This window comes from Prunus avium, chromosome 2, assembly GCF_965620075.1.
Source record: "Prunus avium chromosome 2, drPruAviu1.hap1.1, whole genome shotgun sequence".
NCBI classification, from domain to species: Eukaryota; Viridiplantae; Streptophyta; class Magnoliopsida; order Rosales; family Rosaceae; genus Prunus; species Prunus avium.
In genome coordinates, this window is record NC_142285.1 from 10,564,850 (window position 1) to 10,636,938 (window position 72,089).

At 37.9% G+C, this 72,089-nt stretch overlaps 5 protein-coding genes and 2 long non-coding RNA genes across 7 annotated transcripts; 2 read left to right on the forward strand and 5 right to left on the reverse strand.

Moving 5' to 3' along the window:
- Window positions 1-10,435: 10,435 nt before the first annotated feature.
- On the forward strand, window positions 10,436-13,762 carry LOC148296483 (uncharacterized). Its single transcript, XM_088248539.1, has 2 exons — window positions 10,436-13,313; window positions 13,491-13,762. Exons 1-2 carry the CDS (start codon window positions 10,436-10,438, stop codon window positions 13,760-13,762), a joined length of 3,150 nt encoding a protein of 1,049 aa, XP_088104665.1.
- Window positions 13,763-14,088: 326 nt separating this feature from the next.
- Window positions 14,089-14,808, reverse strand: LOC148296484 (uncharacterized). Its single transcript, XM_088248420.1, has one exon. It carries the CDS (start codon window positions 14,806-14,808, stop codon window positions 14,089-14,091), a length of 720 nt encoding a protein of 239 aa, XP_088104546.1.
- A 28,023-nt stretch (window positions 14,809-42,831) lies between these two features.
- LOC148296485 (uncharacterized) lies at window positions 42,832-46,934 on the reverse strand. The gene is made up of 2 exons (XR_015833391.1): window positions 44,140-46,934; window positions 42,832-43,785 (listed from the first exon to the last, which is right to left on the reverse strand). It is a non-coding gene; the product is annotated as an uncharacterized LOC148296485 (long non-coding RNA).
- A 3,463-nt stretch (window positions 46,935-50,397) lies between these two features.
- LOC148296486 (uncharacterized) lies at window positions 50,398-52,340 on the reverse strand. Its single transcript, XM_088248540.1, has 2 exons — window positions 50,535-52,340; window positions 50,398-50,421 (listed from the first exon to the last, which is right to left on the reverse strand). Exons 1-2 carry the CDS (start codon window positions 52,338-52,340, stop codon window positions 50,398-50,400), a joined length of 1,830 nt encoding a protein of 609 aa, XP_088104666.1.
- Window positions 52,341-52,826: 486 nt separating this feature from the next.
- Window positions 52,827-53,975, reverse strand: LOC110773814 (uncharacterized). The gene has a single exon (XM_021978336.2). It carries the CDS (start codon window positions 53,973-53,975, stop codon window positions 52,827-52,829), a length of 1,149 nt encoding a protein of 382 aa, XP_021834028.2.
- A 4,125-nt stretch (window positions 53,976-58,100) lies between these two features.
- On the forward strand, window positions 58,101-60,135 carry LOC148296487 (uncharacterized). The gene is made up of 2 exons (XM_088248541.1): window positions 58,101-59,440; window positions 59,535-60,135. Exons 1-2 carry the CDS (start codon window positions 58,101-58,103, stop codon window positions 60,133-60,135), a joined length of 1,941 nt encoding a protein of 646 aa, XP_088104667.1.
- Window positions 60,136-60,376: 241 nt separating this feature from the next.
- Window positions 60,377-62,220, reverse strand: LOC110770967 (uncharacterized). Its single transcript, XR_015833442.1, has 3 exons — window positions 61,851-62,220; window positions 60,660-60,768; window positions 60,377-60,508 (listed from the first exon to the last, which is right to left on the reverse strand). It is a non-coding gene; the product is annotated as an uncharacterized LOC110770967 (long non-coding RNA).
- Window positions 62,221-72,089: the final 9,869 nt, after the last annotated feature.

Sequence of the window (72,089 nt, forward strand, 5' to 3'; positions counted from 1 at the left end):
TTGCCAGGAAAAAAACCCAGTGGGATAAAAACCTGGACGAAGGAAAAAGAGTACAGTGTGTGAAGGTCTTTAGTGACAGCACGTTCCCCCTGATGCTTGGCAAAATATCTTTAAGCCGTACTGTTGATCATCTTTCTGAATGTCATAGTTGACACTGCTTCTGTGAGTCAGTCTTATAATATTGTTGGATGCTCCCCCTGAAGAGTATCTCCCCCTGATATCTTCATTACTATCTTTCTAGAGAAAAGATCTTTCGGATTGAGTGAATGATGTAGCCACCAACAATTCATGTAATTGAGTAAGTAAATATATTTTCACTGAGCTATCTCTATGTAAATCATAGAAATTTCCAATGTCCGCTTATCTAACAAAGCATGGGCTATTTGTAAGTTCACTTGAAAAGAATATGCCCGTATATGGTGTTATGCGGAGATAGCATCAAATATGCCTCACATCATCCCAAAGTGGTGGTGATGGAGCTGAGCTCAATCTGGAAAATACAATGTCCGGTTCAGTATATTTCCGGAAAATCATTTAAGTGCTCAACGGATAATCCACACAAAATGCTTCAATACTTTCTTAGTATAAGCAATAATCTCATTGGCATAATGCTCGATCTTCAAGCCGAGACAAATGTTACTTGGACTTTTCAGGAGTTTTAACCAAGTATTAACTCTTCATGAGTTTTGATCAATTATCAACTCTTTAAGAGCTGTAATGTGTTGCAACCATATCGTAATTAGTGTACTCACTGAGGCAATTTATACATATTAGTATTGAGTACAAAATTTGTGCTTCAGGCACACGTCCTTCAAGGACTTGCTTCATGCAATTTCAATCCTTCATGGATTTAAGAGATTATACTTCATGACACATTACATAGCTTTATATCCAGCTATTTGTTTTGCTTATACATCTTTAGGGAATCGCTTCTGGCGATATGCTCCGTGCATTTAATAACCCTTAAAGATAATATGTTGGTCTCCGTAAATGTGCAATAAGAAGGCACAATTGCATATGTAAATATGGAGAAACCCAACATTCCTTATTTCTGCCAGAAACAGTGTGTCATACAAAATGGGTATATTCCCATTTATTCTGAACACCCAAGTATATCTTTCAGTATAACATCTTTTGGGGTTCGTACTATGGGTTTGTTCTTTCACGTTCATTCTCATCTGTAATGGAATTGCCTCTTTCCATTTTGGCCAATGATATTGTCGACATTTAATAATAGAATGTGGTTCCAATCAACACAGCCCATTGATGATTTGAGTAGCTACTCCAAAACCAAAATTTTTATTCATCAATTCATGATCCCACCATTCTCATGTGCATGCGCATGCATCAATTATAAGCGTTTCTTTGCTTTTGGGTACCCGAGCCACTTCAAGGGGCTTTTACTGTCTCTTTCCAGACAGACATATCTTATAGAATGAATTATGTGAGAATGTGGATCATAACCTCCAGTGGAGCGTTATTTTACAGTAGGGCGTGGATAATCTCCATTTAAGGAGTTGGAATATTTAGAACCCATATATCTGTCATGCTACATGCATGCCACAGATTAATACATACATGTCAATTAATTGTCCTTCTGGAACTTGAAACCATATAATTTGCTACGCATCAAGCGTGCACTGTATTACCATTGACATGTTAAAGGATTGTCCTTCAGGGACTTCAATCCATATCATTTGCTACGCAACAGGCGTGCATCATATTGATCACTGCTATACCCATATTCTATTCTTATGGGACTTTAATCTGTGCAGTGTATTGTCAATGTATCTGTGCAATGTATTGTCAATGTATCTGGGAACAGTGGAAATCAGAAAGCAACTTGGGCCTTGGGAGAACTAGAATAGGGCTCAAAACGCAAACTAGACCCAGCTGATCTTTTAAAAAACAAACCCACGTGATCCCTGACTAAGAAAAGTCAACAAAATCGGCTGAAATCAAGATTGAACAGGAGCAGGTATGAAAGAAGAACGTTTCTGAAAAACTCTATTGCCAGGAGACCAAGCCCCGTTTTGTTTATTCGGAAGATATCCTTCTGCACCAAAGAGGGCGCCATTTTCAAAAGATAAGCACACACTGTTTCTATGAAAAGGAGATAAAGCGGAAACAGGGAGTTGTTCAAAGACTGGGAACTTGCCATCGCAAGCTTCAGAGTCTTGCAAAAGCAGTTGAAATGGAAGAACAGTATGGCATCCCATCAAAACGCAGGGAAATGATCACTTCAAGAAACTAATTGATAAGTGCTCGCATGCCAGAAAATGGATGGAACCCCTGTTTGTTTAAATTAAAAATTAAAAAGATCTTTTGATTACTTGCCGCCCACTTTCAAAAGAACATTTCATATATATATATATAAGAGGGGGTGAACAAAAAAAAAACAATCAACCAACTCAACCAAAACCCAGTCAAAAGACAAACACTCAAAATGATCACTTGATCACGAGAACTCCAAGCTAAGTCCAACAGACCCAGAGTCTGAAGCATCTTAAATTCAAAAGCTTTTTCAACAAGCTTGCAGAATCATCCTGTTTTTCTCCCAGCAAAGACAGCTGAACCACTGTTTCTGATTTGAATTCCAGTTCACAATCAACAATAACGAGGTCTCTCTCGTTACAAATTTGGTTCAGCAGAGCCAAGACAAGCAGAGTTTTGAGTTTTCTCAAATATGAAAACCTCAACAAATTTATGAAGAGCCCTGACTGAGCAGCACAGGTATTACAGCCCATTTCCAGCTCGAGTCCAGCCACTTCTGCCCCTTTCAGACTGGAGAAGTCCCAGTTCTGCCCATCCAAAAGCCTTCCAGGGTTCGAAATAGATTAAAGCTCTGCCAAACTCAAGCTTTGGTATCGATTTGCAGCTGAAGCCTAGCAGTTGAAGTTGTTAAAAGTCCAGTCCAGCACAGACGTACCCAGTCCAGCCCAGAACAGAGGCAACTATCCAGACAGAAATGGAAGCACAGCCCTCTTCTTGTCCTTGTATAGTCAGTTTTTCCCTTTTTGAGTCTTGTAAAAGGGAGTTCTGCCTGAAATTGGTTCAATCTGTCATCTTTCATTCTGGCCAGAACTACCGGTTTTCGTACTGAGGAAAATTGTAAAAGTCTTTACCAGTCTAAGGCATAGAAAAGAACTTACTTGGGAGATATTCCTCACCCAAATTCACAATCGCTTGTTCAAAGTCAATAGCTTGGGGCGCAAGTTATTTTTACTCTCAAATCTGTTCGAATTGAAAAATTGCTAACGGTGGCACGCTCGACACACAAAGAAAGTTAATTTATTGACCAACCATGGTCTTTAAATTGATGGGGAACTTTACCCTACCATCACAGGTACACAAAAAGGGGTGAACAATTTGGCACGCCCGGTGGGACATCTCAGTATATACACCCTGCAGTATTTTGAAAGTATATGCATATTGGAAGTTCTAGCCAGAACCCATATCGCACAATGGAACGAGACCAAGCAGCTTTCCAAGAAGGACCAGACTCAGAAGAAAGCGACGCTAGACAATCAGCTCATGGCAGTACAGGAAGCAGACGTTCCAGAACTGGTTCCAGGAGACTGAACCAAATACAGGAAGCCGTGTTCCGACAAGAGGCTACAACACAAAGGAGTCAGGAGTCTTTGAACAATATAACAGCCATGATGCAGTGGCAAGTTAACAGGTAGTTCAGGAAAGACCGCGAGGCCGCTATGGCCAGAATTCCAAATCCTGACGCCATAGTTCAGCAGTTGGACCTTCCCTACGGTCCTCCACCAGGACTGGCATGGCCATATCAAGAGAATCCTCTTATTGCATAGATAGCTGGAGTACCGGGACCTGAAGAAATCCAACCTGGACGGAGGGGCGGAGCCCTTCTCGCCCAAGAACATGAGGCCCCAGTAAGGCCGGAAGGACCTGCACCAGTTCAGGTTCCTCAGAATCAGCCAGAACCGCCTGCGCCGCAACCTGTGGCCCCGCGAGATCAACCACTGCCACTTCTGCCTGAGGCGCCAGTTGTGCCACCCTACAGACCAAGAAGAATGGACCCCAATCCATTTCCTCCACTAGCAAGGGGCAGGAGAGGCAGAGGGGGAATTAACCATTTTGCCAACAATGACAGGAACAGACCAGGGGCAAATTGGAGAAACCATCTGGAGATTGAAGAAGAGGAAGAACACAGGGAGGAAGCTCTGCCCCGACCATACAGAATAGAGCACAGGTTTGATCATGATCAGCCAGAACAGGGACGAAATCCACGTCCTGTCAATGCTTTGAATGACATGGGGGCACTACAGAGAATGATCAGAGAAATGATGGAGCCAGAGGCCAGGAGAGGAGAAAGGCCTACCTACAGAAAGCCGTACCCGGCTTACATAGACCAGATACCTTTACCTGCGGGTTTCAAAGTACCAAACTTCACCTTATTTAACGGAGAAGATCCTCATGCTTCGTTGGTTGAGCACATAGGCAGATTTTCTGTCCAGTGCATAGCTATAGAGAATAATCCTCTGTTAAAGCTAAGGCTTTTTGGGAATTCTCTCTTTGGACAGGCTTTCACCTGGTATACTAGTCTGCCAGCCAATTCTGTGCAGACCTGGGAGCAAATGGAAAACGTTTTCCATGACTATTATTTCAGGATCCAGCCAGAAGTCACCTTCAGCGATCTTGCTGCTCTCAAGCAAAGCGAAGACGAACCTGCTCAGGATTTCATAGCCAGGTTTAGAAAGCTCAAGATGAAATGCCGAATCCCTATGGAAGAAAGGCACTTCATTCAGATGGCTCAAACTTCCCTCAAGATTTCTTTGAGAAAAAGATTTGATGGGGTGCTGTTCGGAGATCTGGCAGAACTGGCAGACAAAGCATCCAAATATGAGGAACTGCTAGGGGAGGAACAGCAGAAGAGGAACTCTTCCAAAGGCACATACTACAAGACCCCTTCTTCTTCAATCCATTTGATTGAAGTAGAGTCAGAAGAGGACACGGAAGGCTCGGAGGAAAGAGAGGTTGCAGTGGCAGAAATGGCAAAGTTAAAGCATCCTATCAGCTGCAAGGCTCTCACAAAGCCACCAAAGGACCAGAAGCCGCCGCCATTCACAGGAGGATTTGTTCCAAACAAACCAACACAGAGCAAGGTCTACTCTTTCGACCTGACCAAAGTTGATGCTTTGTTCGATGAGATGCTGGCGCAAAAAGCAATAGAGACGCCTCACAAGTTACCCAAACCAGAGGAGCTTAAGGGCAGGCAGTATTGCAGATGGCACAATTCTTGGAACCACGCCACCAACAGTTGTGTCGTTTTCAGAGATGTCATACAAGAAGGAATAACTGTAGGGAGATTGAAACTAGCAGAAAAACCACCCTCAGTTACGACAGATCCTTTTCCCCAACCCCAAGTCAACATGGTCAATCTAAATTGGCCAGTACGAAGGGAAAATGCTAGTTCCAGCAGGAGCAGGAGAACTACAAAGGAGAATTTCCAAAGGCCAAAGGCGACCATCTCGGCTGGAATAGTATTATGCAGTAAATGCAAGTGTGAAAGTGAGTTAGAAGTGACTCTGGACAGGCAGAACCAGCCCACACACAGCGTGTTTGACCGGATTGGAACGTCGCACCAGCAAGGCCTAGCTCCCATTCCTCCCAGAAACAGAGTCAGACAAGGGGATTATCTTAGGCCAGATCAGCACAACAGAAGAATGCTAGAGCAGCCCAAGGCGGAAATACCAATTAGGATGCCGGGAAATGACAAGCCTTTAGCGACTATCATACAGGGAAGATGGTATTCCGTTGGAAAAAGCGGCAGACCAACCTTGGAATTAACCAGAACCCAGAAAAGAAGAGTTCAGAGGCAATATTCCACCTTCCTTAGAAACAGGAAAGATGCACAGGTGTTGACAGAGCCAAATTCTGCCAGAAGAAGAGAAAATCCAGAAGCAATTCCTCGGGCAGAACAGACAGGACATAAATCCCAAAAGCTGATAAAGACAGAACCCTCCACCTGTTCAACCTCATCCCCAGCCGATCAACCCGAACTTCAACAAGTATAGGAAAGGCCAGAACCTGTTCCAGAAGAAGAACAACAAGGCTGGACTGAAGAAAACGAGGAAGAACAGTTGGACTATGAGCCATCCGCAGAGGATCAAACTGGTTTCCTCGAGGCAGGAGAACAAGGAGACTGGACAGAAGAAATGGAGTATGACGGAGGGCTAGACGAAGAAACTAGGGGTGGGCATTGGAACCGCAAAACCGCAAAACCGAACCAAACCAATCCGGAAAAAACCGAAAAAAACCGTGTTGACTAAAAAAGTCAAAAACCGAGACAAATCCAAACCGAACCGGTTCAGACCGGTTCCCCACTCTACAAAACCGGTCCAATCCGAACCGGTCCAATAGAATTAATTTATATATATTTTTATATTATATATATATATTTATATTCAAAATATCAAATTTTTTAAGCCCAAACCCAACTATTTCAATATACCAACAAAAAAGCCCAAGTCCAACAACCCATATTTTAATATCCTAAACCTATCAAATCTCACTTCATTCCACTCTCTTTCTCTCACGCACTCTCTCTACTTTCCTGTCAGAATTTTTCAACTCTCTTTTTCTTTCCTTCTTCTCTCTTCCGCCTCTTTTCCTCTCCGGTTTGAACTTCTTTTTTCTTCTCTCTTATGGCTCTTTTCCTCTCGGTTCTTTTTTCTTCTTTCTCTCATATTATTTATTTCTCATCTCATTTCATCTTTATTTTCTTTTTTCTTCCTCTTTTTCTTTGATTTTCTTTTACTATGGTTTTTTTTCCCTTGATTTTATGTTTCTCTCTTACCCTCTATATCTCTTTCTTTGCAATCTGTTTTTCTATTTCTATTTCTCTCTTCATTTTTTTTGTTTCTTTGTATATATGTTTGTTCATCTTGTAGATCTGGATGAAGCTCTTCTAGATCTGGGTGAAGTTCTTGGAGATCTGAGTTAAGTTCTTGTAGATCTGGGTAAAGAGCCAGTCCGAAGCCAGTCAGCGTCTTCATTGTGCAGATATGCGTATAACATTTATTTGTCAACATGCCATTTTGGTGCTTTTCTTTAACTTTTGGTTTCATTTTTTTTTTCTTCTGATATGGTATTGAGATTTTTTATGATTTTGGGCTGATGTTACTGAGGTTTGATACTCTTCTATTTTTACTTTCGATTTTTTCATTCTTCAGTGGCATTCAAATCTTTGAACGTTGTTGTAACAGGTACTGAAGTAGCATGGATAAAAAGAAAGATTGAAGACTCTGCAGAAAATTGAATATGTTCTATTTATGTAATTTGTTTGTAATTAAATTTGTTTTATTGTTTTGTTTTTAGGTTGTAAGTTTTATATTGTTTTGTTTTTTGGTTGTAATTAAATTTGTATTTTCTTGTTGGTTGTAATTTTAAATTTAATATTGGATTGTTTTATTATTTTTGTCAAAGAATAGTAGTTGTTTCAATATGGGAATTGGGCCAATTGTGATGTTTAAGGCCCAAAAGTTTTAAAAATCAGATGGTCTTGAAGCTTAAATACACAAAAAAAAACCAAACTGGGCTTTACAGCAAGCCCAAACCGTGAGAACCGAAAACCGAACCGGAAACCGGCAGGTCCGGGTTGGTTCGGATTTTGGTATGAATTTTAAGCAAAATCGGTCCAAACCGAACCGGTCTGTATTTTCGGTTCAGGTTCTATATTTTAACAAAAACCGGTCCAAACCGGACCGTGCCCACGCCTAGAAGAAACGGAAGCTTTTGGGGCAGAATTGGAGAACTTATTGCAAGGTGATCTCGGCATTAACATGGCATTTATCCTATCGGAGAGATTCAGGGCAGCAGAGGGACAAGGAAGCACTCTGGAGGGAGACGTACTCTCGTAAGAAAGCTTCGAGTGCAGACTGGCGGAAGTAGAAGAAGCGCCAGAACAGCAAGTGCCTGCCGCCAGAACAGACAGAACCACCATGAAACCAGCTACAGAACAGCTCTGTTTCTCCAAGCCGACCAGGGAAATGGCCAATCACCTCAGGCCTCTATTTATAACCGCAAACTTTGGAGGCATTCCTATTTCCAAGGTAATGGTAGATGGAGGCGCAGCCATTAACCTTTTACCACACAGACTGTTGAGTAAAATGGGCAGAACAGAAAAGGATCTAATTCCAACACGTCTGACCGTCACCAACTTTGCCGGGGGCATCACTAAGACTCATGGAATTTTGGACGTGGATGTCATTGTTGGAACCAAAAAGCTGAAAATTGCATTCTTTGTGGTGGACACTACTTCTACTACCTACAATGCATTGTGTTGTGTAGATACAGCTGCACCAAAATGGATACAGTTGCATCCTCAACTTGTGATACTCGCAAGTGCACGAGCCGTTTGGTAGTATAGCATATGTAAGTGCGAGGTCGATCCCACGAGGATTGGTGATTGAATGATCCAATTCATTTTCCCTACACAAAACAGAAATGAAAAAGAAAGGAAATAAATAAAACAAGGAAGAAAGAAAATAACTAACTCAAGTAGATAAGTTCCCAAGTTCAATTAGATTAACGGATTGATTCTAGCTAATGTATGATTAAGCCATGGTGTTTGGTCATAACCTTGTGTTCCTAATTCCCTAATCTGATCATTTGTTGTCTAACCTAAAATTAAGCATTAGGAACCCATTAAGCATAGAAGAACAATTTAAACAACCAAGCATGTATATAATCCCTGTTGTCGAATGTCCATACATACTCTTCCTATTCATAGTTCAATTCGAATTAAAGCATGGTGTATACTCTTAATTCAAACCAAGATAGCTAACACGCAAGCCCAAATGGTGATCAATCATTCAAACAAGCATATTAACTTATAAGCATAATGAATAAGAACAAAAACCATAATTGAAACTTGGAAACTAATCAAACTTGAAACTAAAGAAAAGAATTTACATAACAATGAAAATTAAAGTAGAACTTGGAAAGACTTAAAGGAAAATTTAGTAAAAGGATTTTTGTTACAATCAATTGAGAACTAGAAAGGAAAACTAAGAGAATTTGAGGGAGAGAAGGGAAGGGAGCTCTAGAGAAGTGTTTGAGAGCTCCCCCCCTTGGGGTGTGTTTACAAGCTTAGAGAACTTCCCTATTTATAGGCCTAGGGGAAGTGAAAATCTGAATTCAATATGGCTAATGCATACAACACTTGTTTTATAAAATCTGAAATGGTTGATGCACTTGTATTTGAAAATCTAAATTGGGTGATGCACTTGTATTAGAAAATCTTGAATTGGTTGATGCACTTCACCAATAGATCCCACCAGCAGCCCTAGCTCATCTTCATGTCACCATGACCAAGCTTCCAACCAGAAATGATAGCTCATACCTAGCTCACCATGACCAAGCATCCAACCAGCACATGCTGAGGTCAGCATGACCAGCAACTTCAAGGGCTTACAACTTGGGCTTCTCTTAATCAAATTAGGACTTTAAGCACTCTAAATTGAAGTTCAGAATGTCTTCTTTCCGGCCATATGTTATTTGGGCCAATCCAAGGTCGGAGGAAGAAGTTAAGGCCGAAACAAATTGCTAACTCATTTTGCGCGCTGATAAAATCCATCCTGAGCATGGCTCTGTGTTTGCTAGGTAACAGACTCCATATTTATCCAATATGGCTGACTTTTGGATATGTTATAGTACACACCCATTGGAACAACGTTCATGAAGAATGCTGCCTCATCCGAGCTGTGTAGGTTGCTGAAACAAAGCTTGCAATATGACCTACGGAACTGGATTGGCAGGGGGCTGTAGCCAAAATGAGTTTGTCTTTTAAGCTCTTCATCCATTCATCCAAATTAGGCCTTAACATGCTTGAATTGCATGAATTATGCTCTCTAAAGCCATCATTATTACCTAAAGCTCAATGAACTGAAAGATAAACACAAAAAGGATTAAAAGCACAAGTTTAACTCAAAAACATAACCAAATCATAAGCTAGAAGGGTACAAAATGATATACAATTATGAACCGATCACATTGCTCGGAAGAGACTGGATTCACCAAAGCCTCTGCGTTCCTTCTACTCTGCATCAGCAGCTAGCTCTTTGGCATGAAGAAGGTTACATGGAGATAGTAGAGGCCGATCCACGGCCATTTCTGCCTTCTGCCATGTGTTTTGAGGCAAGATACTATCATGATGACCTTGGTCCTTTCACTTTCTTTGGAGTCAACCAGAACGGCCGCCCTCATGGTGTCACGGCCCAAAGGCTCATTGTGGCCAGTTCTCTAGAAGACTGGAATAGGCCTTTTGTTCTGAACCTCCAGAACTCCGATGTTTAGTCCCAATCAACAGGAAAAGGATCGAGCTGCAACAATCCGATCCATTACAAAAAGATTGTTGATATACTGGGAAGAAAAGAAACTCATTGTGCAGAATCCAGCCATTAATATGGCAGAATTCAGGCATGAGAGCACCGAAGAACAGGAAGAGAGTTTACAGGAGGAAATATTGGACTTTGCACCATCAGCACTAGATGATTCCTTACCAGAAGTGGAAGATCCATTACAGGAGATTAATCTAGGGACAGAAGAGGATCCAAGACCCACTTTCATTAGTGCACTATTGGAAGAACCGCTCAAAAACGAAATCATCGCACTTTTGCATGATTTTAAAGACTGTTTTGCTTGGCATTATCACGAGATGCCTGGATTGGACAGAAAATTGGTAGAGCACAAGCTGCCTATCAAAGAAGGCTACCTTCCAGTCAAACAGGCCAGAAGAAGAATGTCCATGGAGACAGAATTAAAAGTCAAAGAAGAGATAGAAAGACTGCTTAAAGCAGGATTCATCAGCCCGGCCATCTACACTGACTGGCTAGCCAATATTGTCCCGGTTCTGAAAAGAAAAACAGGGGCAGTAAGGGTCTGCGTGGATTACAGAAATCTGAATGAAGCATCCCCCAAGGATGAATATCCTATGCCTATGGCAGATATGCTAGTAGATGGAGCTGCTCAGAACCAAATGCTATCTTTCATTGACGGCAACGCAGGGTATAACCAGATCATGGTAGCAGAAGAAGATATCCACAAAACAGCTTTCATGTGTCCAGGGCACATAGGCGCTTTTGAATACACTGTAATGCCTTTTGGCTTACGAAATGCAGGAGCCACTTATCAAAGAGCAATGAATTCTGTTTTCCATGATATGATAGGACATTCTCTAGAAGTATATATAGATGATGTGATAATTAAATCCAAGGAAGCTGAAAGTCATGTGTCGGATCTGAGAAAGGCATTCCAAAGAATGAGACAGCATAAATTGAAAATGAATCCTAAAAAATGTATTTTTGGAGTGCAGGCAGGAAACTTCTTGGGTTTTTTGGTCCATCAAAAAGGCATAGAAGTTGATAAAAATAAAGCAAAGTCCATCATAGAAGCTCAACCACCTCGGAACAAGAAGGAGCTGCAAAGTCTTCTGGGAAAAATTAACTTCCTAAGAAGATTCATATCCAATTCCGCGGGAAAGATTCAGCCCTTTTCTTCCTTGTTAAGGCTAAAACAGGAACATATTTTCAAATGGGAGGAACAGCATCAACAGGCCTTTGAAGAAATTAAACACTATCTGTCAAATCCACCAGTTCTGTCCCCACCAAAGAAGGGCAGACCGCTCAAACTCTATGTGTCTGCGTCAGGAACATCAATTGGAAGTCTGTTAGCCCAAGACAACAACGAAGGGAAGGAGCAAGCGGTATACTATCTGAGCAGAACTCTGACAGAAGTAGAAAGAAATTATTCTGTGATCGAAAGGCTTTGTCTGGCTTTATATTTCACTGCTATAAAACTCAGACACTACATGCTGCCATTTACCATTTATATCATTGCCAAGACAGACCTAATCAAATATATGCTAACAAGGCCAATGCTAAGAGGCAGAATTGGGAAATGGACTCTGGCTCTGACAGAATTTGCTTTCAGATATGTCCCTCAGAAAGCTGTCAAGGGACAAGCTGTAGCAGACTTCCTAGCCGATCATCCAGGAGAAGAAATTGAAAATATGGACTCTTTGGATATAGCAAATGTAGATCTATTGACAAGAGCTCATGTTTGCCTTAATAATCCCATTTATTCGATTCATCTCACACCATGGAAGTTGTATTTTGACGGATCAAAAACTGACTTAACCTCCGGAGCAGGAATTGTTCTAGAGGAACCTTTGGGAGTCATACATTGTTATTCTTTTCAGCTGGATTTCCAATGCACCAACAACAGGGCCGAATACGAAGCTCTAATCATTGGCCTCGAAATATTGGTAGAACTCGGAGTCCAGTATGTAGAAATCCTGGGAGATTCTATGCTTGTTTTAAAACAGATTGCTGGAGAATACAAATGTTTGAACCCTGCCTTAGCTGTCTATTTAGTAGCAGCTAGGAATCTGTTGACAGAATTCAGGGAAGCCACTTGGGAACACATCCCAAGAGAAGAGAACTTTGCAGCCAATGAACTGGCTCAAATAGCTACAGGAATACAAATCCCGGAAGATTGTGTGCAAAGGATTATCAGGGTAGGAAAGAAAAGTCTGCCATCTGTTCTGACCAGAGGAATGGAGGTAGATGTCAATTCTGCCATAATCACTGAAGATGATTGGAGAACTCCCATCATAAACTACTTGCAGTATCCAATTCTGCCTTCTGAAAAGAAAGTCAGAATCATGGCTTCAAACTATATTATGTGGAATGAAGATCTGGTCCGAAAAAGCAAGGATGAGATATTGCTAAGATGCTTGGGAAAGAAAGAATACATGAAGGTCATGGGAGAAACCCACGAAGGGATATGTGGAGCACATCAAGGTGGAAGGAAAATGTGTTGGCTAATCAGAAGGTATGGTTATTTCTGGCCAACCATGATGAAAGATTGCATTAATTATTCCAAGGGATGTGAAGCTTGTCAAAGACATGGACCAATCCAGCAGGTTCCCTCGGTTCCCATGAATCCAGTAGTCAAGCCATGGCTATTCAGAGGATGGGCAATGGACCTCATTGGCAAGATTTATCCAGCCAGCAGCCAACAGCATTGTTTCATCATTGTAGCAACGGATTATTTTACCAAATGGGTAGAAGCCAAGCCTGTTAAGTCTACCACGTCTCAAGAAATCATCACTTTCATAGAGGAACAGATCATACAGAGATTTGGTATTCCAGAATCAATCACTACCGACAGGGGATCTTCTTTCATATCTGGAGATATTTTAAACATGGCAGAAGCATTCAAATTTAAGCTGCTCCAATCCACTCCTTATTATGCTCAAGCCAATGGACAGGCAGAATCAAGTAACAAAGTGATAATCAATATTATTAGAAAAATGCTTGAGAAAAATCCAAAGCAATGACATGAGAAACTGTCAGAAACATTGTGGGCGTACAGAACTTCAAAAAGGGAAGCAACTGGCATGACTCCGTATGCCTTAACTTATGGACACGATGCAATTCTGACTATGGAAATTGCAGTTCAATCCCTCAGAATTGCTCATCAACACGAACTAGTGGGAGAAGACTACAACCAGGCCATGTTGTTAGAACTGGAAGGGTTGGATGCAAGTAGGATTGATACCCTCAACAAACTCTTAGCAGGAAAACAGGCTGTGTCAAGAGCGTACAACAAGAGAGTTAAAAATAAGAGTTTTGAAGAAGGAGAGATAGTCTGGAAAGCAGTTCTGCCCCTCGGAACACATATAGCTGGTTATGGAAGTGGTCACCAACTTGGGAAGGCCCTTTTATAATTAACCAAGTCTTGGGATTAGGAGCATACAAACTACAAGATCGAGAAGGAGAAGTTCATCCTGCGCCAATCAATGGCAAATGGTTAAATAAATTCTACCCAACTATGTGGGATTCACAGGCTGTGCAGACAGATCCTGGGATAGAAAGGCAACAACTTGAAACTGTTGTTTGATTTTGTTTTTAAGATTTAATTCTGTATTAGTATAATCTTTCATTTCAGTTTATCAAGAGAAATCAAAATTCCAAAAATAAATAAATAAACTTTCATTTTCAAATAGTCACTTTGGTGACTCAACCAGTTCATTACAATGCCAAAATCTGAATTTTAAAATCCTAGTTTTCTAAGGGTTTCCTGCAGACTCGTCTTCTTAATCGAAAGCTCCTTCTGAAGCAGTACTCCCTGGTGGATTGAAGCCTCTGCAACTTCCAAAGCTGGCCTGGAAGCTGAAACCATGGACTGCACAAGGAAGGTGGCCTTAGTCTTGGAGCTCAGTCCAGCACCCAGCTTGCGCTGTACCTCCCTGCGTTCTGCCAGTTGCTTTTGAAGCTCCTCAATCTGCTTCTCCAGCCTATCTGCAGTAGCCTTGGCCTCTTTGTACCCCGCGACCATCTGATCCAGTTCTGCCTTCTGTTTTGCATAATCAGCCAAGTTGGCGTCATGAGTTGCCTTGCAAAGTTCAGAAGTCTCGAAGGTAGGCTTGAGATCCTCATAGCGATCGTGAAGGTTAAGCACATCTCTGGCCAGGTTCAGACTTATCTCAAGAATTGGCTTAGGAGCCATGTTCTGCCTGTGCAGCAGGTCCAGATCTTTCATCAGTTGTTCTACAGCTTCCCTATTTTCCTCCAGTTCCAGCTCAGTAGATTGCCAGACCTTCACCCTCTCCATGGCCTCATCCACTGCTTTGAATTTGGTCTTGTTAGGGGTAGAACTGAGTTTCTCCAGCCTGTCCAGTTGGGCATCCAAGTCCATAGCCTCGAATTCAGCCAATTCTGGGTCAGCAAAGGAGGCTGTGATGGTTGAAACAGCACGGGATTGGACAGGCATCTGCAAAATCAAAATTGTGGATTAGAAAAAGGCAGAAATAAAAGAAAAATTCATGACATGGTGAATACTTACAGCTGCGAGAACAGGCTTCAAAGGGCTAATAACCACTGCCACGGCTCCTGCAATTCCGGGCACTTCCACCTGAAAAGAATAAGATGTAAAAGAAAACAAGGACAGGATAAAGCGCGAAGGATGGACAGAAATAAAAGGACAAAGACTTACCATGGCTTCAGAAACAGTAGCAGTTAATTCTGCTTCAGATTCTGGGGTTGCGACAGGAAGCTCCACCTGCTCCACAGGCCCCGAGGCAGATGGTTCTGCCAGGCCTGCAACCAGAAGTCCCACCGGTTCCACAGGTTCCAATACTGCCAAAGCCTCTATCTGCTCCTCAGACCCCAGCATTGCCTGTTCTGCGTGAGCGGCGACAGGAGGATCAGCCTGTTCTACGGGCTCAAATACAGGCGGATTGGTTGAAACTCCCGCAGAAGCTGCTGCCTGTTCCACTGGTTCTGAAACAGAACCCTCTGGCTGCTCCTCAGAGGCTGGAGGTGCAGTGGATTGTTCAGCCTCTGTGTCTTCAAAAGCGGCCAGTTCCGAGCTAGTCAGTTCTGTCCTAGGCATAGCACGCTGTTTCTGCGCCAAGGCAATGCTCTCTGCTATCACCTCAGCCGGGATCTCCTCCTAAACAGACAAACAAAATTAGGAATTGGAAAAAGAAAAAAAAACAGAAAGAGCATATTTTTGAGTGGCCAGAATTCAGTCTCACCTCTTCGTCGAAATCTTTTCCTTTCTTTTTTGAAGGGGCTTCCGCTGTTGTTTCGTGCTGCTTCTCCTGATCAACAGCCTCAAAAGCTTCTCGCAGCTCATCATCAGTTCCAGAGGCCTCATCCGGATTGGCAGCAAACTCCTCTGTCTCATCAGAATCAATCTCACGCCTCTTCCTAAGTCTTTTAGACCTAGTGAGAGGAGGAGGAGGGAGACTTTCAGCTGCACAGAACAAGCAAGAGTCAGAAGAGCAAACAGGACAGAACAGGCCGAAGGAAATGAAATCTGAATACAAGAACCATACCAGAGGTCTCAGGTTGGGCCACATTGCCCCGTGCAGGAGTGCTTTCCTTTCTTTTCTTTCCAGCAGTAGAGGCAGCCTCAGCAGGTGGCGGTTCTGTCAGGTTTTCATCCTCGTCATTACCAGAAGGGGGCTCCAAATCACCAGCAGCAATGACAGAACTAACTGCACAAGAGAAATATGAAGTCAGAACTAAATCATGCAAAATAAAATGGAAGGAACAGGGTAAATCAAAGCTTACCAAACATTGCTCCAGCCTGACACGTTTGTCCCCCAATGATTTTCTTCATGGAAGGATCTGATACAGGCAGAATAGATTTGTCAGACAAATATAGATAACAGAACAAGAAAATACAGACAGAATGATGAATCTATCTTCTATGATTTGATTGTTGAGGTCCTGGATGGTCTGAACCGTGAAACTTCTGGCTGCTGCCTCTCCAAACACATTTCCACAGGCCCAGCCCTCAAAAAGCACCTTGACTGCAGCAGCCGAAGCAGACATCCCTCGAAAACCTGGCCTTCCACCAAGCATCAAAATCGGAGGAACTGGATGAATTTGGCTCCCAGGATGGGTAGAGACCATCTAGACTATTTTTTATCTTGTTCACCACGCACCGTGCATCCTTGTGCACCTCCAAATTATCCAAGTCCCTCCAGGAACTGGCTCGATTGCAGCTCCTGTAGTATTTGAAAGGAATAACCTGGGGACAGCCAAGCTGTCTTGCACAGAAGTTAGGATGGTATACTTCCGCCCCTAGATGATAACTTGGAGGCCTTCCGCCTCCATGAGGCAGATCTCTTAACAGGGTCACACTCAGGAATATTGTTGCGTCGATTCAGCTGCATCAAAATGGATTCAGCTGCATCCTCAACTTGTGATACTCGCAAGTGCACGAGCCGTTTGGTAGTATAGCATATGTAAGTGCGAGGTCGATCCCACGAGGATTGGTGATTGAATGATCCAATTCATTTCCCCTACACAAAACAGAAATGAAAAAGAAAATAAATAAAACAAGAAAAATGAAATAACTCAAGCAAATAAGTTCCCAAGTTCAATTAGATTAACGGATTGATTCTAGCTAAAGTATGATTAAGCCATGGTGTTTGGTCCTAACCTTGTGTTCCTAATTCCCTAATTTGATCATTTGTTGTCTAACCTAAAACTAAGCATTAGGAACCCATTAAGCATAGAAGAACAATTTAAACAACCAAGCATGTATCTAATCCCTGTTGTCGAATGTCCATACATACTCTTCCTATTCATAGTTCAATTCGAATTAAAGCATGGTGTCTACTCTTAATTCAAACCAAGATAGCTAACATGCAAGCCTAAATGGTGATCAATCATTCAAACTAGCATATTAACTTATAAGCATAATGAATAAGAACAAAAACCATAATTGAAACTTGGAAACTAATTAAACTTGAATACTTAAGAAAGAATGTACATTACAAATAAAACTAAAGTAGAACTAAGAAAACTTGAAGGAAAATTTAGTAAACTCATTTTGTTACAACAATTGACAACTTGAAAGGAAACTAAGAGAATTTGAGGGAGAGAAGGGAAGGGAGCTCTAGAGAAGTGTTTGAGAGCTCCCCCCCTTGGGGTGTGTTTTTGAAGCTTGAAGGCTTCTCTATTTATAGGGCTAAGAGGGAGGAACAACATGATGAAATCCAACACCACCATTCCTCTTTTAATACAACCCATAACTCACACTTCATCTTGTCTATGTTAGTGTGGTTGGAATCAATCTCATCTCATACTTCTTTTGCTGCACCTCAAGCTTTCTTCACATGGGATCAAAGGTGATCAATTGTGGCTGCCACTACTACAAAAAAGGCAAAAGACGACGGGAATTCACCGTCGTGAATTTGGTTTTCAAACCGTCGTAAAATCGATCGACGTCTTTTGCAAAGTAAAACCACGACGCGAAATCACCGTCGTTGTTATAACAAACAACATCATTAACAACCAAAAAACCGACGTCTGTATACTGAAAAATGAACCAAAAAATTGTCCTGGAGAAGAATAGACGACCTATTTTATACAACCTCGGTCGTGTAAAAGAATACAATACGTCTTTAAATAAATAAAATATGACGTTATTAAATCATACGACGTCCAATGTATTTATATAACCGTCGTGCAACAGTAATGCCACTTCGTTTTTTACATTAATATTGACGTGGAAATAGCGGTTAGGGTAAATCACCGTCGTTGTTATAACACATAACGTCATTTACAAAAAAAACCGACGTCTGTATACTGAAAAATGAACCAAAAAATTGTCATGGAGAAGAATAGACGACTTATTTTATACAACATTCGTCGTGTAAAAGAAAACACTACGTCTTTAAATAAATAAAATATGACGTTATTAAATCATACGACGTCGAATATATTTATATAACCGTCGTGAAATAGTATTGTTACTTCACTTTTTCCATTAATATTGACGTGGAAATAGCGGTTAAGGTAAATCACCGTCGTTGTTATAATAAACAACGTCATTTACAAAAACAACCGACGTCTGTATACTGAAAAATGAACCAAAAAATTTTCATTTAGAAGAATAGACGACCTATTTTATACAAACGCAGTCGTGTGTATGTATATACTACATCTTTAAATAAATAAAATACGACGTTATTAATATTTACTACGTCTTATATATTTACATAACCGACGTGGAAAATATGTTAGGCTCATGACTTACGACATATTTATTTCTATAAACGACGTAGTATGTGATATACAACGTCGTGATCATGTAAAAGACAGCCGTGTTTATCTATTTATACGTCGTCTTTAGTAAAATAATAGTCGTCTAATCCATCCAAGACGTCGTCTTTTGTAACATTCAGGTTCGATATCTGTCCTTTTAGACGTCGGTATTATTGTACTGAAGTCGTGTTATTTGTAATTACATGTCGGCTCTTTATCCTTCTCCGACGTGATATCGTTAATAACTGTTTCACAATAACGTCGTCTTTTTTCACTTTTAGTTCGCTTTTAGACGTCGGTAAATTCAATGCCGTCATTGAATGCTCCAAAACGTCGTTTTTTATTGACAATTTTATGGCAACAGACGTCTATTTTTCACAGTTTTATAAGGACCGTCGTTTAATAATACTGAACCAGTATTTTATGTACTGATTGTTTTGTGTCCAAAACCTGCATAATGAAAGTGAAGAAAACACATTACAATTTATTGCAAAATTAATGTCATACAGTAGTGCTGTTTAGGGCATAAATAATTTCATAAATTACAAGAGCATCATTCAATCCATATATCTTCACACCCATCTCGAATATTTTGACTCCCAAACTCACCCACTAGTTCATCAAATGTGTCAACATTTGGCATCCCTCTAGTAAATGGCTCACACTCAATTCTCACATCACCTAAGACATCATCACCAATAACATCATCATTATATTCTCTATTAGGCGCTGATAACACTACCGACCAACCATGATGCATCGGGTCGTCAACAAAAAATACTTGTTTGACTTGAGAAGCCAAAACAAATTGGTCATTCCTATGTCCAATTTTACTCAAATCTACAAGGGTAAATCCAAGTTCGTCGACTACAAGGCCGGAAGTACTATCTATCCAATCGCACCTAAAGACTGGGATTGTAAACTTTTGGTAGTCAAGGTCCCAAATTTCTTGAATGACACCATAAAAACCCATATTTGAGAGAATTGGGTTTTTATCCTTGGCACTAGCAACTTGCATGGTATGTGCAAGTAAATAAACTCCACTATTTTGAACTGTCCGCACATCATCTTGTGCCTTGATGTTAAATTTAACACCTTTAATAAGATAGCTCCTATATAATGGCACTGCCATGTTTGGACCAGCTGCTAGCCACCTTAAATTTTCTGATACCCCATGATTGCCTCCCTCATCAAGTTCACTTTGAACCTGCAAATTAATCATATCTTAATTCAATCTAACATAGAAAGAAGAAAATTAAAAGTCCAATATGTTATTGAATAACATATACCTTGAAGTGTAGCCATTGAATGAAAGTGCTATTGTGCTTATCTTGCAGCCACTTTGTTCTATTTCTAAATTTTGGATAAGCGGCCTTGATGTGGATCATATGTTCCCTACATGACACGAAAAATTCAAGCATTACGGTCCCAAACATATAAGATAAACATAAGGAATAATTTAAAATGGAAACTTAAGGAATAAAACTCATACTCGATATAAGGTAGAACTTCCTCCGTATTCTCCAAGACATATAGATGTGCTTGGTTCAACAGGTCCCGATCAACTAAGCTCACTGTGCAACCTGATAATGGCTTTGAAAATCCTATCTTCTGACTTGATGGCACTCCAATTGTACTAATATCAGATAAATGTTCAGTGCAATATTCTACAGCTTCTTCAGCTATATAACGCTCCGCAATGCAACCTTCGGGATGAGTACGGTTCTGAACATACCCCTTTAGAACTTTCATATATCTTTCGAACGGATACATCCATCTAAAATAAACTGGCCCACATAGACGAACTTCTCTAACAAGATGTACTACTAGATGAACCATGATATCGAAGAATGAAGGTGGAAAGTATTTTTCAAGCAAACACAAAGTAACTACTACATCTTCTTCCAACTTATCTAGCTTGGAAACATCAACCATCTTTGCACATATAGCATTGAAGAAAAAGCACAAACGAGTTATTGCATACCTTGCAGGCTTCTCCAAAACAGAACGAATTGCCACAGGGAGCAATTGTTGCATTAAGGTATGACAATCATGTGATTTAAGGCCAAGAAGTCTTGAATCTTGTAAAGATACAAGATTTTTTATATTTGAAGAATAACCTTCAGGGACCTTCATACCATAGAAAGAATTGCAAACCGCTCTCTTCTCTGCTCTTGACAAATTCCAAGGCCCTGGAGGCAAACGAGTACTTCTTTCTCCATACTCGGGTTGCAAATCAGTTTTGACCCCCATGTTCAATAAATCTAACCGAGCAGCAATCCCATCTTTATTTTTTCCAGGGATCTCCAGCAATGTACCAATGATACTATCACAAACATTCTTCTCAATGTGCATAACATCGAGGACATGCCTCACTGGAAGGTATTTCCAATACTCAAGATCAAAGAATTTTGACTTCTTCTTCCAACAAATTCTGTCACCATCATTTTCACCTCCACCTCCCCCTTTTTTCGATCCCCATATGTAATTAATATCTTCAACCATATGCAGCACTTCTTCTCCCCTTAATGGCTCCAAAGGCGTGCCATATTCAGGTTTCCCATTAAAAGCTGCACGTTGCCTTCTATATGGATGATTAATTGGTAACCATTTTCTATGCCCAATGTAACAAATTTTGTGGCCATTTTTCAACCTATGACTAGGTGTATCATCGCCGCATATTGGACAAGCTTTATATCCTTTAACAACACAACCAGATAAGTTTCCATAGGCGGGAAAATCATTAATGGTCCACAGTAATGCAGCTCTGAGTGTAAAATATTCTCCTATGTGTGCATCATACACTCCTCTAATCCCATCCCACAAAGATTTTAAATCATCAATCAAAGGCTCCAAGTAGACGTCTATATCATTTCCGGGTTGTTTAGGACCGGAAATCAATAAAGTCAACATCATGAACTTTCGTTTCATGCACAGCCATGGTGGGAGATTATATGTAACTAAGATAACTGGCCAGCAACTATATCTGCTACTTAGAGAACTGTGGGGATTGAATCCATCAGATGAAAGAGCCAATCTCAAGTTTCTCGGCTCATTACCAAACTCGGGCCATTTATCATCAACAAGTTTCCAAGACGGGGAATCCGCCGGATGAGACATCTGACCGTCAATTGATTTTCTAGCAGCATGCCAAGTCAAATTCTTAGCTGTCTCATGTGATTGAAACAACCTTTTAAACCTTGGAATTGGAGGAAAATACCACAACACCTTCGCTGCCACACCCTCTTTCAAGAATCCATCTTTGGTTTCCTTCCACCTTGAGATACCACAAGTAGGACAATTAGTTGAATCTTCATACTCCTTCCTATACAAGATGCAATCATTGGGGCATGCGTGGATTTTCTCATAACTCAGCCCCAATGCACACAAAGTCTTTTTTGCCTCATACAAAGAGGCCGGTATTGTATTTCCTTCTGGAAGCAACTCGCCCTGAAGTATCAATAATTCTGTAAAACATACATCACTCATCCCATGTTTTGCCTTCAAATTATACAACTTCACTAATGCCGATAACTTGGTGTACTTTCTACAACCAGGGTACAATGGTTGATCTCCATCCCCAATCACATTAGCAAACTCATAAGGATCGGATCCAAAATCACCAAAATCATTATCATCCATCTCTATTTCTTCAGACACAAAACTGTACCTACTATGGTCATCATCTTCTTCAACATTTCTACTAGCATTACTAGTTGCAATTGGTTCCCAAGGTTCTCCATGAAATGTCCAATTCTTATAGCTTTGGTCAACCCCATTAAAGTATAAGTGATCCCTTATAATTCCAACCCCAAACAATTTCAAATTCGCACATTTAACACATGGACAACGGATATGCGTTGTAGTTAGAAGATTTTCTACAGAAAATTGCAAAAATGCTTCCACCCCTAACTCATATGCCTTCGATCTTCTATCCGAGTGCATCCATGACTTATCCATCTCCGACACTATATCCTATTATCTATAATAAGGTGAAAAGACAAGCAATGACTATCACTTATAGCAGATTATATAAGGTTTTAATAGCAAATAATAGAGTAAACAGACGACGGTTTTTAAACAACAACAGACGTATTACACATATATAGACGACGGTTTTGAAAAGAAACGTCGTCTAATGCTAGCAAGAAACGACGCCAGCGAACTTGAACCACGACGGTAGTTAAAAACTGCGTCGTGGTATATATTTACAAACGACGGTTTTTTTTAAAAACCGTCGTCGTATGCATAAAAAGATATCGAAATCCCAGTTTATTTTCAAGAACCCAAAATATATTCAGAACACAACATATATAAGGTGAAAAGACAAGCAATGACTATCACTATAGCAGATTATATAAGGTTTTAATAGCAAATAATATAGTAAACAGACGACGGTTTTTAAACAACAACAGACGTATTACACATATATAGACGACGGGTTTTAAAAAAACGTCGTCTAATGCTAGCAAGAAACAGACGCCAGCGAACTTGAACCACGATGGTAGTTAAAACAAGCGTCGTGGTATATTTTTATAGACGACGGTTTGTTAAAACAAGCGTCGTCGTATGCATAAAAAAGATTTCGAAATCCCAGTTTATTTTCAAGAACCCAGAATATATTCAGAACACAACATATACATTAATACTAAGCACGAAACCAACATATACTAAGCATGAAAACATTAAATCCATTCCCGATTCATAATAACAGAGAGTATTAAAAGATCCGACAACATTAAACCCTAAACCCGATTCATGAAAACAATAAACATTAAATCCATTAACCCATACCGTCGACAACATTAAAACATCACAAAACCCTTTACCACAGAACTGAATATCATTCAATGAATTTACAAGCATGAGATTAGGGTTTGCACTTACAGGTAGGCAGAGCTCACAGCTTATGGCCAACTTGGATTCGACGGAGTTGTAAACTTGGCCAACTTGGATTCGACGGAGAGACCAACTTTGAATTAGAGTTGAAGTGAGAGAGCGGAGCAAAATGTTTTAGGACACAGAAATTTCGGCAACTTGTATAAGAGTTAGAGCGAAATCTGAAAATTTTAGGTCGAGGTGAAATTTTTAGAAAGCGCGCTTTTTAAAAAACATCGACGGAAACAAAAACACAATCGTCGTTAAAAGTTCAACCTAAACATGACGCTTATTTTAAAAATGACGTCGTTGTAAATATCCTTACGACGCAAAACCAAACTACCGTCGTTAAACCCTAATAGACAAATATAACCTAAACCCTAAACCCTAATAAATAAAACCACAATTATATATATATATTTTTTAAAAATAATTTCTCCAAAGGGATTAGGGTTTTATGTCCTAAAATATCTCGTCCATAAAACCCTAAACCCTAATCCCTTTTCTAAATTTATATAAACCCTAAACCATGAAAGTATAAGTGATGTTGTGACTCATGAAAACATTTCTCTTTTTGGTTTTAATTTTAAATTTGTATAACTCAAACTTAATTTTTTAAAGCTTAAGGGGGAAGAAAATATCTCAATGACTTCATAGGAGTTGACGTTGCATTTTTTGGATTTATTTTCAATTTATTATAAATATTTCGAATTAAATAGAATAAAATATTATTAATAAAACCCACAAACCACGTCGGCGTTAATAAATTAACGACGTTTTAAATTATAATAAACGACGTAATTTTTAAACAAACGTCGTTTAAAGTTAAAACCATGGCCATTTTTACACAGAAAACGACGTACAAACCATTTTCCACGACCTAAACGTGTATATGTAATTAATACACGTCGGTATATTATAAAAAACGACGTGTTAAATAATATACCATGACGCGAGAGATTAATTTATCGACTTATTATTTTGGAGCATACTACAACGGTACCTACAACACTACTGTCGTGTTTATTTACCACGTCCTAAGTTCAAATTACCGTCGTATTTTTTCAATTTATACGTCTGCCTTCTCTGTAAACCGCCGTCTTATTTTTATAGCTTTTTAAAATTAATTAATTTTTCTTTTATTTTGGTAATATCTTTCTTAACACAAAACAAAATTTAATTCTCAATCCTCAACAACATTTTCATCTTAAAAGGCAAATCTCTTCGTGTTAAATATTGATCAATATTTACACAATATATGTACACAAATTTGGCAAATACATCGTGGTTTCTTTTCTGCCTTCACCCTCAGCTTGTTCAACTGTTTCTTCCTCTCATATGCAAGCTGGGCCCTCTCCTTCCTCTTGTTCTCAAGCTCCTGCACAGCCATAGATGAATATCTAATAATTTCAGAAAATCAAAATCAACAAAGTGTGAAAAGCTCACTCCTCGATTCCTGGTTACATTGTAGTCCCCTTTTCCACAGTGATCAACCTCAATCCTCTTGTGTAGCAGGGGGGAACCAGCCTTAGATCCTGTTGTGGGTTGTGCGTCTGCAAACCCATGTAGGTTCTAAAGCTGGTTCCACCCTTGCTACACAGGAGGATGTAGCAAACCCATGCTTGGTCTTGTGAGGAATCATTCTGCAAACCCATTTGCTTTCAGAAAGACAATTTCTTGTGAGGAATCATTCTGCAACCCTAATTGAAAACTGAGAGTTAAAAAACGCGTGAAAAAATCATATTTAAACAAATTATATAAGTACAACGTCGGTTCTAATATACATAGCGACGTCATATTTTAATAATCAACGTCCGTTTAGATAAACAAGCGCCGTCATAACTACATCGGAAATCCAAAAGTCACTTGGCGAGTATTAAAAAGAGAACGACGTCGTTTTCAGAACCCCAAAGTAACCACGTCGATTTATTAAAATACAGTCGTTCGGCAGTTGTGATAACTACGTCAGTTATGAATTATTTACCGTCGTTATAAATTTATAATACGACGGTTTGTAAACCCTTTTACGTCGCTTGGTAAAAACTATGACGTTGTTATGTGTGTACAACGTCATTTTAAAGAAACCAAGGTTTAGAAATGCGCTCTTCGTAAATCATCGACGGAAAACAATAAAACCGTCGTTAAATATGACATCTATACCCTAAACCCTAAACCCTAAACCCTAAACCCTAAACCATAAAATATAAACCATAAATTATATATATATTTTTAAATAATTATAGAAAAGGATTTATGGTTTTAGGGCCTAATATATATTAACCATAAACCCTAAACCCCAAAAATAAACCTTCATCCCCCTAAACCCTAAACCCTAAACCCTAAACCCTAAACCATTAAAGTATAAGTGATGTTGTGACTCATGAAAACATTTTTCTTTTTGGTGGTAATTTTAAATTTGTATAAGTCAAACTTAATTTTTTAAAGCTTAAGGGGGAAGAAAATATCTCAATGACTTCATAGGAGTTGACGTTGCATTTTTTGGATTTATTTTCAATTTATTATGAATATTTGAATGAAATGGAATAAAATATTATGAATAAAACCCACAAACCACGTCGGCGTTAATAAATTAACGACGTTTTAAATTATTATAAACGACTTAATTTTAAAACAAAACGTCGTTTAAATTCTAAACCATGACCATTTTTGCACATAAAACGACGTACAAAATATTTTCCACGACCACAACTCTTAACTTCTCGCCGTCTAATATCAAAAAAACAACGTCGTCTATAGAACCAAGAGCGTCGTTTGAAAAACATCTTACGTCGCTTTTTTAAAAACTGTGACGTTGTTATGTGTATACAACGTCTTTTTGAACAAACTACGGTTTTTCACAACATGAAAACCTCAACAAATTTACAGGGACGTTGATTTCAACAAAAACTTGCGAATTCTAACCAATTTTGTACAAAAACTTGTCTAATTCTAACAAAATTTGTACATTTTATAAAAATGTTTAAGTATGCTAAAATTCCTCTACTCCATATGAACACACACAAACTCTGCCCATTCTTTCCTAACTTCTTCAATGGCAGCTTGGAGGTATGGCGCTTGATCCTTTCCTTTGGCAAACTGCAGTCCATAAACAAAGATTAATCTCACAGACGACGCTATTATTCATTTACCGACGTAGTATATATATTCAACGACGGTATTTTTAATTTACCGTCGTTGATAATATAAAAACCCACATAAAAATAAATCTGAAAATTTTCTTCTTACCATCTTCTCAAATTCCAGGGAAGTATCCTTTATGATGTCTCTCATAAAGCGCATGACATAATACCCGCATTCTACACTGCTTGGTTGCTTTGGAGTGCCGGGCAGAGTTTTCCAGAGAGGTGTTTTACGGCCTACTCTGCCTATGTGTGTATTATACATTTTTAGAGCAGAGTTCACAATGTTTTTCCCGTCCTCATCCACAAACCGATTTCCAGGCAGTGGATCCAGAAAATATACGGTTTCCTTCTTTGCTCTTACAATGATCAAGACCCAATGACGGCTGCACAAAATAAATATAAAGGTTAAATAGTGTTATATGCAGAGCATCATACAAACAAAATCTTGTCTTTTGTTTTGGAGACTAACCCTGGATTGTAAGGCATCAAGAAAATCTGTTCACCATCTGTTTTTTGAAGACGATTGGCTACGAGACGTGATCTTTCAGTTAATGAACCAGCGTCAGCACTAACTAGAGCAGGGTCTATAAAGCCAACCATATTCACCATATTTGCAGCTTTCAGATGATCAAACAGGCACCTAAATATATGAATTGAAACCATGAGTGTTTTTTTTTTAAAACAAAAGGAGAGTGTCAAATGAATATTTGATAAGGACAAACCTCATATATACTGCAACGACAGTAGCCCCAATTTCTTCCATGCCAGCAAATTGGGTAATATCTTCATGCAAGACGAAGGTGTTACGATCTATGCCAAACACCTCCTTCTCAATCATAAAGCTCATAGCCTTCTCCTGAGGCTTTAGTGTCGATTCAACATAACTACAAAGGGATTGTAAAGAAGATGGCAACTCCAGCTTTGTATAATCTGGTACTTCAGTACTCTGTTTGAACAAATAAAGCAACATAAGTGACGTGGTAAATAACTAACAACGACAGTTTAAATAACAAAACGTCGTCTTAAAATGAGTTACACGCCGGTAAAAAAATACCGTCGTAATGAATACTTTATTACGTCGTTTAAATAAAACCGACGTCTAATTCAAAAGCAAAATTCATAATTAATGAATTTACCTTTTCAATTTTCTTTTCTCCAACATTGGATTGCTGTTTTAATAAATAAAGAGATATATATATATAAGAAAGATTGTACAATAATTTAAACATTCAATTAAAACAAACGACGATTGAAAGAAAATATAGACGTCTGAAAATTGAAAAAGAAATGAAAAAGGCAAAGTTAAGAGAATTTACCTTTTCATCTTTCTTTTCTTCAATCTTTTCACGATCCCCAGATTTCTGTTATAAGACATAGTACAAAAAGGGCAAAAAAATTAAATTAAACTGTCGTGGTAATAATAACAAACGACGGTATTTAAGAATTACAGACGTGTATATTTAATCACACGACGGTAAATAATAAACGTCGTCGTATTTCATATACTACGACGGTATCTAAGCTTGTACAACAATTTAAACATTCAATTAAATAATTGCAGACGTGTAACATTCATTAAACGTCGTGGTAATTCCTTTATTGAAAAAAAAAATTGAAAAAATAAAAGTTATGAGAATTTACCTGTTCAACTATCTCAAGTATCTTTCCTTCTACTCTCTTTTCAACTTCCCCTGATTTCAGTTATAAGAAATAAAGAAATATATAAATGACATTGTAGAAAAATTAAAACAAATAAATAAACCGTCGTGGTAAACATTAACAGACGACGGTATGAAATAATTACAGACGTCTGAATAACATCAAACGACGATTTAATAAAGAGCGTCGTGGTATAACTTTAACACGGCGGTAAATATAAACAGAGAAACAAAAAATTCAAAGTTCAAAGACGTTACCATTTCCTCCTGCTGTTCCCCATTCTTGGCAGTATCCTCCTCAAATTGTAGGGCTTTAACATCAAGTGCCCCAGAACAGCTTGCTTTGTCAGACATTGGATTTTTGGGACTTTGCCCTTGGATTTGGGACAATGTATTCAGTTTCAACAGGCTTGGATCAAAATTGGGGATGATTTTTGAAAGCTGACTCAGCAAATTTTCCCTCTCAGCTTCTACCAATTGCTTCGTCCTAGCCTCCATCTTTAAACTCTCTTCCCTTGATCTAGCCTCCATTTTCAAAGTCTCTTCTTGAAGGACAAGTCTTACACTTTCCTTCAATTGATCAGCAAACCTAACCTTCTGTTGTCTAGGTAAGTTGAAGTATTGCTTAGGGGAAACCCCAGCCCCTACACCTCTAACTCTTCCTGGATGCTCGGGACCCAAAGCCATTGTCAAAACATCATTGGATCCTGACAGAGAAATTGTGCCTTCAGAGACTTGCTTTTGCAAATCATCCTAACAAAAAGACATAATAAAAAGTCAGAATAAGGAAACAAACGACGGTTATTTATAAAAAATAGACGTAATATAATATTTCACACGACTCAATAACATAACAATCGACGTAATATAATATTTAAGACGACGCTAACTAAATACCGACGTTATTAATATATTAACACGACGTCAATAATAATCCACCGACGTCTTATGATATAATTACAAAAAACAGAGCATGGATTCCAGATTCAGACCTTTAACGTCGCCTTTTAAAATATTTCGACGTAGTAAAACTTTTCACACGACGGAAAAATATAACAGCAGACGTAATAAATTTTTTAAAACAGAGTGAGTAGGCTTACAATTAATTTTGCTTTCTCTGCAGTCTTTGGATCCGGGATGTTACCATGTTTGTCTTCTCTTGCTTTTTTCCATAAGGTAGATCGATCAATATCTACCCCAGGCATGATTTCCTTCAAGTCCTCCTTAAAACCAACATATCCTTTTCGAGACAATCGATGATTGTACTCGAGTTTCTCCCTCCTCTGTGATTGTTCTTCATGCACAGCCTCAAATTCTTTAGATAACCTTGAAGCTACAAAGGCATCCCATTGAGCTTTCTCCATGAATTTGTATGTTTCAGGGGGCTGCCTTAATCTATCCTGCTCCTTGATGAATGGAAGGATATGAAACCTCGTTAGTGTGGACTTGAAATCTTTCCATTTCTTGGCGGCAGAAGATAGCACCATTTGCTTGCCCCCTTTACCAACCACAAAAGCCATGTCAACGGCTTCCCAAATCTGCTCTTTTATATCCTTGGATATTTGAACCCATTTCTTGTCCACAAGTGGGACTCTGGAGCGTGCCAACACACCAATGTAGGACTGCATCTCATTATGTGCACGGCCATAAGGTTTCCCTTCTTCATTGTACTCAACAACAGGCTTGATTTTCTGAATTTTTCCCTGCACAACACGGGGCATTGTGCTCATACCCCGACCTGACTTTGCCTCCTCAGAAATAGTTGCCGTGCTGGCTGGTTCTGTCTCAGAAGATGAAACAAACTTCATCTTCTTCGAGGCCTTGGTTTGAGGATTTACAACTCTAAGCTCCTTCTTCGAGGATTCATTTTTTTTCAAACCAGACTCCTTACTTTGGGATTGAGAAACCATGGTTACAGACAAATTAAACCTGCAAGTGAAAATATATCAGTGAAATTAAGAAAAACCACGACGATTATTTATAAACTACGACGTATTATAATATTTCAAACGACGTAAGAACAAAACAAACGACGTAATAATAAATTTACACGACGGTAATTAATCACCGACGTTATAAAATATTACAACGACGTCAATAATAAACAACCGACGTCTTATGATATAATAAAAACAGAGTATTAAATATTACAACGACGTTAATAATAAACATTCGCCGTGGTATTGAAAATAAAACGACGTAAATATTAATATACCGTCGTCTATACCACAAAAACAAATTAGGAACAACGTAAAATATTTTCAGCAGAAAAATAATTAAAAAGATTTTCGAAACAAAAACCATTGTTCAGAGAAATCAAACATGCGATGAAAGCTTGGAAACTTAAAATGATATCCTTAAAAATCAAAAACAAAAAAAGGATATCATTTTAAAAAACAACGACGAACACTTTCACACGACGCTAGGGTGACTGACGAACCGTCGTGGTCTATAAATCTAACCACGTAAATAATAAGCCACCGTCGTCTTATTTAGTTGAAGTAAAAGAACCAGAGTAGTGTTCAAACTTGGAAACTTTTCGTCTTTGTCTGCAAATTTTATCAAACTTGGAAAGAAAAAATGTAAAAAGATTTAAAAAAACGAAAATGATATGCGCATGCAAAACAGGAACAAAAATCCTTCCAGAAATGCTTACCCTTTGCTTGCGATGAAAGCTTTCTTCTGGAGTTTGGTGTTTCAGTTCAGAGATGAAGACGAAGAGGAGATAAGCTTGAAAGTTTGAAACAGTTCTTGGAGAATGAAAAATGAGAAAAGCTTGAAAGTTTTTCTCGGGTTTGGAACCAATGCAAGTATGGGTCAGGAAGGCGAAAAGTTTAAAATAATAAAAAACCTTTTCATAACAACGACGCTATTAATAGTATGCGCCCTAGTATGATACATTATACGGCGCTATTGTTAACACTGCCCTATAATATTACTTTCAACGACGGTATGTTTTAATGAAACGACGTTTTGAAATCGAATTACACGACGCATGTTTCTTCAAAAAAGATGAATCGTCATTTTCCAATTTACCAAACGACCTTATATTCAATAATAACGACGTTAAAAATTAATACCACGTCGTTTTAATTACTCATACCGACGAGTAATTTTTTTAATTACACAATAAATTAATTTTCCAAAAAATTACAACGTCGTTTTTATATAGCGTCGTTGTTAAATAATTTATACGACCTTATTTTAAATTTAAACGACGTGTATGTTATATATAAACGTCGATATTTTAAAACACCGACGTGGTATATAAGATTTGTTTATAAATAATGGGTTTTCTGTCTTTCTGTCGTCTTCATTTTTCAATTAGGGTTTCAACTTTTTCTCAATTCTCTGGAGGCACATCACCTCTCTGTCTCATCTCGCTTTCATTTTTCAGTTTGGATGTTGATGTGTGGGCGCGTTTGTGTATCTGAAAGACACAAACACGCACACATCATCTAAAAAATTATCTTTCTGCACAGAAGGAGAACAAGGTCTGCATCAGCCCTCTTTCTCAGCTCCTCCATGATGGGGTTCTCTGGGTTGATCTCCATGGTCTTCTTGCTCGACATGTACCCAGCCGCTCTGTTATCCCTCAAGGCCTGAGCCTTCATGATTCTTTCCATGTTGGCAGTCCAGCACGGTCAGACGGTCAGACACCACAACCTTCTCCACTCTATCACCCAAAACATCCTTCACAACCTTGCAGAGTCCCTCAAACTTCTCCTTCAACTCTTCCTTCTTCTTTGCCTCGTCTTCACTCTCATCAAGCTTGAGACCTTCCTTGGCGGCTGAGACAAGCTTCTTGCCCTCAAACTCCTTGTGAGAGTAATTGGCACATCATCCACTTCTAAAACATTGCCTTTGTTCATTCTGGTTCGATTATGATGAGGAACAGAGTTCATTCTGGTAATGATAGACGAATAATTGCATAAAATTTGTACGTCGTTAATTTAACAAACCGTCGTGGTTAGTACAATTATGCGACAGTAGAGTTATGGATACCGTCGTAGTATATTATAATTAAAAAGTCGATAAATTTATATTTACAGTCGTGGTAACTTAATTTAAAGCGGCGATTTTTTTTGTAATTAACCGTCGTAGATTCCTTTGAATTTATGCGTCGCTGACTAAGAAAATTGGGTCGTGTTTATTAATTAATTAACACGGCGTCTTATTTTTATATCGTCGTCTTTACTTTCTACGGCGGTGATTTCATAGATGCAGTCGTTGTTTTTAGGTTCAGATTTTAACTCTGAAAATACCTTTGTAATAAGACGACGCTTTTTTAATTTGGTGCGTCGTGGTTTCAAAATATCTATACGTGAGCCGTTTTTTAGGTGTTTAAAGTATGTTTCTACGACGGGTTTCTATTACCGTCGTCTTTTAAAAAACAACGACGGTTTTTTGATCTACCGTCGTTGTTTACTGGTCGTCTTTTGCCCTTTTTGTAGTAGTGTGCCTTTTGCTGCCAACTCATGTGGTCTTCTTTTGGTTGTTGAACAAAAACGAGTCTTCTGAACCAGACTTGGTGTAGGAAGGCCAGAGGTTTCAAAACGTATCCAATGGGGCTCAAATTTGGATATGTTATAGTAGACACCCATTGGAACAACTTCTATGAAGAAAGTATTCCTATCGGAGCAGTAGAAGTATGCGTTTTGGGCCTTGCAATTTGGCTGCCGAACAGAGACTGGAATTGACTTCATTTCATTTATGCTTTACATGCATGCACATGCTTTCTCTATAATAACTCCAGCATGTACCAACTTGATCCTTTAGACTTTCATAGCTGGAATGCCTCCCCACTTCACTCATTATGTTGGATCCAAAGTGTTGTGTAGATACAGCTGCACCAAAATGGATTCAGTTGCATCCTCAACTTGTGATACTCGCAAGTGCACGAACCGTTGGTAGTTTAGCGTATGTAAGTGCGAGGTCGATTCCACAGGGATTGGTGATTGAATGATCCAATTTAGTTTCCCTACACAAAACAGAAATGAAAAAGAAAGGAAATAAATAAAACAAGGAAGAAAGAAATAACTAACTCAAGCAGATAAGTTCCCAAGTTCAATTAGATTAACGGATTGATTCTAGCTAAAGTATGATTAAGTCATGGTGTTTGGTCATAACCTTGTGTTCCTAATTCCCTAATTTGATCATTTGTTGTCTAACCTAAAATTAAGCATTAGGAACCCATTAAGCATAGAAGAACAATTTAAACAACCAAGCATGTATCTAATCCCTGTTGTCAAATGTCCATACATACTCTTCCTATTCATAGTTCAATTCGAATTAAAGCATGGTGTATACTCTTAATTCAAACCAAGATAGCTAACATGCAAGCCTAAATGGTGATCAATCATTCAAACTAGCATATTAACTTATAAGCATAATGAATAAGAACAAAAATCATAATTGAAACTTGGAAACTAATCAAACTTGAAACTAAAGAAAAGAATGTACATTACAAGAAAAATAAATTACAACTAAGAAAACATTAAAGAAAGCTAGAATTGAGAACTAGAAAGCAAAACTAAGAGAATTTGAGGGAGAGAAGGGAAGGGAGCTCTAGAGAAGTGTTTGAGAGCTCCCCCCCTTGGGGTGTGATTACAAGCTTAGAGAACTTCCCTATTTATAGGCCTAGGGGAAGTGAAAATCTGAATTATACAATAGAGTTCACTAACCACACTCACTTCACCAACTTACAACACTTAATTCACCTAACACACTATTGCATTTGAAAACAATTCTTCTTGTCATTAAGCTTAGTGTTGCATCATCCACTTCAACTTCAATTAATTCATTTGGCTGCTGCAAAATTCCACTCAAAAAATAGGTATTGAATATGCTTCACCAAACTTTCCCACAATCAACAACACTTCATCATGCATATGTCATGCATGACAATGCATTGCAGCCAGCTTGTGGGCTCGTTTTGGGCTTGTGGCTTCAATCTGAAAAATCTGGAAAAATATGGATCTTGAAGCTCTTTGAATTATCTTTCCAAGCATATGCAGCCCAACTCAAGGAAAAATCGGGAAGGCCTTCAAATGTGATTTTTGGCCCAGTAACGCAGATGCTGCCGAATTTGACCTTAAGTTGCCAAAACATGTATAACTTTCTCTAGAAGACTCGGAATCATGAACCGTAAAATTATACAGAAACTAGACTTCCGTATCTTTCCAATGATGTATGGCTCATCATCTGGTTCTTCTTGAGCAAGTACAGTCAAATCCGTGAAGTTGACTGATCTGCAGACACCGTTTTGAGCTAACTTGTCTCCAAAATGCAATTAGTGAGTCTCAAGCTTATAACACTGAAACAAACACAAAACTTATTAAAAGCACAAGTTTAACTCAAAAACATAACCAAATCATAAATTAGAAGGGTACAAAATGATATGTAAATATGCACCGATCACAAAGTCAGTTGCAGCATGGGTGAGGCACATGGCTCAAAGGAGGAGACAAGGCTCAAAGCTGGCAGCTGCAAATCCTCCTGAGCATGGTTCAGTGTTGGACGGGCTAAGGACTCCACATATGTTCAATTGGGCTGAATGTTGGATATGTTATACTAGACACCCAATTGAACAACTTCTATGAAGAATGTCTCCTCATCCGAATTGTGCAGATTGCTGAAATGAGACCTGCAAGGTGACTTACGAAACTGGACTGACAAGAAGTGTGGCCCAACTTTGGTTTTGTCTGTAAGCTCTTGCTCTTATCCCAATCAGCCCTTAACATGCATGGATTGCATCAAATGTGATCTCTTGCTATCTTAACCTACAAAACACACAAACAGAGGTAAGTGACTCAAAATAAAGAGAAACTAAGCAAAATCACTAAGTAAAGAAGGCAAGCAAGTGTACGAAATTATGGACTTATCAAAACAGAAAACGGATTAAAAGCACAAGTTTAACTCAATAACATAACCAAATCATAAGCTAGAAGGGTACAAAATGATATACAATTATGAACCAATCAAATATCTCCATGAATTCTATCCGTGCAATTTCATCTTCCGGCTCCTTTTCAAAAAGTCGATATCCAGGTCGGAACCAAGGATACATCCTTCTAATCACCACTTGCCACTGAGCTGCTGATTTCTTGCTACAATGCCTGAACCACATCAGGTACTCTTCAATAGAGCGCTTGGGCACTTCTGCTGACATCAGAGGAAGAGCCAGAACCCGGTTTTCAGGCAGAACTACATCAGGAAAACGAAACTCTGGAAAATATACCTGCAGCCAGACCTGGATCATCCAAAATGAACCAGGAGCAGATAAATTCAGAGGACTCTCCATTGTGGCAGTATGTAAATTCTTGAAAAGATGGGCCAGAACCGACGGCCCAAGACCAACATCAGTATGGTTGTGCAAGGCTTCTGCCAAATGCCTGTACTCAAGCAGAACAGCAGAGGAACGGTTGGGGAATACAAATCTGTTCAGCCAGTACAGAAGGAATAGCATATGCTGCTGATCCTTGTCCTTCTCCACACTGAATTTTCTCAAATAATTAGAGAAGGAACAGTTCTGGTTGATAGCAGCAGGGGAGATGGTGAAGGGTTTTGCTAGTTTCTCCTGGTTCTTCCTTCGATGATAGTCACCAACAGCATCAGCAGGTCTCCCATGAGGCCTGAACCCAAAGATTTGAGCCATGTCCAGCAGGGTTGGCGCCATCGGACCCACACGGAAATCAAATGTATTGCTGGCAGAATTCCAGAAACATAGAGCGGCAGCAAGCAGGTTCTCATCCCGATTAATGGACTGTTTAGACAGAAGGATTGCATCATAAATTCCTGCCCGCCTCCAGTGAGCTCCAAACTTGGGAAGAAGTTTGTCAATCCAGTCCGCCCACTTCACAGGACTATTCCTCACTTCACTGGACGGAAACGAACGGCTCAAATTCTTGCTGACCCAAGAATAAGAGGATAAGGCAGAGTTCCCTTGGTAACATAGAGGTGCTTCGGCATCCTTCTTGATTAACTCTGCTATCTCAGCTGGGACAGAACCAAACCAGCGAGGCCCCAAAGTCAGAGTACTGTCGAACAAATGAAGGACGTTTTCATCCAATTTTTTCTGAACAAAAGGATGAAGTCTGCTTCGAACTTCCATGGCGTGAGCGTCGATTCCAGTCCCGGTAATGTAGTCTGGAGGAACCGAGGAGGAAGCACTGTGGGCACGAGTCCTTGGAGAAGACATTTTCTGGGCTTACAGGCTAGGAACGGAAAAGGGTTTAAGGATTGAACAGAGCAAAGGGAAAAGATTCTGACAAAACCAAGAAAATTGAACTCTGAGAAAGCTAGGTTTTGAGATGAACAGGAACTGGAAATTTCAAATTTCTTTTAAGGGACTCAAAATCGTGGGAAAGGAAAGACAAGACGCCACCTGAAAGCTAATAATGATGAGCTAGTGACCAGCTAGTAACTAACCAATTTCCCACGAAGTCTAGGTAGGTGGACGTGGCGGACAAGGGACGTTTTAAACTAGCGCGCACAAATTAAATAGCCGAAAACATTAAATCTGAAAACCGTTTGATAAACGGTTCAGATTTAATGGGGGCATTGTTTGGGCCCAAATTTGGCACGCCGAAAACAAAAGCCCACACCATCTCCTAGGCCGCTTGTATCAGACGACCTCAAGCCCATCAGCACGGCCCAGCCCATTAAACGAGTGGACAGGCCAAGAACACCTGGCCCAAAACGTTAAGAGGCCTGGGAACAGTGGAAATCAGAAAGCAACTTGGGCCTTGGAAGAACTAGAATGGGGCTCAAAACGCAAACTAGACCCAGCTGATCTTTTAAAAAACAAACCCACGTGATCCCTGACTAAGAAAAGTCAACAAAATCGGCTGAAATCAAGATTGAACAGGAGCAGGTATGAAAGAAGAACGTTTCTGAAAAACTCTGTTGCCAGGAGACCAAGCCCCGTTTTGTTTATTCGGAAGATATCCTTCTGCACCAAAGAGGGCGCCATTTTCAAAAGATAAGCACACACTGTTTCTATGAAAAGGAGATAAAGCGGAAACAGGGAGTTGTTCAAAGACTGGGAACTTGCCATCGCAAGCTTCAGACTCTTGCAAAAGCAGTTGAAATGGAAGAACAGTATGGCATCCCATCAAAACGCAGGGAAATGATCACTTCAAGAAACTAATTGATAAGTGCTCGCATGCCAGAAAATGGATGGAACCCCTGTTTGTTTAAATTAAAAATTAAAAAGATCTTTTGATTACTTGCCGCCCACTTTCAAAAGAACATTTCATATATATATATAAGAGGGGGTGAACAAAAAAAAACAATCAACCAACTCAACCAAAACCCAGTCAAAAGACAAACACTCAAAATGATCACTTGATCACGAGAACTCCAAGCTAAGTCCAACAGACCCAGAGTCTGAAGCATCTTAAATTCAAAAGCTTTTTCAACAAGCTTGCAGAATCATCCTGTTTTTCTCCCAGCAAAGACAGCTGAACCACTGTTTCTGATTTGAATTCCAGTTCACAATCAACAATAACGAGGTCTCTCTCGTTACAAATTTGGTTCAGCAGAGCCAAGACAAGCAGAGTTTTGAGTTTTCTCAAATATGAAAACCTCAACAAATTTATGAAGAGCCCTGACTGAGCAGCACAGGTATTACAGCCCATTTCCAGCTCGAGTCCAGCCACTTCTGCCCCTTCAGACTGGAGAAGTCCCAGTTCTGCCCATCCAAAAGCCTTCCAGGGTTCGAAATAGATTAAAGCTCTGCCAAACTCAAGCTTTGGTATCGATTTGCAGATGAAGCCTAGCAGTTGAAGTTGTTAAAAGTCCAGTCCAGCACAGACGTACCCAGTCCAGCCCAAAACAGAGGCAACTATCCAGACAGAAATGGAAGCACAGCCCTCTTCTTGTCCTTGTATAGTCAGTTTTTCCCTTTTTGAGTCTTGTAACAGGGAGTTCTGCCTGAAATTGGTTCAATCTGTCATCTTTCATTCTGGCCAGAACTACCGGTTTTCGTACTGAGGAAAATTTTAAAAGTCCTTACCAGTCTAAGGCATAGAAAAGAACTTACTTGGGAGATATTCCTCACCCAAATTCACAATCGCTTGTTCAAAGTCAATAGCTTGGGGCGCAAGTTATTTTTACTCTCAAATCTGTTAGAATTGAAAAATTGCTAACGGTGGCACGCTCGACACACAAAGAAAGTTAATTTATTGACCAACCATGGTCTTTAAATTGATGGGGAACTTTACCCTACCATCACAGGTACACAAAAAGGGGTGAATAGTATCCAACTTGCAATCTGTGAAATTTGCATTAATAATTCATGGATACATATTAGAACGATACAAGCCACTCTTCTGGAATAGCCATTTGCACGGCATTCTCCCGGAACGGCCTTATCTCCTCATTTGGTTACCTTTAAGGATGTAGTACAAAATATCAAAATAATAGTACAAGCATGAAATAACACAAGTATTTCTTACATCATTAGGTGGGAGAAACTTTTCTCAAGTATCAGTCAAGCTCGTATCGGCCCTGCAAATATGATGTGACACTTGATGATCTAGTTATATCCCGCAAGAGCAAAAATCACAATTCTTCTCTCTGTTCAAAACAAATAACCCTCAGAGTTAGGATTATTTCATGGATTCTTTCTTCGGATGTTCGTTCTAAACAAAATAAAATCCTTTATGAACAGAGAGTTATAAAAAGAGAAAAAAATGCAAAAATTATGATATTAATTGCAGGATAAGGTAAGCAATCAGGTGAGGAAGCTGATGAGCGCAGACAACAAACTCTCATTTCTCCTGATTTAGAGGAACTTCAGGAGATTGGAGCATGTGGTCGCCTTTACAGTTCCCTGACATTGCCGAAATGTGATCAGGGATAGTCTCACTTCCTGAATTGATGATCAGAGATAGTCTCGCTTCTCAAGCACATCGAGGGCTCACTAATATGAAAAACAAGTGGATATTGCATCATTGGATATGAAGAAAATTGGAGGAAACTAAGTGTGTTCTGCAAAGAAAATTTCGTTAGTAACATATTTATACACAAATAAGGGGAATAAATAAATTCGGTGAATTTCAAATTAACCGTAGAGATTTGCGAGATTCTCGGGGAGCTTTTGAAAAAGTAACTCCGTGAAATCCGCAAAGCAAGATCGGCTTTGATGAAAATAATCCTGAAAAACGCCGAAAGTGCCGACAGATATTACTGGAGACCACGTGAAGTTTTGGAACCTGGGAAAAGAAAAAGAATATGGGGATCCAGGGAAATATTGGGATCCTGGAAACGGTGCCACATTTCCACCTATAGATATTACCTCTTGATTGGAGCAACTGTGTTTCAACTCAATTCCTTTTCATTCTCTGAAAGTCCAGTTTTTCTAAAATTTTCCTCAAAAACCTTCTAAAAATGGCTTCCTCTTCTTCCCGCCCAAATCATTTCAATTTAAATGATGCTTGTTAAGCTCATAATTTCATACATATACATGCCCTATTTACTTACTTCTTTTGCTTAGTTTCTTAGATTTCTAAGTTATTTGCCTCCCTTTGTGTGTTTTGTAGGCAAATAGAGCAAGAGAGCATAATTCATGCAATTCAAGCATGTTAAGGCCTAATTTGGATGAATGGATGAAGAGCTTAAAAGACAAACTCATTTTGGCTACAGCCCCCTGCCAGTCCAGTTCCGTAGGTCATATTGCAAGCTTTGTTTCAGCAACCTACACAGCTCAGATGAGGCAGCATTCTTCATGAAGGTTGTTCCAATGGGTGTGTACTATAACATATCCAAAATTCAGCCCCATTAGATAAATATGGAGTCTGTTACCTAGCAAACACAGAGCCATGCTCAGGATGAATTTTATCAGCGCGCAAAATGAGTTAGCAATTTGTTTTGGCCTTAACTTCCTCCTCCGACCTTGGATTGGCCCAAATGATATATGGCTGGAAAGAAGACATTCTGAACTTCAAGTTTGAGTGCTTAAAGTCTTAATTTGCTTAAGGGAAGCCCAATTCGTAAGCCCTTGAAGTTGCTGGTCATGCTGACCTCAGGATGAGCTATTGTTTCTGGTTGGAAGCTTGGTCATGGTGAGCTAGGCATGAGCTATTGAGCTGGTTGGAAGCTTGGTCATGGTGACATGAAGATGAGCTAGGGCTGCTGGTGGGATTTATTGGTGAAGTGCATCAACCAATTCAAATTTTCTAATACAAGTGCATCAACCATTTCAGATTTTATAAAACAAGTGTTGTATGCATTAGCCATATTGAATTCAGATTTTTCACTTCCTTAGGCCTATAAATAGAGGTTCTCTAAGCTTGTAAACACACCCCAAGGGGGGGAGCTCTCAAACACTTCTCTAGAGCTCCCTTCCCTTCTCTCCCTCAAATTCTCTTAGTTTTCCTTTCTAGTTCTCAATTGATTGTAACAAAAATCCTTTTACTAAATTTTCCTTTAAGTCTTTCCAAGTTCTACTTTAATTTTCATTGTTATGTAAATTCTTTTCTTTAGTTTCAAGTTTGATTAGTTTCCAAGTTTCAATTATGGTTTTTGTTCTTATTCATTATGCTTATAAGTTAATATGCTTGTTTGAATGATTGATCACCATTTGGGCTTGCGTGTTAGCTATCTTGGTTTGAATTAAGAGTATACACCATGCTTTAATTCGAATTGAACTATGAATAGGAAGAGTATGTATGGACATTCGACAACAGGGATTATATACATGCTTGGTTGTTTAAATTGTTCTTCTATGCTTAATGGGTTCCTAATGCTTAATTTTAGGTTAGACAACAAATGATCAAATTAGGGAATTAGGAACACAAGGTTATGACCAAACACCATGGCTTAATCATACATTAGCTAGAATCAATCCGTTAATCTAATTGAACTTGGGAACTTATCTACTTGAGTTAGTTATTTTCTTTCTTCCTTGTTTTATTTATTTCCTTTCTTTTTCATTTCTGTTTTGTGTAGGAGAAATGAATTGGATCATTCAATCACCAATCCTCGTGGGATCGACCTCGCACTTACATACGCTATACTACCGAACGGCTCGTGCACTTGCGAGTATCACAAGTTGAGGATGCAACTGAATCCATTTTGGTGCAGCTGTATCTACACAACAATGCTCCCACAACAACCCGTGATGCCAAAGTTTGGCACCCATCCTTTGTATCCCAAAATCGTCATCTCACAGTTGATGATTCTGTGATGATGAATGATGCTACTGCTGTCACAGTAGCTAGGAATTTCCTTATTCCTATGGATGACATGTTGTTAACCTGGAGGTCTGAAGAAGAGGCCATTGATGACTCATTGGCTTTTAGCATTCAGAGTGCTGCTTCTGTTTCTAACATGGCTAATCGTTTGCGTGCTAGAGAAAATGAGATTCAGGAGTTGAACACTGAAAATTCTTCTCTTCAGAGAAAGCTTCATGAGTCTCAACAGGAGGTTGAGAAACTTAAAGAGGAGAATAATGCCTTGTTGAAACTAGTGAGTTCATACTCCACTGATACGCAGACAAGGCTTAACATGCTGCAGATTTCCAATGAAAAGATTCTGGAAGAACACGAGTGGCTCATGGCTAAGCTTAAGAGGCGTCGTCCTCTTCCTGCAGAGGCTTCCAGAACATAATGGAATTTTATAGATTGTACAGAGCCTGCTCCTTTCTTGCAGGTGAAGAAAATCTATCTGTTGTATGCTCCTTTTCTGTTATAATAATTGGGCAAATTTTTAAACTTGCACCTTGTGGTTTTTACGTCTTTTCAAAATGACGGTTTGGAACCTTGTGCCTTATAGGTTCAAATAACGACAACAAATCTCTCAACTTAAATATTACTATCCATGTGAGTCCGGAACTTCTGCCCAGGGCTAAACACGACTTCAAAATTTATTTGCCTTTTTCAAATGGGCATGAAATATGAATTGAGTAAAAGCCATGATAATATTGCAATATAGTAGTGAGGAGCATTAACTACTATATACCCAAAACTTCAAGTTCGGGATCTCTCATATATTTGGATCCATGGGTTTCCGGCCGAGATTATATAATATAACAAAATATGTGGGGAGCCTCAATTCATCCTTTGAGGTTTATCCTGATATTATCCATTTCACGGTGTATTCTTAACAACCGGAATTCACAAAATATATTTCTTCCTTGAGGTGTTGATTATAACGGAATCGAACTTTATCAAATTCATCATTTTCTTATGCCAAAGAAACATGTGGTGTTCCACAATTTGCAATAATACCTCAAGGGTTGTCCATTTAATTGTTGGAACTTCAGGTTCTCAATATTGCCAGATTTTGAACTTCAGGCCAAAATCACATACTCTCATGGTGTGGACATTCAATACCCTTAGATTTTGAACTTCGGGCCAAAATCACATATTCTCATGGTATGGACATTTTTATAATTTCCTGTACATATTTCGGGACTTCAGTCCTTTACATAATTGTCCATGTTTTGAGGAACTTCTGGAATCTCATTTAATTACTCATCCATGAGTTTAAGGAATTGCATGTTCCCTTTTGTATATAGTGACGGTTTACCCAAAATGGTTAATATTTATGCATACGTCACTATTCATGTATATGGTACTATTCATCAGGTCATGAATACGTATCTATTCATGCGTACAGTACATTTGCCAGTACAATTACTATTCATGTGTACGGCACTATTAACCAATACGGTACTGTTACATTATCAAGGAACTCCAAGTCCTTATTTACATGTCAAGGATCAAGGATCTTCAGATCCGATCTCTTATTTACAAATACAGTACCGGAGAGACTGCCAGCTCTCATATCATTATCATCATCAAGGATCTTTCAAGTCCTGATGTAGTTGTATGATGAGGATCAAGGAACTTCTGGTCCTGATCTCTGTATTCTGTAAAAACTCATCATACCACACAATTAATTCATAAAATAAATAGTTTGTAAATAAAATGCTGGTAAAGAAATTGCTGGTATGGACGATAAACCCGCACCATACTTTAAACAAATGTAAATGTGCGGTAAAGTAAATTCATAAATTAAATTGCTTGTTGTATGAACGTTAATTCCGCACCATACTTTAAATAATAAAGTAAATGTGCGGTAAAGTAAACTAGGGCTGGTAATGGGTCGTGTCGTGTCGGGTTCGTGTCGTGTCAAACTTTTAAACGTGTCAAAAAACCCCAACCCAAACACGACCCATTTATTAATCGTGTCAGGAAATGCAAACCCAAACCCAACTTGTTTATAAACAGGTTGACACGACACGACCCATTTGTAACCCGTTTACTAAACAACATCACATTCCTAACTCAAATACAACATCACATTCCCAACTCAAATATTCAGCCACCATTGTTAATGATGGTATTAAAGAACTCAGCAAATTGATGATGGATGTTCAGAAGAGGAAGAGGGCCACGGAGCCGTAATGTTGTCATTAAGATCACAAATGAAGTTGATTCCCGAAGTTATATCATAAGTTGCATCTGAAGGCAAGCTTGGCAGAAGGCAGCCGTACTGTAATCATATATGAATAGAATAAACAAAAATTTAGATCAAAGAACAGAGCGGAAAGAATAGAAAGAACAAAAGAAAAGGATTTCTTAAGGGAATCTATAATGCAAAACTCTAAGAGTAATAATATTTTCAAGAAATAAATCTGTTGGTAGAGAATCAATTAGCATATTCATTGTGGATTAAACACCCAAATCCTTGTTTTAATTAATAACAACAGAATAAAAAGCCTTGATGATAGAACCCCCAATTGATTGATAAGCTAATAATAAATCGAAAAGTTTAAAGCCCAGAAAACTTCGGAACAAGAACAAAAAAGAAATCTAAATGAACACGAATTCAAAGCCCAAAAAATACCCATAATTATTTCCCGAGAGGAAAGCAGTCTCAGGCTTAGCTCTTCTTCTCTGGGAGGCAGAGACGGAGACTGAGAGATGCAGAGGATGGGAGGCAGGGACGGAGACTGAGAGATGAGATGGTGAGACTGAGAGAGAGATGCAGAGACGGAGACGGAGACTGAGAGATGCAGAGGATGGGAGGCAGAGACGGAGACTGAGAGAGAAAGGAGCTGACGGCTGTTAGGTTTGGGTTTTGGAATGTGAACGAGAGAATGTTTACATTATATATTGTGCTGTAGGTTATTAGGGTTCAAAGTAAATGGGTTTGGTACTATACAGATTACCTTATTTTCATCTCCAACATTTAAGTAAATGTCTTTGTCATTTTACTTTTATTTATTTTTATATTACTCCATTTACTTAAGTTTACAATGCAAATAAGGAAGTACCCCCCATTTGGATTCAAATAAAAATACTAGAAAATCAAATTCCCACCAAATCAAAATATGAAAAATCAGTTTTAGTGCAAAATACGATTTAGGCTAAAAATGATGGCTCATTAAGTCAATATATACTTCATACTAAAATCCCATAAAATCAAGTTTTCATATTTGATGTGTAAGGAATAAAAACCGCCAAAAATTATCTTGAGAAAATGATTATTTCGAAAAACCATTTTTCATACTTAGTCAATATTGCACCTCTGCTAAAAAAGTGACATGATACAAATTTTATAAGTTATACAAAATTCCTTTTGGGATTAGGATTTAGGGTTTAGAGTTTAGAGTTTAGAGTTTAGGGTTTAGGGTTTAGGGTTTATGATTTAGGGTTTAGGGTTTAGTGTTTAGGGATTAGAGTTTAGGGTTTAGAGTTTAGGGTTTAGGGTTAGGGTTTAATGTTTAGAGTTTAGTGTTTAGAGTTTAGAGTTTAGGGTTTAGGGATTAGAGTTTAGGGTTTAGGGTTTAGGGTTTAGTGTTTAGAGTTTAGAGTTTAGGGTTTAGGGATTAGAGTTTAGGGATTAGGGTTTATAGTTTAGGGTTTAGAGTTTAGAGTTTAGAGTTTAGGGTTTAGGATTTAGGGATTAGGGTTTAGGGTTTAGGGTTTAGGAATTAAAACGTTAAACCCTAAACCCTATATACATAATTAACTCAAATAATAAGGAATAATTACTAACAAATATAATTTAGGGATAAAAATTTAATAATTAAGTGCTCATCAGTTTGTAAAGACATTATAAATATCAAATGTTGTAACATATAATCATAAAGTTATCAACACCAAGATGGATAAGGAGCAAGGAGAGGGGTGGAATTGGCTGAGGTTCGAAACCCATTGGGTGTGCTGAATGTTCAATTTCTTTAATTTTTTTCGCGGGTTGGCAGGTAGTAAACGGGTTGACACGACTCACGACACGACCCATTTAATAAACGGGTTTAAACAGGTATTTAAATGGGTTGGCGGGTTGACCCGAAACCCACCCGTTTATAAACGGGTCAGTCGCGGGTTGACCCGAAAATTACCCATTTATAATCGGGTCGTGTTTTTCCCGTGCGGGTTTCGAGTCGGGTCGGGTCGAGTCGTGTAAACGTGCTGGTATGGGCACTAATTCTGCTCCATACATTTAAATAAAAGTAAAGGCAGTTGTGTGGACGATAAACCCGCGCCACACTTTTAAATAAATACTGTTGTATGGGTAATAAACCTACACCATACAGTAAATACATTATATGGGTAATGAACCTACAACATACAGTAAATAAAATAAATACGGGATTAAAAACCACCACTTAAAAATATATGAGGTGTAACCGTCCATAGAATTACTATATATTATTATATTATATGTTCTCATACTAATATATAATCAGAAAGTGGTTAGTGGCAAAGAATATCACGCATGCTTCAAGTTTCCAATTCAATTGCTTTTTTCCTGTCCCCAGTCAATTGCTTTCTTATCATTATAATATATTAAACCAAAAGCTGCTTTTCAATATATCATGTCTTGTTAAATTGGTTCTTGTGTAGGTTTGATTCCAAGCCTGTGCTTTTCCACTATCACCAGTATACCTACACTAATCTTGTTAATAATATTGTAAAGAAATAATAGAATAATAGAAAAAGGTGAGAGGCAGGGAGCTTATCCTTCGGTGGGTTTGCTGTTCTCATCAAAAGATGCTTTAGCGCTTCCTGCACAAGCTCCAACTCATCTGCTCCAACACGCCTTGGGTCTGTGGAGTATTTGATGGGCAAAATTTGGCGAGAAGAGGTTGTGAGAGGTTGGCGTGGAGCTGGCAGCTCTGCGAAAGGACATAGCAGACCAGCCATTTGCAAATGATTGCAAAGGGTTTGAGCCAATTTGGGGAGATGAACAGAGAAGTGGAGGAGGCTCTGGATGAGCATGGCCAAGCCATGGTGAGAATTTTGGAGGCAGATCAGTTGAGGCTAAGCACTGTCAAGGAGCTTGTGGACATATTGACAGTTCTTCAGGCTGTTGATTTTCTGGTGGCAAGTAAGAAACTTCATTTGTGTATGCATAAATGGGGCAAGAACAGAGACCATCTCCCGCTCTGATTACTTTACAACCACACACTTGCAGAGTAACGTTGCAGTTGCAGAAGAAGATGGATGGAAGGAGGGAGGGATAAGAGATTTGGGTTTCATCAGAGAATTCAGCTGGTATATTTGAAAGCGAATTCGTGCTGATAACGTGTTATAAAACTAAAGAAATTGAGGAGTGATATAAATCTAGTAAAATTTAGGAAGAATTTTGGAGAGAACACTAACAATTAGATTAGCACTTCGTAGGAACTGATATCCTTCACTTCATTAATGCCTTGTATTTATAGGCAATGAAAAACATACTTTACCAATATAATATAATGGTGGATTACATTATAGTGAGCACAATCGTAGAGAAAGGTTTTAATACAAAGATGGTGGGTATTCAACTTACTTATAATAACCTCATAGTGGTAGGAAGTAATAAGGAAGGATGTATGGTGGGCATCCATCATAATCCAACTTGTTTATAATACTCCCCCTTGGATGTCCACCATGCATGAAATATGCCTCATTAAAAACCTTGCCAGCAAAACCCAGTGGGATAAAAACTGGTCGAAGGGAAAAAGAGTACATAATCATGTGTTACATATAATTTTGTGTTATGTTCCATATAACACAGACGAGCGTGTGACACTGCCTCATTAAAACCTTGCCAGGAAAAACCCAGTGGGATAAAAACCTAGACGAAGGAAAAAGAGTACAGTGTGTGGATATCTTTATGACTCACACGCTCCCCCTGATGCTGGCAAAAGATTTGCGAGTTTACGCATCCCAATATCGTGAACCATCTTTCTGAATCTTGTAGTTGGTAATGCTTTAGTGAACAAATCTGCAAAGTTGTCGCTTGATTGTATTTGTTGGATATGTATTTCTCCACTTTTCTGAAGCTCATGGGTGTGGAAGAACTTTGGTGAAATGTGCTTGGTTCTGTTACCCTTGATGTAACCATTCTTGATTTGTGTAATACAAGCTGCATTGTCTTCATATATTATTGTTGGAGTATTTTTATTTGAAGACAATCCGCACGTTTCTAGTATATGTTGAGTCATATTCCTCAGTCATATGCATTCACGACTTGTTTCATGTAGTGCTAATATTTCAGAATGGTTCGAAGAAGTGGCGACTAGAGTCTGCTTTATGGATCTCCATGATATGGCAGCGCCACCACAAGTGAATACATAACCAGTTTGAGATTTGCCTTGATGTGGATCAGAAAGATAACCAGCATCTGCATAACCGACTATTTGTGGTTTTGATTTCTCTGAATAATATAAACCCATGTCGGTTGTTCCACGAAGGTATCTCAATATATGTTTGATACCCTTCCAGTGCCTTTTTGTTGGTGCAGAGCTATGTCTTGCTAACAGATTTACTGAGAAAGCAATATCAGGTCGTGTACAATTTGCTAGATACATTAAAGCTCCAATTGCACTAAGGTATGGTACCTCTGGACCAAGTAGCTCTTCATTATCTTCTTTTGGGCGAAAAACATCTTTCTTTACATCAAGTGATCGAACAACCATAGGGCTACTCAATGGATGAGCCTTTTCCATGTAGAATCGTTTCAACAATTTTTCTGTATATGTTGATTGATGGATAAATATTCCATTTGACAAATGCTCTATTTGCAAGCTGTTGCGTAGATTTAGCTCCACCAAAATGGATTAAGCTGCATCCTCAACTTGTGATACTCGCAAGTGCACGAACCATTGGTAGTATAGCATATGTAAGTGCGAGGTCGATTCCACAGGGATTGGTGATTGAATGATCCAATTTAGTTTCCCTACACAAAATAGAAACAAAAACAAAGAACATAAAACAAGGAAGAAAGAAATAAGTAACTCAAGCAAATAAGTTCCCAAGTTCAATTAGATTAACGGATTGATTCTAGCTAAAGTATGATTAAGCCATGGTGTGTGGTCATAACCTTGTGTTCCTAATTCCCTAATTTGATCATTTGTTGTCTAACCTAAAATTAAGCATTAGGAACCCATTAAGCATAGAAGAACATTTTAAACAACCAAGCATGTATCTAATCCCTGTTGTCGAATGTCCATACATACTCTTCCTATTCATAGTTCAATTCGAATTAAAGCATGGTGTATACTCTTAATTCAAACCAAGATAGCTAACATGCAAGCCTAAATAGTGATCAATCATTCAAACTAGCATATTAACTTATAAGCATAATGAATAAGAACAAAAACCATAATTGAAACTTGGAAACTAATTAAACTTGAATACTTAAGAAAGAATGTACATTACAAGAAAAATAAATTACAACTAAGAAAACATTAAAGAAAGCTAGAATTGAGAACTAGAAAGGAAAACTAAGAGAATTTGAGGGAGAGAAGGGAAGGGAGCTCTAGAGAAGTGTTTGAGAGCTCCCCCCCTTGGGGTGTGTTTACAAGCTTAGAGAACTTCCCTATTTATAGGCCTAGGGGAAGTGAAAATCTGAATTCAATATGGCTAATGCATACAACACTTGTTTTATAAATTCTGAAATGGTTGATGCACTTGTATTAGAAAATCTAAATTGGGTGATGCACTTGTATTAGAAAATCTTGAATTGGTTGATGCACTTCACCAATAGATCCCACCAGCAGCCCTAGCTCATCTTCATGTCACCATGACCAAGCTTCCAACCAGAAATGATAGCTCATACCTAGCTCACCATGACCAAGCATCCAACCAGCACATGTTGAGGTCAGCATGACCAGCAACTTCAAGGCCTTACAACTTGGGCTTCTCTTAATCAAATTAAGACTTTAAGCACTCTAAATTGAAGTTCAGAATGTCTTCTTTCCAGCCATATGTTATTTGGGCCAATCCAAGGTCGGAGGAAGAAGTTAAGGCCGAAACAAATTGCTAACTCATTTTCCGCGCTGATAAGATCCATCCTGAGCATGGTTCTGTGTTTGCTAGGTAACGGACTCCAGATTTATCCAATGGGGCTGAATTTTGGATATGTTATAGTACACACCAATTGGAACAACTTTCATAAAGAATGTGGCCTCATTCGAGCTATGTAGGGTGTTGAAACAAAGCTTGCAATATGACCTACGGAACTGGACTGGCAGGGGGCTGTAGCCAAAATGAGTTTGTCTTTAAGCTCTTCATCCATTCATCCAAATTAGGCCTTAACATGCTTGAATTGCATGAATTATGCTCTCTAAAGCCATCATTATTACCTAAAGCTCAATGAACTGAAAGATAAACACAAAAAGGATTAAAAGCACAAGTTTAACTAAAAAACATAACCAAATCATAAGCTAGAAGGGTACAAAATGATATACAATTATGAACCGATCACAAGCCAAGGCAAAATTTAGTCTTCCCAAGATTTTTCATCTCAAATTCTTTTGTTAGATATGCAGCAGTTTTTGTAAGCTCTTCAGGGGTCCCTACAAGATTTAAATCATCCACATAAACTGCAATAATAGCAAATCCATTTTCTGTTCTTTTGATAAAGACACACAGACAAATAGGATTGTTTATATACCCTTCTTGTAAGAGGTATTCGCTAAGGTGGTTGTACCACATTCTTCCTGATTGCTTTAGTCCATACAAGGACCGTTGTAATTTGATCGAATACAAACCACATTGCTTTGGATTATTTGTTACAGGATTTTTAAAACCTTCGGGGATTGTCGTATAAATATCAGTATCAAGTGACCCGTATAAATATGCTGTAACAACATCCATAAGTCGCATGTCAAGCTTTCCTGTGACAACCAGGCTAATCAAGTAGCGCAATGTAATTGCGTCTATTACGGGGGAATATGTTTCATTATAATCAATCCCGGGTTTCTGTGAGAAACCTTGTGCTACAAGACGTGCTTTGTATCTTACAATCTCATTTTTCTCATTTCGTTTTCGTACAAACACCCATTTGTGTCCAACAGGTTTTATGCCTTCAGGTGTTCGGACTACTGGTCCAAATACTTTACGATTTTCCAGTGAATCTAACTCTGCTTGTATAGCATCTTTCCATTTTGGCCAATCTTTTCTATGTCGACATTCTTCAACCGTTTTTGGTTCAGGATCCTCATTGTCTTTTGCAATATCTATTGCAACTTTGTAAGCAAATATATTATCTATAATCACTTCCTTTCTATTCCAGCTTTCTCCTGTACTCATGTAATTTAAACTAATCTCATCATGTATATCTTCGGGTGCATATGCCGCTACAGGGGCTGTGTTTTTATCAACTTTAAACGGATCAGTTATTGTCTCTTCGGGAGCACTCATTTGTTTTATGGTTTTCTGTTCTTCTGGAATATGCACTAGTGTCTTTTTCTTTCGGGGATTTTTATCTTTAGCACCCACAGGACGCCCACGCTTCAGGCGTGCTTTTGATGTATTATCATGTTGTCCTTCAGGGATATCAATCCTTGCGGGAGTATTTACGGCCGGTATATAAGACTTTATCACTTTCTTTGTATCAGTAAATGCGTCCGGTAATTGATTTGCAATGTTTTGCAAATGAATGATCCGTTGAACTTCATGTTCACTTTGATTTGTATGTGGATCAAGATGAGATAGTGATGGTACATTCCATGTAATTTCACGCCGTTCTTCTGGAATCGGTAGTTTTTCTCCCCCTAACGGCGGGAAAACTGTCTCATTAAAGTGGCAGTCTGCAAATCGTGCCAAGAATATGTCACCCGTTGAGGGTTCAAGATATCTAATGATGGATGGAGAATCAAATCCAACGTAAATGCCAAGACGTCGTTGGTGACCCATCTTAGTTCGTTGTGGTGGAGAAATTGGGACATAAACAGCACAACCAAAAATCTTTAAATGAGAAATGTTAGGTTGTTGCCCAAAAACAAGTTGTAATGGAGAGTATTGATGAATAGAGCTTGGACAAATGCGAACTAAAGATGCAGCATGTAATATAGCATGTCCCCAGATCGAAGTGGGTAATTGTGATCTAAAAATTAGGGGTCTAGCAATCATTTGAAGGCGTTTGATAAAATTTTCTGCTAAACCATTTTGAGTATGAGTGTGTGCAACAGGGTGTTCAACATTAATACCAATTGACATGCAATAATCATCAAAGGCTTGAGATGTAAATTCACCAGCATTATCAAGACGAATAGTTTTAATAGGATAATCAGGAAAATGTGCCCTTAATTTAATTATTTGAGCAAGTAGTTTTGCAAAAGCATTAGACCTTGTAGAAAGTAAGCAAACATGTGACCATTTGGAAGATGCATCTATTAATACCATAAAATAACGAAAAGGTCCACAAGGTGGGTGAATAGGTCCACAAATATCTCCTTGAATCCGATGTAAAAACATGGGAGATTCACCAACAACTTTTACCATTGATGGTTTAATAACCAACTTTCCTTGTGAACAAGCCACACATGGGCAATCACTCTGTGGAAGAATCTTCTGGTCCTTCAATGGGTGACCAAATGTATTTCCAATTATCCGACGCATCATTGTTGTCCCTGGATGACCAAGTCTATCATGCCAGAGCATGAATAGTTTCTGATTATTAAACTTCTGGTTTATATAATTTGATTCTACTGCACTTATGGTAGTATAATATAATCCTGATGAGAAAGCTGGAAGTTTTTCCACTACATGCTTCTGGCATGAGTTAATATAAGTGATGTAAAGATATTCTTTGTTCCCCTCATTCATGGTTTCAATATGAAATCCGTTAAGACGAAGATCTTTAAAACTCAGTAGATTTCTTCTGGATTTGACTGAATACAAAGCATTTTCTATATAAATATTTATTCCCCCAGGGAGTATTATTGTGGCTCTCCCGGAGCCTTCAATTAACTTGGAAGTACCCGAAATGGTATTTACATTGGCTTTAGCTATTTTTAAGTGCGTGAAATATTTCTTATCTCGAAGAATCGTATGCGTTGTTGCACTGTCTACTAGACATACATCTCCATCACATCTTTTGGAATAGCTCAAAGCATTGAAATTTTTCATATTTCTATATAAGATGATAAAGATAATTAGATCATGGATCCATCTTATTGAATTAAAAACATTACACAAAATGTAGAAATTGAAACATTCAGCATACAACAAGCCCTTTATTTTAAGTATTATACACAACATGCGGAATTTTAAACACACAACATAAAGTACAATGCAAAGTTCAACATTGAATCATTCATCATTCATGTCATCATTGGCATCATGGCCATCATTGCCATCATTGCCACCATTATTGGCATTTTCTTCATTGATTATGGGATCAGTGTTTCCATTTATTTCTGTAAAGAAATCAGAAACTTCTAAATGGGTGATATCTAACGGCTCGTTATCATCATCAAAAAGATTATCGAAATCAGTGTAGTTTGTTTCCTTTTCCTTTCCCTTTCCCTTTCCCTTTCCCTTTCCCTTGATTGATTCTTGATATAGATTAACAAGATGTTTTGGTGTACGACATGTACGTGACCAGTGTCCTTTCACTCCACATCTATAACAAGCATCATCGTCTTTCTTTTGGGAATTATACATCACTTTTCCTTTTCCTTTTCTATCACTATTATTCCACTGCTGGTGGTGTGATACGTTTTTCTTATTTGAATAACTTACTTGATTTCGGTAATTGTCGTAATTACGACCACGACCTCGTCCTCGACCGCGTCCATGACCACGCCCATATCGGCTTGCATTTGCTTCAGGCCATAATGTTTGTATATTCTCATTTGCATTCGCTTCAGGGAATGATTTTGATCCCGTTGGATGAGACTGATGATTTTTCATTAAAAGTTCATTGTTTTGTTCTGCAACAAGAAGACATGAAATCAGTTGGGAATATTTCTTAAACCCCCTTTCTCTGTATTGCTGCTGCAGGAGCATGTTGGATGCATGGAAAGTAGTGAATGTCTTTTCCAGCATATCTTCATCTGTAATTCTGTCTCCACACAAGGTTAATTGAGATACAATTTTAAACAGTGCTGAATTATACTCATTTACAGATTTGAAATCCTGCAAACGCAGATGCATCCAATCATATCGAGCCTTTGGAAGTATTATGCTTTTTTGGTGGTCATATCTTTCTTCCAAATTTTTCCATAGTATTGCTGGATCTTTTACCCCAAGATACTCAGTCTTTAATCCTTCATGAAGATGCCGTCGAAGGAAAATCATTGCTTTTGCACAATCCTGCAGGGATGCTTGATTTCCTTCCCTGATGGTATTTCCCAAGTTATTCGCTTGCAAGTGGATTTCAGCATCCAGAACCCATGTTAGATAATTCTTTCCAGAAATATCTAGTGCAATGAAATCGATTTTGGCAAGGTTTGACATTGTTGTGTATCCATAAAATAACAGTATGAATTAATAATATAAATGCTCAAGATTATGTACTTGAAATTATATATCAAAATTTAATAATTTTTAAGACTTCTGGCTCTTTGGATTATCATATCATTTAGAACTTCTGGTTCTAATATTATTTTGAATTTAAACTTCAGGTTTTCATTCAACAAAATTCACTTCTTATAAAGTATTTATGATATTACAATTATCATTTTGGTTTGGAACTTCGGGTTCAAAATATGTTGATCTATGAACTTCGGGTTCATGTATAATAAGGAAACTTCATTACATAAAAAAAATAATCTATAAACTTTAGCTATTAAACTTATGCATATATTCAAAAAGGAATAAGTATATGATATATAAATGTCATGCACGAATGTTAGATATAAAATGAATTAGAAAAATATTCTGCACAAAAGTTAGATAATAGATAAGTACCCTGCACAAAAGTTAGATGACATAGAATATTCATGTGTTGATATAGCTTCCACCTGTTTTAATTAATATATGTATAGCTACATCTAAATGAGACTTGGTTAGTAAAAATAGTACTCATATTTAAATTACAGTATATAAATTTAGAGAGAAGAAAATTATACCGAGTTCAATCAAGAGTCTCGGGTGGTTAGAGACTCGTGCTGATAACGTGATATAAATCTAGTAAAATTTAGGAAGAATTTTGGAGAGAACGCTAACAATTAGATTAGCACTTCGTAGGAACTGATATCCTTCACTTCATTAATGCCTTGTATTTATAGGCAATGAAAAACATACTTTACCAATATAATATAATGGTGGATTACATTATAGTGAGCACAATCGTAGAGAAAGGTTTTAATACAAAGATGGTGGGTATTCAACTTACTTATAATAACCTCATAGTGGTAGGAAGTAATAAGGAAGGATGTATGGTGGGCATCCATCATAATCCAACTTGTTTATAATAAGGAGAGAATTTAGAGAATTCAAATAGCGATAGGAATGCTCTTATGATATTTTCATTGATTCTTTTTCTCTCTTACTATATATCCATTACAATGAAGGGAGGACGTCCACTTATAGGGAAAGTTTCTTGGCTTCCCGTGAGTGTGCAGTCGATCTCCAAAATCTTCCTCCAACATCATCTTTATATTCTTCATTATTTCCAAATGCGTGGGCTCCACTCATCAAGACTTTTACAACAATATGAATAATTGAAATTGTGATTTCATTTCTTTTGTGGGAAAAAAGTACATAGCATCTCAGGTAGGTGTGAAAGTTGGATTGGAAATTCTAATTTCGACCCATTTTTATTCGAATTTTTTTAACTTTAGTGAGTTCAAATCAATTCCAATATCCAAAAGTTTCGAAAATTCTAGAATTTAAAAAAAAAAAGGATTGGAATTAGAATGTATCTCAAGATTATAAAAATTCTGAATTATATCGGAGTTTCAAGGTTGAACTACATATAATGAGTAATATCCGTGGCCACTAGATGCACTTTGCATAAGTAAAAACAATGAAACAAATGTTATAGCCGCAATATCAGAATATAATTATGTTAAATTTTAAACATGGAAACTTTAAACAGAAAACTTGATCAATCATGAGGATACCATGGCATCTAATTTCTTCGTTATGAAGAAACATGTGATTTCTTTTGATTCTAAAACATGCAGACTATGATCTGACACCAGATGTAAACTGTATTCATTGCACATAAGTAGAACACATGTATTTTAGTATTCAATTAGAGTTGTCGGAATATCAAGAACATACAAGATCTCTTCTCCTCAATCCGACCCCTCACACACTGATTATAGATGGGGTGAATACTTTATTGTAGGTTACATTGATCTGGTAAGTCGTGGCACTTGTATTTATATGCATATGCCTAAGAGTCTTGCTCATCAATAAACTCTCTAGGAATCCTTTTTGCAATAGGAAAAGGAAACCCTTGTCCATATTAAGATAGAGTCAAAAAAAATAGGGCAAATTTTCAGATATATATTCTTCTCCAACATGGAGGTATTTATAAGAAGGGTACAAAGATTAGTTAACCCTAATGGTGCCCGAGAAGAGTTTTTTTAATGTCTGATAGGGTTCCCCTGGGCCTTGTTAGACCTTTTAACCACAATATAGTTTACTAATTTGGAAGATAGAAATACAATTTCATCTAATTAGCATAAGGCCAAAGACCAAAATGTGGTACCTAATTTACAAAAATATCATTAAAAAATATCAAAATTACACACAATGCCACTCCTTCTAAGGCAAGCATATAATGCCACATGTCCATATCTATCCAACCACCATCGCTGGAATCTCGCCGCCGGCCACCACCGCCGGAATCTCACCGCCGGAATCCCGCCGCCAGCCACCACCGCCGGCCACCACCGCCGGAATCCCGCCACCGACCACCACCGCCGGAATCTCGCAGCCAAACTCCCGCCGCCGGCCACCTGCCGCCGCCCGTCGCCGGCCTGCCACCGTCTGCAGGGGATCAACTCCGTTGCCCTTTATTCACCTTTAAAAAAAAAAAAAATTGTGTCATTGAATGGACTCGAACCTTGATCCTCAAAGGAGGAAGGCTCACTCACAAACCACTACACCAAACTTGATTTTGTAATATTTATTCCGTTATACAATATTTATATAAACGATAAACGGTTTTTTTTAATAAAAAAAAATAATTCATTTCACCACATATTCACACAAAAACTGAAAATAAAAGCAGAAACTGCAACAAAAATACAATGTAGATATCAATTATATAAAAAAATAATAATAATAATTTTATAGAAGCAAAATGGAGGAAACAAGATGAAAGTACTAAAATGGAAACTGCGATGCAGAAACGGAAACTACAATGCAGAAACGGAAACTGCAATGCAGAAATGGAAACTGCAATGCAGAAACGGAAACTGCGATGCAGAAATAGAAACTGCGATACAAAAATGGAAACTGACCTCCAGCAGGCAACAGGTTCCCTGTGTTGACTGTGGTAGGTGCAATGCTAGTACTTCCTCTTCTAGTGTTCATAGAAGCATCCACAGAAGAAGTAACCATCATATTTGAGTTCCCATTGTGTGACATACCAGCTAAGAAGCACGGATACGCAGCTCGACCAGCGTATCCCGTATCCGATACGCTGGGGGATACGATACGCTGGGATACGCAAAGATACGCACGGGATACGTATCCGAGTCAACGGATACGGTCAATCAGAAAAGGACACGCGTATCTGACCAGATAGATACGGGTATCCCAAATTTAGGATACGTTTTAGGAAACAATTTCGGGAAGAATTGGAATTCGACAGAAATTCGAAGTCGTGAACAACAAGGATGTTTGCCTTACCTGTTTTGAATTGAAATCTTGAAGATCTTTCCTGCAAATCTTCGTCTTCTTTATATAAAGAACGCAAAGCCGACCGCCACACCACCCATCAATTCTTCTTCTTCTTCTTCTTCTTCAGCAATTTTTCTTCATCTTCTTCACTCACCCATATAAAAGAAGCCTGGTTCTTGAATTCGTCTGGCGTGGTGGTTAGATTATTTCACGAATTTTGGTTCTATTCTGTCAGTTTCTCACGCTTCTCTCTCTGTCTCTCACGCTTCCCTCTCAGTTTCTCACGCTTCTCTCTCTGACGTGGTGGTATGTTCACCTCTCTCTGATACTTTTTTTTTTGTCCCTATGTCACCACCACTTTTACACATACATTATTATATATTATATTATTATTATTATATTTCATGTCTGTAGCTATCACATGCAAACTGCAGGTATCACATGTATGATGTATGTCATCTATAATCTATTAGATAATCAAACAAACCCCCCTCCCTTCCACGTGACAATTTGATTGTTTTAAAAAGTTTATGGTTATGTAATTTAATAATATTATATTTTATATTCAGGGACATGAGTCATCCGGATAATAATGCAAGTGCTAATGTTAATCCTACTGAGAATAATGAAATCGAGGTAGATGATCATGCTCCATTGTGGAAGTATGTTAAAAGGCTTGACAAGTTAGGAAAAGGAGGAGGAAATACTATGTTTGAATGCAATTATTGTCATAAATCTTACAAAGGCTCCTACTCTAGAGTCAAGTTTCATTTGTTGAAAATGTCGGGAAACGGGATTGCACCTTGTAATAAGGTTACTGATGAAGTTTTTGCAGAAATGAAAAAACTTGTGAGAGAATGTGAATACCGTTTGAAAAGTACAGCTCCAAGACAAGTGTCTTTGCCTAATACTGGCTCTTTACTTTATTCTTCTATGTCCAATGTTGAGCAAAAAAAGAGAAAAGGAATGAATGGGCCCCTTGATATAGCTTTTCAAAAAGAGGCTAGAGATCAATGTGATGCTGAAGTTGCAAGGATGTTTTATACAGGTGGATTGTCCTTCCACCACGCAAGGAATCCACATTATCGAAACTCCTATATTCGTGCTTCTACACTTCCAGGATATGTTCCACCAGGTTACAATGCACTAAGAACTACTCTTTTGCAACAAGAGAAGAGCCACATTGAGCGGTGTTTACAACCAATTAAGGGTACATGGAGCACTAAAGGTGTAAGTGTGTGTAGTGATGGGTGGACAGATTCGCAAAGAAGACCACTTATTAACATTATGGCAACTTGTGAGAGCGGGCCTATGTTCTTGAAGGGAATTAATTGTGAGGGAGAGTACAAGGACAAACATTGTATTGCCAATTTTCTTATCGACTCCATTAAGGAAATTGGTTATCAAAATGTGGTTCAAGTAATCACTGACAATGCGCCAGTTTGTAGAGCTGCTGGATTACTTGTTGAGGCTAGATATCCCAATATCTTTTGGACACCATGTGTGGTTCACACACTCAATCTTGCTTTGAAGAGCATATGTTCACCAAAACTAAATGATGATTGGTATGATCAATGTAGTTGGATTTCGGTCATTGCTGATGATGTTGGGTTCATAAAAAATTTTATTGTGAACCATAATATGAGATTGGTTATGTATAAGGACCACTGCAAATTGAAGATGCTCTCCATTGCTGAAACAAGATTTGCCTCTACACTTGTGATGATTAGAAGATTTAAGGAAGTAAAGGAAGGTCTACAACAAATGGTGATTAGTCCAAACTGGTCTTTATATAAAGAGGATGATGTTGGCAAAGCAAGAGCAGTGAAGGAAAAGATTTTGGATGAATACTTTTGGGATAATATTGATTATATACTTTCCTTTACAGCTTCTATATATGAGATGATTAGAATGGCAGACACAGATAAACCTTCTCTTCACTTGGTTTATGAGTGGTGGGATACCATGATAGAGAAGGTGAAGGTAGCTATCTATAGGAAAGAACACAAGCAACTGCATGAACAAAGCGACTTTTTTGATGTGGTGTATCACATTTTAGTGGAGCGATGGACTAAGAGTAGCACACCACTCCATTGTTTGGCACATTCTTTAAATCCTAGGTAAGTATTATGTGCTTTTTTCCTTTTAAAGGATTTTAAATTTACTTTTCATATTGTGATAATTTTATGAAATAATATTACACTTTACTTTTAGGTTTTATAGTCCAGAATGGCTGCAAGAGGATCCTAGCCGTGTTGCTCCACACCAAGATGTTGAGATTACAAGGGAAAGAAAAAAGTGTCTTGAGAAATACTTTTCAGATGACCGAGCTAGAAGAGATATCAATATGGAGTATGCCTCTTTTTCAATGTGCTTAGATGACTTTGGCGCTATTGATGCTATGAATGATAGGTTTCACATGGAACCAATGGTGTGGTGGATTGTTCATGGAGCTTCAACACCAACTCTCCAATCCATAGCTTTGAAGCTACTTGGACAACCTTGTTCCTCCTCGTGTTGTGAAAGAAATTGGAGTACATATAGTTTCATTCACTCTTTAAGAAGAAACAAGTTAACACCCCAAAGAGCTGAAGACTTGGTATTTGTGCATAATAATCTTCGTCTTTTATCAAGGAAGAGCCCAAGCTACAAAGAAGGTGTTACTCAAATGTGGGATATTGGAGGAGATGGATTTGATAACTTGGGTGAAGAAGGTGTTGGGATGCTTGAAATTGCTAACCTTTCTCTTGATGAGCCATCATTGGAGGTTGCTTTATTTAATGGGGAAGACATTACAAATATTGTAGTTGATTGAGAGTTCAGTTTTTTTATTTTTCTAGAGTTTAAATTTGAATTTGGTTGATGAATTTGAATTTTTATGTTTATTAAAATATGTTTTAAATTTTATATATTTTTATTATTATATTTTAATATAAATTTTTAATTGCCGTATCCATGACGTATCGTATCCTAGTTTTTGGAAATTTGCCGTATCCCCGTATCGTATCGTATCGTATCGCCGTATCCGTATCCGTGTCCGTGCTTCTTAGCATACCAGGGGTCGGTATCATCGTACCAATAGGAGAGGAAGAAATAACAAGCTGTTGATACTGCTGTCTCTGGTTTTGGGGTCGCTTAATCAAATTGTGCAAACGACTCTCCAAAGTTTCCATGTTCATATAGTCATCCTAAAATAGTATTTGCAAATAACACAACCGTTGAAATAATACCAGGTAAGAACCTTTTGCAATAAGACTGATAAAAGAGAGAAACAACGTCTGCCTAAATCGGCTAAAAGAGACGTGAATAGAAAAACAGATAGAAAAGAAAATGAGAAACCTTTGTGTGCGCATGTCGCAACAAACCCTCATCCAATTTTTTAACAATCTCCCTAAACTTTGTGTCACTCATTGGCTGGGGATGTTGCTGCTGCTGTATAATTTGACAACTGAAAGGCAAGATGATAACATCAGTACTCAGGTAAACAATGCTCAAACATAAAACGCGGAATACTGCATTTGAATCAACAAAAGTACAATTATGAGACAACTAAAAAACAAACAGCCAAAGAAAACTCCAAAATTTGTTTACCCTTTCAAATAAATAAAAGAACTAATTAATCATGCATTATTGGATCTGAAGCAACAGAAACAAAAATGTAATATTCATTTTTAAGAAATCTGGAATATTTTCATAAAGATGGAAGAAGAGAGAGAGAGAACAAGGCTTCGAATACTAGATATTGTGTTACACTCATAGAATTCATCTGTGGTTTGCAGGACACAAATCTTGTTTCACATAAAGCATACTACATAGACATGAAATGGCAATCCACTTCAAAATGCAAGAACAATCAGGATATGCAAAATTGACTCCCCATAAAAGGCTTAATAACGTTTCCATGTGACACAGAAAAAACAGTTTAGCCTTCGTTATATGTCTTGAATTATTCCGTCGATCATATTGGTTAAGATTATATGGACACTTTGATAGTTTGTATTTTTTTAGTCTGTAGCATGTGGATATCTTGTCCACTTTGTATTTATTCTTTTCAAATGAATAAAGCCTATGTTATTCATCCAAAAAATAAATAAAAATCAAGCATTTCTTAATATTTCCCCAAGGATCTGAAAGCATATGTACAAGTCAATGCATCTGATATTCAAAATAAAGCACATCAGATACTATTTTAAAAGAAATGAATCAAACAAAAATAATCATATATCAACAATATCTTTGAACAGACTAAAAACACACTTCAAAGAAAATGAGCAAAGAATAAAGAAATCAACATGATAACAAGCAATTCAATATCCTTATAAATAAGGAGATATAGCAAGAAGCACAGCGGTTTGTATGGCTCAAATCTAAACAAAAACAGATAAAGCAAGTTACTTTCAAAATTGAAAGTCAAGAAAATGAACCCACGAAATCCAAAAAAAATAGGACTGCAAACAAACAGAGGCAAATAAACCAAAAAAATTATAAAAAAAATGAAGAAGACAATGGAAACTAGCTAGAAAACCATACCTCAATCGAAGGATTTGAGGGCCGGAGGAGAGAGATCGAGGGATTGGAAAACCGAGTAAAAATCCGATCAAAACCTGGGTTTCCGGCAAAACAGCAGCAGCAGAGGTAGGAGGAAGGTCGGAGCTGGCTTGGGGTGCGACGCCGGTCAAAACTTGACCGGTCCGGTGGCTGGGTGGCCGACGTGACAGTGGCTGGGGGGTTTTGTTGGTGTCGGTCGAAACAGAGGGGAGGAGAAAGGGAGAAGACGCGGGGAGAGAGAGAGAGATCTGAGAAACTAACGAATTTGGGTTAGGTTTTTAAATGAAAAGGGTATAATTGTCTTTTTAATGATTAATGTAAGGTGGGTCAACAAATCTGGTCTTCCTCTTTGGCCTAATCCAAAATAACAATTCTTTTGTAGGTATTAAAACCCAAACCAAAATATCAAATGTCTTAAATACTAATAAGTAAAGTTATCTATGTCTAATACCTAATTTTCCTATTATTTTTAGTTAACTGTATTTAGGCCCACTTGGACTTGTGTTTGCTTTCTTGTAACTGCATTATGTCCATCAGACACTCTTTATCTTTAAGCTTCTATTGTACTTTTGGTCCGATATTAGTTTAAAGTCACAATTTCTTCCAAGTTTTATTCCATAGCAATTGAAATTTTGAAGTTCTCTTAATTGATGTATAGAAAAGAACCTATCCAAGCCAGATTTCCCACTTTAAACATAATGGCTTTGGTTATAGGTTAAAATCAAACAAGACACATTCACTACCTCACTTCACCATACTTCACCTCTTTCCACTAGAGGAGAAAAATAATAGTAGTGAGACGCCTAACGCAACTGAGAACGACCAGTATCCGACTCATTGGAGAATGTTGTAAAAAATAATATTTTTTTTTATAAAAAAAAAAGAAAAATAAACTATTTAACAAATAAAAATGGAAAGAATAAATAAGATTACATAGTAAATTCAACGAAAAACAAAAACCAAAAAATATGTATAAAAAAAAAATGTTGTACAAAATAAATTTTTTGAAAAGGAAAAAGATAAAATAAATTATTTAATAAATTAAAATGGATAGAATAAATAAGGTAACAGAGTAAATTCAACCAAAAACAAAAATCATAAAATATGCACAAAGAAGATGAACAACAAAAGGATGGAGGTGGGGTTAAAGAGTGGGCCTGGAGCCTAACAGTGGGTGCCCGGCACGTGGAACCCAAGCACAGACAAACGGAGCGCCATCTGCTGCTCTAATAAGCCAGCGTTCTTTGATGCACAAAGACGTGTGATCTTTCCACTTCGTAGTCAGCGACGGAAGACCTCTACCTAATTACAGGCAAAGCGGCATTTTTGCAAAGCCACCTCTCCCACTCTCCATTCTGCGACAAGGGTTAGAAACCCACAATCTTGCCCCAACCCCAAAGCATCTCTGGGCCAAATTTGCGCCTCGCATATGACGTCTGACACCGATTTCATGCAGACGACGTTACACACTCTTCCCTTCCATGCCATCCTTATTGCCCCCACTTTGGGTCAAAAGTCAGCGTGACCTGACTCGGCAATGGATTCTCGTAGAACTGATTATATAAATAGCACCACCGAAGTATAATTTGTCGATGTGGGACAAAATTGCGCGGCCTGGCGAGTGTTTCTTTTTTTCCACTTGAAAAAGAGTAAGTGGGTTTGTTGTCCAGAGATTAAGGTACGGGCTCCATTTGCTCCTGTGGCTATTTCTCTGGAACATGTTGCACAGGTGATGAGTTTTTCTCAAATACTTCTTTCTGACTTCGTTCTCTGTATAGTTTTGCTGGATATAATTTGTAGAAATGGTAGCTTTATATTGGCCCCTTTTTTTTTTATTCTCATTTGCTGGAAATATAAATCTCGTGCAACCTTTACTGGTCCTTTTCTCTCCTTTCCCTTCTTTTTGTTTGTTTGTTTTTTAAGATACCTTTACATATTTTATTGGTTTGTTTCGTAATTCTTTGTCATAGGGTTTAGGGATTATGATTATGAATTCGTTTTTTCCAGTTAAGGGATTATGATTTCGAAACTTGAGGCTTACCTTTGTTGAGTCTGAAAAAATAAAATGATTTGGCTGTAGCCTGTAAATTTGTGAATAATAGGATGGTACGAAAAAAGCTCAAAAAATGATTAGGGCCCGTTTGATAACTATTTCGGTATTTTGTTTTTAGTTTCTAGTTTTCAATTCAAAGAAATTGAACGCATAAAACTTCTTGGGTTATCAATTTTAGAGTCCGTTTGATAACCATTTCATTTTCTTTTCAATTTTCCCTTTTTTATTATTAAAAAAAACTGAAAACATATTTGATAAACTTTTCATTGTCAGTTTTCAAAATCACCCATACTAATTCTCATGAACAAACATTTTCAAATAATCCATTCTCCAAAACAAACAGTGCTTAATATGCATTGACATCTGAATCAATGCAAACTACGTTCATTAGATATATGCTTTTGACCTCATTATTCTTGTAGTGACCTACAATTAGAATAGTATTTTACCATTTTGGATGTCGAAATGGTTTTCTATTTGTCTAAATTTTTTGTAAGGATGATTTATGAATGAAAACTTAAAAAATAGATGGTTTGGATCATTGAAAAAATATTCGTAGGCTACTCTCAAGGGTGTCCCTTAAATAAAATTATTTGAAGAATCCTTCAAAATATACATATGTGTGTACATGATGAGTAGTGTATGTGTGTGTATATATACAGGGCCGGCCCTGAGCCTGGGCACCGAGGGCGACGGCCATGGGCCTCCAATTTTTGGGGCCTCAAAATTTTTTTTTAATATTACTGGAGCCCAAACTTAAATTTTTTTTTATTTATAAAAAACACATATTCTCTTTGCCCATAAAGAGCTTTTCTGCTTCCAAAAAGTTTGTCCCTTTCCCACCGTGTTCTCCTCTCTTTTTAGTTGTTAATATATTCCCTCTCCCACGCTCTGTTCTTTGTCTTTGCCCATAAAAAGCATTTCTGCTTCCAAAAAAATTGTCCCTTTCCCACCGTGTTCTCCTCTCTTTTTATTTGTCAGTATATAATATATTACCATTTTCTTTTCATTAAAAAAAATATATTACCCTTCTCCTCCCATGCTCTGTTCTCCCAAGTTATATTTTCCCATCTCTTCTCCGAAGCTCTCTTCTTGTCTGTCTTTGACCCAAAAGAAAAGCTCTCTTAAATTTATTATTTCCAGTTTTTCTCTCATCCCTCTTTTATCTTTGTCTTTGAATTGATCTATCCAAAGAAATATTTGTAGATTTCTTTCTTCTACACTACAGACTCTAAAAGATTATCTGAGTGAGTGAGGATGAGGTTCGTCAACAATAACCCCATGGGCCACCAAAATGTCAGGGCAGGCCCTGTATATATATATATAATAATAACATAATCAAACCAATTGTTAGATTTCCTTCATGATTATAACACATTATATAATAATTCATGTTTCTTGGATAGATTCTACAAAGGGCCATACTTGATTTGTGTGTGAATATAGTCATGTACTTATAAATAAGAATCCTTTTCTTTTTAAAGCTACGACATAAATTTTTGTAGCTCTGTGTATCGTCGATGGGGCAAGGCATTGCTTCAATACTTCTAAAGCGGATTGGGGATAAAAAAAAAATTAAAAATAAACTAAAAATTAAAAAATATAATAATAATAAAATAAAATAAAAGAGAGAGAGAAATTCGTTTCAGCCCCTCCTTACCCAGAGAAACTTGTTTCAGGACCTGAATGGCATGCCTACAAGGGTCCACTAAACCTCTTATACACTCACAAGTACGCCACAAAGTTGTGTGGCAACTTTACACCCTTCCAAGTCCATCTTTATCGCCCTCACATTGAGCCACAAACCCGCTACTATGCCTAGTGATTTAACTTCCAACATTAGTGTATATTAAATGTGAGACGAAAGGATATCTCGCCAATGTTGGACTAATTATTGTCATTTGGCAAGAGAAGCCCAAATTATTTCTAATAAAGAATGAGGTGAAACTCACATTGTTTCAGCCACAATTATTAAACTTGTCAAAACTCAACATCAAAACTGACATGATTATCTTCTCATCTTTAGTTGACAATTACTCATCTTCACTTATGTTAGAATGCGTTGCTTCTCAAAAATTGAAAACCATGGAGAGTTTGCAACTCCAACTTTTGGCAACTTACTTATTGGGTTTTCGCTTACACAACTTACACAATTTCTAATTTTAGGCGGGGCGATGGCAGCTCCTTTTTTGGTCATACCACCACTTGTCAATCGGTCACTAGTTACGTAAGTTCAATTCAGTTACCAAACCGATTCCACCCCATCTATAAACTACAACACAATGTCTATACATGTAGAATTAAAAATTAAATTATTGAGGAGTTATGTTGTGCTTAGATAAGTAAAAAGGATGAAAATTTTACTCAAAAATATTTTCCAATTCCAACTTTTGGTGATTTGCTTCTTGGGTTTTCGCTTACCCGATTTCTAATTTTAGCCCTCTAATCATTTGTCTCGCTCAAATTTAATTGAGGTAGTTAACTAGCTAGGAAACCTTAACAAGAAGCATAAAACCATTACATAATTATTTTATAATAAAAAGCCCGCATCTCACATCAAGAAAGCACATATCAAGTCTTTAAATTCTCTCACAATTAATCCTTAAAAGTTCAAACCAAACAAAATTCATTTGGAAAATTAAAAAATACAGCAAATTCAAAAAAAATATCCCAAGAAAAGAAAATCCATTATATAAAATTAAAAACCCCTTTTATAAGATCATCACACCAATTTTATTATTTTTTCAATTAATTGTTAATATTTTATTACACATAATGCGGATTCTACAAATGACATATCATCACTTAACTGATTTCGCGACGGTCAGTGTAATGGCGGAACCATATAGCAACAAATTTCCAATGTGGGGGACTATATTGTTAAAATTGAAAGTGGATGGATAAATAACATACCTAAAGGCTTAATACAATTGCTCGATAACTTAATTTTTGAAATTTGGGGTTTTTTTATGTTCATTTATTAAACCTCTAATTATTAACTAATATTAGGAAACCCCATATAAAAGCTAAGTTCAAACCAAACAAAAATTCATTTAGAAATTAAAAAGAAAAAACCACCATATTCAAAAATTCCCAAGAAAGAAAAACCATTATATCAATAAAAAAATTACATTTTAAGATCATCACTCAATTTTATTAAACCTCTAATTATTAAGTTATATTAGGAAAACCCACATCAAGTGTATTTTCTCACAATTTTTCCTAAAAATTTGAAACCGAACAAAAAATAAACTTAAATAGGATTACATAATAAATAACTAAACCAATCATTTGAATTTAAAAAAAAAAGTAGAAAAACAGAGCACACACAAAAAGATGGACGTCGGGGGTTGAAGAGTGGGGGCCCACGGTGGGTGGCGACATGAGGGGTGCCGACGAGTGAGGGTCCACTATCTGGAGGAGTACTGCAGTAAGAGTTTCCCTCGCTGCTCTGGTAAGCCAACGAGCTTTACAGACAAAGCTGTAAAGAAATCTTCCATCTTCACAAGGCGGAAGAAACTGTAGGCCTGCACTTCTGGGCTGGCCTAGCCAGAAACGGCCTGCACTTCAGGGCGACCTCTTTTTCTCTTACTACCCACGCGCGTGCTGTAACCTGTACCTCCTTTGCACCCAGATTGGCACGCCGACAAGGGCCCACTGTGCCCCTCATGTGCGCGCACGTGCCACGGGTTGTCCTCAGGCTCTTACCCCTTTCAAACCATCTTTATTGCCCCCACATTGGGTCACAAGCTCACGTGACAGAGCTCAGCACTTCTTGAGTCAAGACTTGGGTATATTAGGTGCTTAACTTTTGGTTATTCTATCGATGTGGGACTGTGAATATATGAAATCTGAGTTCTCTTTCTTCACGTGTTTTGAATGAGAAGCTTTGCATCCCTTTGGTCGTATCTATTTAACATGAAATAGAAAGATGATTTTTCTAACAGTTTTTGCGTATTTCAACTAAATTATAAACACCAAACAGATTGAACAAAATGGAGAAATCTATTGCTTGTTTTGTTTGGTTTCAAACTATACAAGATGGTTGCCAAGAGCAGTTTCGAGTGCCATTCTCAATGAAGATCCTGTGTACGTAGAACAATCCAAAGAGTTGATTGATTTGCAGAGTCCAAATCTTATGTTTTTGCCTCAAGGATTTTGGGGTTTGGAATTTATACTTCGGCCTTCAGCTTCGATTGAAGCACCGACAATTTCCACCCTTTGGTTACTTCTTTGAACAAAAGAAATATGGATATGGGCCTTCATTTCTTTGAACCTCCATGATCAATTTGGGCCTTTCTTGATTAAACAAATTGTAGTTGGTTTTTGGTAGTGCTTAAACCCTAGAATGCAATGCTTCTATTTTATTGTTCGAAAAATGCAATGCTTCTAAGGACAAGCGATATTTATAGCACAACAAGAAAACCAGAATGCAAAGGGTTTCACTTTCAAAATGGGATTTTTATGTAAATCTAGATAGTTACAACATATTAAACACTAACCTGAATCGGACATGGTGATGATGTTGATAGCACAACAGGAAAACCAGAGAGTTCTTCTCCTAGAAGCCGAGCCTTATAGTAGTGATTCTAGATAGGGTGAGTTTCTGTAAAGCTTAGGTATCTCGACTCTAGGAGGGAGCCCTCTATATATGCATCTCTCTAGGAGTCTTGCCCATCAAGAAACTCCTAGAGATAACCTTCATGTGATGGGATTAGTGAATCTTAATCCTTATAGAAGTAGGAATCTCAAACCTTTATATTTATCTTAAACACTTATATATTAGGCTACCATATGAGATAAGGATTGAGTTCTTGATAAACAATGAATCCTTTCACTGGCGTAGCGAGGAATTCTATTAAATAGCTTTATAGTTACAATAAACTTAGTTTTTATAGGAAAATATATTTAAGAATTCATTATAATTATTAAATTTCAATATCACAAATTTAATATTTTAAGTAAGTATAACCCAAATTCTAGCAACCTAAAAATAATGAAAGAGTATCAAAAATTGACTTTAGATAGAATCAGAAAATCAAATAAAATTCATGGCACACATGTATAAATGACATATGAAGACATGAACACAAATATAGATCATGTTCATTGTAGATAATTAACATTTGCGAGAAGGGTCAACAGTAAATATGAGCATAAAACAACTTGGATAACATACATAAATATAAGGTTTTCAAGTTACCCTTGTGGGCCTTAATTGGCTTCGTAAATGAATCCTTTGCAATCCTATATTGATTAGAAGATCACTTCTATAGGTTTAAGACAGTAAACCATCTTACATTTTATTGATTTTTATTTTTCTTAAGCTTATCATAATTAAGGAGTGCATGCACTTATAAATGTATAAATTAAAGAAGGATCTTCAAAAACAAAAACAAATTGCGTCCCGGGTAGCGTCATGTAAAGGTCCTCCAAGAACCCATTGACTAGCTTTGTTGTGCACGAGACTCATTGAGAAGTGGGGAGTGCATGCAGCTTCAAGTTTGAAGAACTACAAAAGGGTTGAATCCCAAACATGTTGTCTGTGAGCCGCCCCCGCACCCACCCACCACCCCCCCCCCCCCCCCCCCCCTCCTCCTCTCTCTCTGCCAGCCTTAAAGAAATTGCTTTCATAATATTTTATGTGATCCACATGGTATGACTTGTATATTACGAGAATTATATAATACTATAAGAATTTAATAAATATTATTTGGAATAATCATATTAGTAAAATTAAGAGAAGTAGTTTCTTATTTTATTGCCTTGATGTGTGGTAATTACTTAGAGCTGTACTAAGAAACTAGAGCTTCAATAGGAAACTGGTATCTTCTGGATCTGCGAAAAGCTCAATCTCTCAACTTTGAGCTTGTATATTGCTTCGTGGATAATCGATTTTCTGATTATTTTGTAGGGAGAGGAAGGGTTTCAAGGAGGAGAGGGATGGTTTCCACAGACATGGGAAAATCTGAAAATTTTAGGTGTCAAATTCACTTAAACAGCCTTTTTGTTTAGCGAGTTTTAAGTGTCGTGGGCTTTTGTTCAGCGTGTTTTAAAAGATGATGCTTGTTATTGACAAGCGTTGTGTTTTAAAAATCAACCAAAAAAGATGACACTTGCTATTATTCAGCGTATTTTAAAAGACGACACTTACTCACCTGTGGTCCTCTTTTTAAGCTAATGTGAGCAATGTTGTACCCGATGTGTCACTGGGGCCCCCACAAGAGCCCAAAACGAACTCCGGCCTAGATCACTTGAGGAAGTGATTGGACCTTTCAAAGTACCTGAGGCCAACCTTCCCTAAGGACACCCAGACCCAATCAAGATAGAGAAAGGCCGCCCTAGCCCATTTCCAAGTCCATCTTTATCGCCCTCACATTAAGTCACAAATCCATGTTACCTTCAAACATTTGTGTATATTAAATGTGAGACGAAAGGATATCTCGCCAATGTGGGACTAATAATTGTTATTTGGCAAGAGAAGCCCAATTTATTTTCTAATAAAGATTGAGGTGAAATTCACATTGTTTCAACCACAATGATTAAACTTGTCAAAACTTAACATCAAAACCGACATGATTATGTTCTCATCTTTAATTGACAATCACTCATCTTTACTTATTTTAGAATGCGTTGTTCTAAAAAATCGAAAACCATGGAGAGTTTGCAACTCCAACTTTTGGCAATTTACTTCTTGGGTTTTCGCTTACACAATTTCTAATTTCAGGAGATGCAGTGGTGGCTCTGTTTTAGGTCATCGCCACTTGTCAGTTGGTCACTAATTACGTAAGTTCGGTTCGGTTACCAAACCGATTCCACCCTATCTAAAGGGTTTGTATTTTTATGTTACACTTGTATTGGTATTTTTAGTTGTATTGAAACTACAACACAATATCTATATGTGTAGAATTAAGAATTAAATTATTGAGGAGTTATGTTGTGCTTAGATAAGTAAAAAGGATGAAAATTTTACTCAAAAAGATTTTCCAACTCCAACTTTTGGTGATTTGCTTCTTGGGTTTTCGCTTACCCGATTTTTAATTTTAGCCCTCTGATCATTTGTCTTGCTCAAATTTAATTGAGGTAGTTAACTAGCTAGGAAACCTTAACAAGAAGCATAAAACCATTACATAATTATTTTTAAATAAAAAGAACCCTCATCTCACAGCAAGAAAGCATACATCAAGTTTTTAAATTCTCTCACAATTAATCCTTAAAAGTTCAAACCAAACAAAATTCATTTGGAAAATTAAAAATTACAGTAAATTCAAAAAAAAAATCCCAAAGAAAAGAAAAACCATTATATATAACTAAAAACCCCTTTTATAAGATCATCACACCAATTTTATTATTTTTTCAATTAATTGTTAATATATTATTACACATAATGTGGACCCTACGACATATCATCACTTAACTGATTTCGCGACGGATAGGGTTAGGGTAATGATGGAACCATAGAGCAATAAATTTCCAGTGTGAGGTACTATATTATTATGGATAAATAACATACCTAACGGCTTAAGGATACATTGCTTGGTAACTTAATTTTTGAAATTTGGGGTTTTTTATATGTTCGTTTATTAAACCTCTAATTATTAACTTATATTAGGAAACCCCATATAAAAGCTAAGTTCAAACCAAACAAAAATTCATTTAGAAATTAAAGAGAAAAAAACACCATGTTCAAAAATTCCCAAGAAAGAAAAATCATCATATCAATAAAAAAAAAATACATTTTAAGATCATCACTCAATTTTATTAAACCTCTAATTATTAACTTATATTAGGAAAACCAACATAAAGTGTGTTTTCTCACGATTTATCCTAAAAATTTCAAACGAAACAAAAAATAATCTTAAATGTGTGGTGGGGGGGGAGGGGATAGAAACAGCAAACCCAACAGTACCCAAGTAGAAAAATAGAGATCTTCATCAAGGAGGGAAGAAACTCCGGCCTGCTCTTCTAGGTTGGCCTAACCCGAAACGGCCTGGCACTTCAGGGCGACCTTTCTCTTACTACCCACGCGCGTGTTGTAACCTTTAGCTCCTCTTTGCATTCCAGATTGGCACGCCGACAAGAGCCCACTGTGCCCCTCATGTGTGCGCGCACATGCCGCAGGTTGTCCTCAGGCTCCAACCCCTTCCAAACCATCCTTAATGCCCCCA

What these genes read in the sequence shown, in the direction of transcription:
- LOC110773814 (XM_021978336.2), bottom strand. Translation starts at nt 53,975, where the DNA reads ATGTCAAACCTTGCCAAAATCGATTTCATTGCACTAGATATTTCTGGA.
- LOC148296487 (XM_088248541.1), top strand. Translation starts at nt 58,101, where the DNA reads ATGTCGGGAAACGGGATTGCACCTTGTAATAAGGTTACTGATGAAGTT. An exon ending in GCACATTCTTTAAATCCTAG is followed by an intron (nt 59,441 to 59,534) that starts GTAAGTATTATG and finishes CTTTACTTTTAG; the next exon opens with GTTTTATAGTCCAGAATGGC.
- LOC148296486 (XM_088248540.1), bottom strand. Translation starts at nt 52,340, where the DNA reads ATGAATGAGGGGAACAAAGAATATCTTTACATCACTTATATTAACTCA. An exon ending in GAAATGAGAAAAATGAGATT is followed by an intron (nt 50,422 to 50,534) that starts GTAAGATACAAA and finishes CTACTTGATTAG; the next exon opens with CCTGGTTGTCACAGGAAAGC.
- LOC148296484 (XM_088248420.1), bottom strand. Translation starts at nt 14,808, where the DNA reads ATGCCTGTCCAATCCCGTGCTGTTTCAACCATCACAGCCTCCTTTGCT.
- LOC148296483 (XM_088248539.1), top strand. Translation starts at nt 10,436, where the DNA reads ATGGCAGAATTCAGGCATGAGAGCACCGAAGAACAGGAAGAGAGTTTA. An exon ending in CAATGGACAGGCAGAATCAA is followed by an intron (nt 13,314 to 13,490) that starts GTAACAAAGTGA and finishes TGGAAATTGCAG; the next exon opens with TTCAATCCCTCAGAATTGCT.